This window comes from Symsagittifera roscoffensis, chromosome 10 (assembly GCF_963678635.1).
Source record: "Symsagittifera roscoffensis chromosome 10, txSymRosc1.1, whole genome shotgun sequence".
Taxonomy (NCBI): Eukaryota; Metazoa; Xenacoelomorpha; order Acoela; family Convolutidae; genus Symsagittifera; species Symsagittifera roscoffensis.
Genome location: NC_087071.1, coordinates 21257763 through 21329851, shown reverse-complemented (window position 1 = coordinate 21329851; position 72089 = coordinate 21257763). Strand labels below are relative to the sequence as shown.

The 72089-nt window shown below is 34.7% G+C and overlaps 2 protein-coding genes across 2 annotated transcripts; one reads left to right on the top strand and one right to left on the bottom strand.

Annotated features, from left to right (window-relative positions):
* Window positions 1-36486: 36486 nt before the first annotated feature.
* On the bottom strand, window positions 36487-50757 carry LOC134855242 (uncharacterized). Its single transcript, XM_063871704.1, has 11 exons — window positions 50406-50757; window positions 50271-50330; window positions 45981-46126; window positions 45364-45505; window positions 44442-44613; window positions 43723-43891; window positions 43269-43494; window positions 42787-42838; window positions 42170-42321; window positions 40645-40812; window positions 36487-37370 (listed from the first exon to the last, which is right to left on the bottom strand). Exons 1-11 carry the CDS (start codon window positions 50440-50442, stop codon window positions 37090-37092), a joined length of 1605 nt encoding a protein of 534 aa, XP_063727774.1. The 5' UTR covers window positions 50443-50757; the 3' UTR covers window positions 36487-37089.
* A 6605-nt stretch (window positions 50758-57362) lies between these two features.
* LOC134855587 (uncharacterized) lies at window positions 57363-64145 on the top strand. Its single transcript, XM_063872124.1, has 5 exons — window positions 57363-57545; window positions 58466-58601; window positions 59383-59499; window positions 63121-63272; window positions 63925-64145. Exons 1-5 carry the CDS (start codon window positions 57456-57458, stop codon window positions 64111-64113), a joined length of 684 nt encoding a protein of 227 aa, XP_063728194.1. The 5' UTR covers window positions 57363-57455; the 3' UTR covers window positions 64114-64145.
* Window positions 64146-72089: the final 7944 nt, after the last annotated feature.

The window sequence follows — 72089 nt, the reverse complement described above, 5'->3', positions numbered from 1 at the left end:
GGCAGCAAGTCTCCAATTTTTTTTCGAAGTTTTCTGATGATGCGACTGATGAATTATGATACGACGCCAAGCAATTTCAAAGCTTGTCATTTTTGGGACCTTGGAGCGACCTTAAACAATCTCACCGATTATTATAAAATTCATCTATTTCGATGTAAAAACTGACGTGTAATGGATAAGGAGTGTGTGCTGGACAGTTTTAAATATCCGATAAATGCGTATACGGTTTTCTTGAAGAAACATTTCCACCAAGCGATCGAGATATAAAAAAATATGCTGCCTCTCTGGGTCTGATTACAACAACTGCAGATTAACATAGTTTATCCAAAAACGGAAAAATCACAAAAAATATAGAAACACAAAATATAAATAAATGCTGAAGCTAGTAAAGCATTTTCTCAGTCTGAAAAACTATAAAAAGAGGTTGTGCAATTAGAAGTGATGACTAAATCAAAACCAAAGACTTACTATGGACTACTACTCTATTTTGCTTTTGTTTCGAATATTCATAAAGAAATCCTAATTGAGAGCAAAACAGATGTTTTATTCATGAATTTTCCATCCTTAAGAACCATTATGACTAATTATATGTACTTGCTGCTTCACCTTGGAACAAAACAGCAATATTTGTTGTGTGTGAAACTTGACCTAATGAGATGGATCTGGTGGATAAAAATTTGTGAAGAATGCCATGAAGGAGTTCTTAAAAATCACAAGACCAAATTGGGGGCGGATCGGCTTTTTTAAGAAATAATAATGATACCAAGTACTACCTCAATTTTTAACTTCTTTGGCTGTCAAACAAAATGTTTTCCTTAACTGCGCAGTTTTGCGGTGAAAAATAAAATAAATTAGGACAGCATGTAAAACCTTGAAAGTTTCCTGGTAAAAAAGCCTTCTGTTAAAACTTTTTCCAGTATTTTTTCAGAGCTTAGTGAATTAAACGGTCAAAAAATTGCGCTTGTTTTTGTAGCTGTAAATTTTTGCAATTTGTGAGCTTGCTGAAAATATGTTTTCAATATTAGTCGTATCAAATCCTCATAAGAATAAACGTTAGTGTTATTGAAAACAGTTTTAATTTGTTGTTTGAGATGCCAACATAACTATTTTTTTCCATTTTTTCAATAACATTTGAAGCTTTAAAGGCTTCTTTTCTTTTCGAAGATGAAATGATTGAGGGTTTCGTTGAAAAAACTTTCTGAGCCCAGGAATTTGGTTTTTGGATAGTCTTGGTCTAGGCCATCTGCTCAAAACCAGTGTTTGGTGATGGAGTGGCTAGAGCGGGAGCTTTTTTTGCATTGTGAAATCAAACAATTTCGAACTGCTGAAAATAGTTTATAAAGATTTTGTTTAGACTATCAATCTTAGCGTCACTTATGATGGTTTACTTAGTTTTCGTAGGTCTCAGAAAATTATTTTTTTTTGGTTCTATAATTTTTGCCTTTCCCTCACAGGTCTGATAAAAACTAAATTCTTATAATAATCATAATAACTTGTTTTAAAACCAATTATATACACAAAATTAAGTTCATTAAATTTTGGTTGATATAGTCTTGAGACGGCATCCTGAAGTTTTCAAAAGAAATCTGCCGTGGGATGCCTCAGAAAGCAGAACAGTTTTAATTAAATCTCAATTCTTATAAATAAACGATTAGTTTTTTTTTGGTAAATTTAGAAGTTTGTTCCTGAAAAAGGATGAACCATGCCTCGAGAAAACAACACCAGATTTAGCCTAGCAATCTTAGTTTGTATCCACAAGATTTATCCATAAAAAGACCGAACGATCCAGAATATAATTGTCAAGAAACTTGAAATTTATTTGTTTAAGGATAGATATAATCCGCAAACCTAAAGATTGATCAATTATCAATGAGTTTTGCCTCGAGCTTAACTTTTCTGTACAAGTCTGACTAAACTAGCGAGCTGATCCAGATCTTCTTTGTTCAAAAAAGATTTTATTGCATTTCCTTTTTTATCCCACGTAATATTTTGCTTGAAAGCTTCCAAGTTTCATATCGTTGTAAGTTTTGTTTTGAACATAATGTTAGTTGATATAATGTTTGTTGTTTAATAAGGTTTTTAAGTGATTGAAATTTTCATCCTACGGAACTTTACCCGAACTAACCTACGACGTGTTTTTTCTAACTCAATTATCTTAGTCTTACTAACTGATCCGTAAAGCAGAACACCATATTGAATTATTGGTTGGACGCAACTTTTTTATGCTCTCACTAGTGTTTTTGATTTTAGGGTTTCCCTAATTAGTCAAAAAATCCGGAGAAACGACAGACTTTTTTTGAAAACTTGTATGTGCTCAATAAAGTTCGTTTTGCGATCTAAGTACAATCCGTAGTATTCAAAATTTGAAACGTTTTCAATATGATCTCCGCTCATTTTGACATTTATATTTTTTGTTTTTTTTTCCTAGATTTTATGAAATTAACTAGTTTAGTTTTGTCAGTGTTAATTGATAGCTCGTTAATTATTAAACCAATTTTTTACGTCATGCAGTTCAACGTTCAGCGTGTCATGTCCCGTTTGTTTATCAGAGCTGTATTGTTCGAGTAATGAACAGTATGAAGATGATTGAAACACGTATCATTATCATTCATGTAAATGCTGAAGAGTAGGGGACCAAGGATAAAGCCTCTAGGAACTCCAAACTAAATGTTTACAATTTCCGAAGTAAACGGCTCTATAAAAGTAAACTGATTTCTTTTGTTCCAAAAGGATTTAATTAGGTCATTCACTCTCACTCTAATTCGGACTCTGTGACATTTTTCGAATAAAATAGTAAGCTCAACTGTATCGAAGGCTTTTTTAAATCCAGAAAATCACATCAACATTTTTAGAATTGTTTTCCCAGATGTCCTAAATGCTTCGAGATAGCTCTATTGGTACATCAAGAGTTTCCAATTATTGTCTGAAACCAAATTGATTTGGTGTAAGGAGATTGAATGTTTCAATATAACTAGTTATGCCAGTATAGAGCAAACGCTCAAAAACTTTACTTTGAGTGGCAAGTATTGAAATGTGTCTAAAATTTCCCGGTTGTGTGATATCATCATCCTTGTGGATTTGATAACTAATCAGGGTTTTTCTATAGCCTCTAAACCCCTTGAAAATACGTCAAAGATTCGTGGAGCAAATCAATTAACTTCTTATTAAAGCTGTATAAGTTGTACAATTTGTTTTTTAAGCTGTTTTGCAAAAAAAAATTTGTTCCAAGCATCTCACTCGCCAAATCTGGGTTCAAAATTTTAGCGGAATTTGATTTATTGATGCCGAGGGTTGCAATTTTTTCCCTTTACTTTATCCTGATCAATTTTTTGTGTTTCATCGTCAAAATAACTTTTTACCGAAATGTTGCTTTAATTTGTGGTCTTGCAAAATTTCAATTACCTAATATCACAAAAAGTCACTTGCTTAAACCAGTTTGATCAAAAAGAATTTCTTACAAAACTAAGTTGCGGTTTATCAGCCTAACAAATTTTTGTTAATTTTGGTTGCCAGACATTTTGATTATATTTTGATTAAATGGCCATCAGCCAAATCTAAGTGTTGATTAGAGATGTTATAACCTATTAGATGCTTTTTACTTCTTGCTAAGGAATTACTGCTACTGTATTTTTTTAAAGAAGTTTGTCGGCATTTAGCAAACACAACCCCTGTAACTGACTGAACTTTTTGAAATTGATTAGCTTTATTTAGTCTTTAATCAATGTTTTGTTTTGATTCAATGTGAGCAAAATTGTAGGGACTTGAAAGTTTTTCTACGGCGCCAATTTGAGATTGAAAACAGCAAGCTAATAACTATTCAACGCATGCATGGTTTTCTGCGGAGGATTTTGAATGGAACAAGACTGCTCGTATACAGGACAAAGTCCTGAATGTTCCGACTGCTCCTTAATCCATATCGAATAGATTTTGGTAGAAAAAAGTATTTTAAAACTATAATTTTTAGACAAAATCAATCATTGATCAATTGTGAAAATTTGTGTCGTGCAACCAGTTAGCTTGCCGCTCAAATAAGTTTTGAACAACTTTCTTGTGCGGGACATCTCACCATGCATACATAAACCATTTATGTTACTCTTTCAGCAATTATAAATAAAAATTTCAAAACGCGCATAAGTTAGTATTATTCCAGAGCATGGCTGAATTGGCAATTTTCAATCTACCATAACTTTGCAAAAAAGGATCGGAATTAAAATATATTTTTCTAAAATTTGATTTTAGAGAGTCAAGATCTTCAATGAAAAATGAACAGTCATTTTTAACAACTATTATTTTGATCGCAGAAAACTGACTAAATAAAAAAACCAAACCAAACATAAATATTAAGTTGTCTTCGAAAGTAGGAATACTAATATCGGCCAAATTTTGAAATCGATATCGACCATATTCTTACTGCCGCTATCGAGTTAGATTATTTCCCATTTTTAAATCAAAAAATAACGTTTTAAAAAGGCAGACTTCGCTTATTTAGATATCAAATTTATTGTATAACTATTAGCTTGACAAGGGTATATTTTAGGATTTTACAGTTTTTGAGTCGTCTACTTGGTTCAATTTTTGGAGCAGCTGCAATCATGTTTCGATATCTTGTCCCTTCTTTCGCTGTCCCTCTTTTCGGGATGATTCAGTTTTTACAGAATAACATCACGAAAAGTTAAAATTAAAGAATAGCAGAAGTTATTCCACGATTTTTACACTCATCAAAAAAATTTTACGCGTCAAAAAAATTTCTCTACATCGCAATCGCTCCCTCCATTCATTATATTTTGCAAACAACGACAATTCATCTGCTCTCTAGGGGAGGAACAACAGTTTACATTGGACATCCGAGGATTTACACAGCACTAACAAGCCAGGGCTTTCGGTCGCTTTTCATGTGTGTGAGTACGAAAAAACCCTGCCAACCACTGCTACAGGCAACAAAACCCATCACCAACAGGATTTGGCTAAAATTTTGACTTGCCAATCTTCCTTTGAGGGTAATTTTTTGCTATGGCCCGAATGAATTGGTCAATTCAAGACTGCGGTTGAATCGAAGTCTATTAATGTTGATGTCAAATTGAAATATCTCTAAACTCATGTCTCATCTGGAATTTTTTTCAATGCACAGGGCAATAAATTTTTTCAATCCAGTTTTTTAAGGACTAGATTCGCAACAAGTGTAAGACCTTTGAACTTATGCGTGTCTTTTTAAAGTGCCCAGAACTGAAAAAAAAAATACAAATAGTGAAACTAGCACCATGGAAAGTATTTGATGTTGCCGCCAAAAAGTCGGTAAGCCGGCATATAATCAATGTGTCCTGTGCACGGGTAGTTTTTTCAAATATAATTGTACAGTAAAAGATCGCAACTCAACAGGCCCAGTTCGCAACTCAAAGCAAGCTATGTTTTGCTTGCCTACAATTCAACATGGTTCCAAATTTCGTTAAGCCTTCAAATATCTAAGCTTGGCAGTGAAAACAATCATAATGTTTTTTTTTGCATGATGTAGAGAAAATTGGCTGCGCAAATTCTCCCGAAAAGAAGAATGACATTAGCAAAAAAAAAATCATTACGGCAAACCCAAAAATTAACACTCTGCCCAATCGCAATAAACCATTGACTGCGTCGTCTAACTTCGCGAGTAACGGGACTCTTTCCGGTTCTTCACATAGATATGTATTCAGACACAGACGTGACCACTGTCCCGGTAATGTGTGTATTTTATTGTACAAAGTTGGCTCTCGGCTGGTCTCGCGAAAAGGTTTATTTTAACTTGTCACGATTTAAATTATCTGGTGAACAACTTCAATGTGACAAAATCTGTTTCCACTAAGCGGGCTAAAAGAAACGTACTTGCTGAACTTGATCAATTTGAAAATACTTTCTTCGGTTGTCAAAGAAGGTCTTAGCGTTGTATTTGAAATAATAACCGTTAAAAAGCTGCCTGATCATTTCTCTCATCTGCAGCCAAACAAACCTGTTTTCCACAGTTTTTCAATATAAAGATGAAATTAGGGCAAAATGTGTGATATGCTGTCAGTCCTCGCAACTATTTTCAAGTGATTAATAACCGAAATGAATAATTTTGTTTTCAGTGAAAAGCAAAAAACTCATATGGCTGTTCTGGCCACTATATGTCACTAGTCGTCGATCGAACGAGAAGAGCTGGAGTTTGCTGCGTGATTCAGACTTGAAATATTTTTTCCACGGACACAAGTTTGCGTGTGATTTCTTCTGAGCTTTACATATCTAGGCGAGAGTTGCCCTGGTTTTCACTGAACGCAAAATTCACCAATGCACCTCATCAATTGCTGCACATTTTTAAGCGCGTGTTTTATGCAACCTTAGGGTCAAGAAACTTGACTAAAAAAGTTTGCACACTAACATTTGTTTTCTTGGACTTTCTTAAGAGACTTAGAGACCAGTCAATTTGATTTTGCTTCCAACAATTTTAGTAATCTTCATGCTTTGACGCCAATTGGTTTTTTTACAAGGTCTGCTTAGTTCGACATTTGCTTCTTTTTGTTTAAGCACAAACTTTTCTCACTCCAAAACGCTATGCACGAGCGCTGTATAATGTGAAAAAAAATTAGCTGTGATGATTAAAAGTGTATGTTCCGTCGCTCAAAACAGATATGTGGCGGGCTCCTCTGAAAATATTCTGAAAACGGGAGACTTAATGGGGTAAGTTGAATGGACAAATTTTGGTGAATATTTTCTACTACTGCGCGAAACGTCGCTGAACTACGGAAAAAACACTGTCGATTGTACCTCAAATCTTACAACCGCCCCTGGAATTTTCGCCCGATCACTAGTCAAGCTCGTTACTGTTCTCGCTCCTTCGGGGACATAGGACATCAATGCTCAAATTTAATTTGAATTGAAAGCTAGTACAAGGCAAGTGTGAATGCTACCTTTACCAGTGATTAGCCTCTGTTATTTTTAATCCCCAATTTCACTGTTCAATCCCAACTAGAGTTGACATTTTTCTCAGTATAAAGTACGCTAGGCTATTGATGCTAATGCTCTTTGAACAAAAAAACGCGATGAGTTAAATATCGATACGCAATGAAACGTATGTTCATTGAAATTATATGAACTTATTTTCATTTCATTGATAAAGTCAGGCTTAAATAGCAAAAAAGCCCACAGTTTATCAATTATTTATAAAACAAGTTTTGATATCTCTCTGCAATTTAATAAACTGATTTTAGTCGTTTTATTTCATTCTCAGAAAAAGAACACTTTCTCGAAATAATTCGATTCTATTGGGTTTTCAGTTGGAAAACGGACAACAAAAAAATTATTTATAAGCAAAACGCATATAACAACAAAAAATTATATCACAAATGGAACAAGGAATTGGCTTCTCCCATTATTCAGTTTCAGTTTTGAAAACAATTCTTCATTTTCATAAAGTAATGAATTTTTGCATGTGAAAAATTTAAGGTTCTTTTTCCTGTTTCTCCACCTCCCACGGGCAGTAATTTTATTTTGTAAAAAGTTTTTACAAGGCTATCTATGAAAATTAATTTTGTTTGTCATAGCCTAATTTGTCAATTTTCGAAACAATGAACATTGTGAACAAATTTTTTGTTCTGAAATTTGCAGGTGGGTGGGGGAGGAAAAAGAGCCCAATTTAACTATTGCCCGCCTTTTGTTTTTTATTTTTCAAAAAGTTTTTGTTTTTATAATGCATTGTTTTTATAAATTATTGTTTTTATAACAATTTTGAACAGATTTGTTCTTCATACCTCACATATTGTTGTTCATAACAGCTTAAAAAAAAAAAATTTTGAATGGTAGAGGGTAGTGGAAAGGAGCCCAGATTAACATGTGAAACAAGAAAGAAAACGAACCATTGGCAACGCGGGGGGGGGGGGGGGGGGGTATTAAAGAGCGAAAGAGTTTCGTAATTTGTGGGTGGGGGTTCTTTTAAAGGTTGGGGGGGGGGGGGGGGCTATACTGGTAGAGTCAATATTTTTTAAAAGCTTTTCTACTAATAACTAATATCTGGGACACTAGGAAAGAGCAGTGTTAGAAAATCAAAAATCAGACTTTAGAAGGATATGCTGAACACTCAGATTCGAATTTTTTAACTTAAAAAAATGCGTGCAATAGTTTTTACCGGATTGTCGTGTAAAAACACAGTTTTCAGTAGATATAAATAATTTCATGATGTTCAGGCTGTAGATAAACGTGATAAACATAAATAAACTGTACGAGATTGATTATGTCAGTTTTTTGATTTTTTCATTCATGCATTTTTTCATTCTGCTAAAAAAAATTGTTAAGTAGATCCGTAGAACCTGTTAGCTGGTGTTTCTAGTGCTTTATTGTTCCGACTTTCGATACGAAAGTAACGGAATATTTGTGCTCGGGGGGGGGGGTTTTTTTCTTCAGACAAATTTCGACTTTTTAACTAGCCATTTTTGACGGAATTTTTTTATATCATTCAAAAGGTATGCTTGTCCTGAGCCTAAATTTGAAAAGATATTCCACCTGTGATCATTTTTCATAAAGTTATGAGGGTTTAAAGGTTGCCATTTTGGCCATTTTGACCAATTTGGGACAATTAACGCGCAATATAATTCGCACTATTAACGCGTAAGCGAGATTTAATCCGTCTTATAAATCGTTCCAAATTGGTTGGAAGAAGCTTATTTGCCATAATTGATTTGTTACAAGGAGTGAAATCTATCGTTTTATACTTTGTATGGCGTGTGGGGGGATGATTTTCACAAAAAAAAAAATCAAATTTTAGAAAAAAAAATTTTCATTTTATTTTTTCTTACATTTAATTTTTTAATGTTATTACTGCTCCATAATACCTTAAAAGGCAGTCGGAATATTCAGAGCTTCGCCCTGATTCGAGTAGTCTTGTTTTACTTTGTTTTAGTAAGTTTGTTGTGAAGGAGAGAGGAAACGGAATTGATCGGGCAGAAATTCCGCGTCATCTAAAGAAGTGTCCTCCAAATACCATCCATTTCCGTTTCAAACAGTGGCGAAACGTTTATCAGATATATCTGGTTGCTCGTATCTGTTCACCAGATTACAAACCAATGAACGAGTTTCATCGGAATATTTGCATATATTTGTTCGGCTCTTTTTCCTCCCCCATCAGACCCCCCATGCGTTTTTATTGTTAGCTGGATGAAGGAAGAAGCAAGGTGATTTAACTTGTAAGGTGATTCAACTTTGGCCCAAATAACTCTCGTTAGTAAACTCTCCACAACAGTTTAGGACGTCCTGATCATACCCAAAAGCCTGCCTCCAAGCTAAAATCACGCGTAGAGTACCGCATGAGTTGTACCCAGAGTGGTTCCAGAAAAAGGGTAATTTTCAAAATTAGCGAACTTAAACGAAAATTTTTTTGCAGAATGACTATCTTACTTTAACTTAACGCTACCCAATGCTGTAATTTATATGCTGTTCAGCAAATGTTTCTCGCGAGATTCTGAACCAACAGTTCTTGCAACGAAAGTGAACAACCCAATACAGCGTGGACGTTCTTCGTTTTGACGATTACTGCAAACTGACGTTTCCACATGGGAGGAGAAAAACGTAAAAAGCTATTGAAGTGGAATTATTTCGCTCAATCTCCTAACTTGACCCTAACTGACTTATTTTATTCCAGATTTTTTTCGGAACATGTTTTTGGTCCATTATACATTTCTAAGCACTCGCAAAAAGAAGATCTGCGATCTAAATGCGATCGGAAGTTAAATTAAAAAAAGAACCTCATTTTTGTTAAAGTCGTAAGTTTGGAAATTCAAAAGGTTGTTAATAAGTTTTATTATAGGCAAACTGTTAGGCATCAAATCGAAATCTTACTGCACTCTTTTATTTCAGATCCCATCGGACATTAGAGATCGCGAGGTCAAGACAGCAGGTCCCCAGACAGAAAGAAGAATTGATAGCACTTACATAAACTCAAACTGGTGTCTATCTAGAAGAATTGATAGCACTTACATAAACTCAAAACTGGTCCCTATATCATTCGGGCAACCACAAATAAATTTTAGCGTAGATAAAATTTATCAACTTTATGTTACACTATTGTATTGTATAAATGTACTAGTTAAGTTTTTAGTTTTGTTGAGTTTTCTCACCCGCCAAACCTCTCTTAAGGTTACTTTTCTCCTTTTCTCGTCTTGTCGATTCCATCATTTATGTTCTATGCGGTGGATCATAACCCCCCCATTTTGTCAACCCCGCGTCTCTGCCGTGTTGATTTTCGCGTCGCCGTTTCGTGCTGATTTTTATTGCGTTTTCCACCGACGGGTCGTGGTGAGTTCACACTAACCGACGGTACATCCTGTTCTTCGTTCGCCGCACCTAGGGTTGGTTCCCTTCGTCCGATTTCCCACTCACTATCGTATTCGTCGTCGTCGTCTTCGCTCTCGTCCGCCGAGTATTCCACTATTCGCTGTTTTGTTGATTTTCTTGCATTTTCCATTGCGGCTCGGTCCTTCTCCGCTTTTCGTTTATATTTGTTCGAATCGCTTGAGGCCGGTGTACTGGTCACGTTTCTACTCGGTCCAGGGGTGCACTCCTCGCTTTTATTCCCAATTAGGCTTTCTTCAGCCGCCGATCTAAAAGACACACCACTCCGCCTTAGTAACGACCCTTTTTTCATTTGCACCGTATGTTTAGTCATTTTGTCAATTTTTAATGGCAAACGTTTATACCTCCTTGGGTCTTTTGGATCTGTCTTCCCGGTCCTCTGATACACCGTCGTTGAACTTGCTTTATGCCTTTTCAGCCATGTTGGGGTCTTGGGTGGGCCTAGTTCCTTGGGGTCCACAACTTCTGGAGCCTTAGGATCCGCTACCTCGTCATCGTCCAACATGATTGGAGCTTTCCTATTTTGAGGGGCGAACACTAAGTCACTTTTCTTCTCCCAATCTAGGGTAAGTTCAACTTCTGGGAGGTTTCCCGCCTTGTCTAAACAAGATAACTTTTGATTAACGACATTGTTCCAATTTAGGTTTTTTAATGACGGCTTTTTCGTTAAATTTCGCAGTGCCGTATTAGCTTCTCGACCATGGTATGCTTCGAACGGCGTTAGTTTAGTTTTAGAGTGTGGCACGAAACGTAATGCACTAAGCGCCCGGGAGATCATCTCCCCAAACTTGTAGTTTTTATTTTCCTGGAGATAAGTCAACACGTAATTTTTTATCGACCCAATAGTCCGTTCAACCATTCCTGTTGCGCGATGGTCCCTAACCGGAGATTTAATAAGTTCAATACCTTCGTAGTTACAGAAATTTTGAATTTCGTTAGAGAAAAACCCCGTGGCTTGATCCATGTGCAATTTCCTTGGGTGTCCATGAGTATTTATGTACTTCCTTAGGAATTTCAATACACTTTTTGATTTGTTGCTTGAACAAACATACGCCGACGGCCAATGCGAGAAAGTATCTACTGCTACAAGTACATATTTTTTTCGACCCCTAACATAGTTTACTGGACCCCAGAAGTCTAATTGGACCAAATCATTTGGTTCCTTAGGATTATACGTTTCCCCCATGTCATTTTTGGGAATGTCTGGTTTAAGGTTTTTACCTGCTTCAAAACATTTTTTTCAGTATTTGGCTGTGGCCCCGATATTTCGGTGCATAAGGGGAATCCACACGTCCTTTGCCGCCGCGAACATCTTATCCCTCCCATGATGGTTATAATGGAGACGATTTAGAATTGCTGATGATAGGTCCTTCGGTATCGCTAACCGGCCGTCCATCCACAGGCAATTCTCCCTTACTGCGAAATCATTGTAATGCTGGGCGTAGTATTGTCCTAATCTTGTAATAATCTCCTTTGCTCGTGGGTTCTTGTCTCTGATGTTGTCTCGGATGGTCTTCATAATTGGGTCTTTTTCAATGTTTGCTTCGATTAATTTTAAATTCAAAACTTCCAGGTGTTCAATTTTTTTCACGATTTTACTATCCGACGGCACTATGGAATAGATCTATTTTTCATTTTGTACAAGTGGGTACGATGAACCGGGGAACTGATGTGGAAAAGATATAATTGTATTCAGTTTTTTAGATTTAGTTTGTTTGGTATCAAATTTTTCAGGTGGTATCATTTCAATATCGGAATCCGAGCTAACGCTGGGAGGTTGACTTAGGCGGTTTAACACAACATTTCGATTAACATTTTCCGAATTAGTTGATGTGTTGACTATTGCCGAAGTTGGAGGATCATTCTTTTCTGGCGAATTGCTCATGTTATTTCTCTCGGATTTGCTACTGTATTTTTTCAAAGTAACTGGCTTTTCACTATAATCTTTCGTACTGTAAATTTTCAAAGTAGGTGGCTTTTCACTGCAGTCTTGTAAGATGGATGGTTCGCACTTATAATTTTTTGACACCGAAGGTTTGTACTTGTAATTTGTTGAAATGGAAAGGTTTCGAGGGTATTGAATCAATTTTTTGTGTTGGCAACTGTAATTTAAGCAATGAGAACAAAGTCTGAATCTCGTTCTTTGGTATTTGCATATTTCCTCCGGTATGCAAATATCTCGCTGATTGGTTAACCGTCCGTTGCATGTAAACACGCCCTCTATTGAGCGTTTGTGCTCACGGTGAATATTTGCATAATCGTCTTTTCTTACATTCTCATTGGATGAAACTGCTTTCGTTGTGTCGAAACATGACTTTACGCCCCCTACCGTCGGTTTTCGCTGAATGTTGTCCACTTCTTGACCCCTAGGCTTCATTTTATCCTTGGGCTTCAACGCCGCGCTTATCATTCTTATCTTTGCTAATGTAAAATTTTCATCGTAATGGCTCGTCTCGGGTGCCTCTGCGGACGGAAACCGAGACAGATAGTCAGCCATCCCCATTTTTGACCCTTGTCGATGTTCAACTTTAAAGTCGTATGGCACCAGACGATCATACCAACGAGTTAAGCGACTGAAAAATGTTTTATTTCCTTTTGGTGACGAATTCAACAATGTAAGTAGCGCTTTATGATCAGATATCACTGTGAAATACCGACCGTATATATAATTCCGAAAATGTTCCGTGGCCCACACTACCGCGAGTAATTCCAATTTGTTTGTGGAGTATTTTTTCTCAGCCGGATTAAGGTAACGAGATGCAAACGAAATTGGATGCCATCCGGATGCGCCATATTGTTCTAAAACGGCCCCTAGGCCATCGTGGCTAGCGTCACCAATGATTCTAGTTTCACGGTGAATGTTGAAATGTCGTAATTCGACGATATTTTTCACAAGCGATTTTAATTGTTGGAACGCATTTTCGCACACGGGTGTCCTGACAAAATCATTATTTTGGCTCAGTAGTGGCCTTAACGGTGCGCTTAACTCGGCAAGTTTGGGTAAAAATTTGTGTAAGCTATGTAACGAACCCATCAAGGATTTCAACTGCTTTCGAGATTTTGGGGTTTTCAAGTCTTCTATAGCTTGTGTTTTTCTTACTAAGGGCGTTATACCACTTTCCCCAATTCGAAATCCAAGCCATTCGCACTCAGTTTTCGCAAATTCGCATTTTCGCAATTTTAACGCGACATTGGAGACGTCCAGCTTTTTCAATATCTTTTCAACTAACGCAATGTGTTCGATTTTAGTTCCTTTTGAAGCAATTAAGATATCATCAATAAACGCGTTAGCCTGGGGGAACTCCTTCAGTAAATTATCTATTACCTTCTGGAATTCGGCCGGCATTGACGTAAGTCCGTAAAATCCGTTTTTAAAACGATAACTCCCCGTGGATTTTCCGCCGAATAATGAGAAATTGCATTGCTCGCTTGTTTTTTGTTCTAATGCGACTTGTCCGTACGCATATGTGAAATCCAATGTTGTAAAGTATACATTCCCCGATTTTTTCTCCGCAATAATCTGACTTGCTCCGTCAATTAATTCGTCAAAATTCGGCATCTGGTACTTATTTTTGTGTACCTGTTTATTCAATTCTCTTGATTCTAGTGCTAATTTTATGCTTCCGTCCTTTTTTATTGTAATGACGATAGGAGAGACGAATTACTTATCTGAGCACTCTTGTAATTTTATGATATGTCCTTCATTTATCAGCCGATGAATCTCTTTATCCACCTTTTCTTGTAGACTGATTGGCACCCTACGCCCTTTTTTTTTGTTGTATGGGCTTCAAATTTTCAAAAAATTCAGCTCTTACTTTCGCATTCCGGATCTTCCCTATCCTAGTAAATAAGTTTGGGTACAACTTACAGAAGTATGTTTGCAATTCGTCGTATTCCTCCTCCTCTTGACTGGTCCCTTCCCCTGTGATTCCCATCACTTTCTTCCTTTGAACTAGCTCGAGACCCAGGGTGCCCATCAAGTCGCGCCCAAGGATTGATTGGTGATTTCCGGATATTACTGACACCCGCGCTGGTGCTGCCCAGCCATTTAGCGACATCATCACTGTTACCTTCCCTAGTATGTTTATTCGGTTGTTGTTGTAATCCAGAAATTCCTCTTTTGACGGTTGTAGTTGAATATTTGCTTTTCCTAACGTTGTTTTTAGGTCGTTTATGCTGAAGATAGTCACTGGAGATCCACTATCTATCCACAACCACATCTTCTTACCTGACACCTCCACTTGAACGCGGGCCCCAGGGATCTTTAATTCAGTCTCATTTTTCTTCCTTTTTATCGACATTACCATGTAGTCATCCGATCCCGACGTCATGGACTCGTTTTCCCCACACCCCTGCTGATTCACCCACATTACTGGGTCTTCATTCAATTCGTTTACGTTCTGCGTACTTTGATGATGCTCATTTTCCTCCCTGACCAATCCAACTCGTCCACGTCCTCTCCATTGGTTAGTACCCCTTCTAATTCCTCGGCATGTTCGTTCAAAATGACCCAGTTTTCGGCATGAGTTACATGTTGCTCCTTTTGCAGGACAGCTCGCGATGTGGTCCAGGGTAAAGTTTGGCGCGTCGCAATTGTAGCACCTACGGTTATTTCCGCTTCCCCCACTACTACTTGATCCTTGGGTATATCTTCCACGTCCCGCACGTCCTCGGCCTCAAAAAAATCATTGTCCCCTTCTTATATTGTTTACTGGCTCCTGTTTTATTGAAATTGCCGGAGCTGATGAAGCTGGTTTTCCCGTATATGATTTGTATGCGCGCTCACCACGTTCATATGATAAGGCGATCCGGTAAACTTCCTCCGGTAACTTAGTTGATCGTGACAATTCTCGTTGGCAGTCCGATTCCCGCATATTCATATTGAAAATATCACAGACGTTTTCGGCAGCGTTTGCAAAATCACATCTTCCTGCTAGGGCACTTAGCTCCGCATGAAATTTTTCGAAAGTTTCGTTCTCACGTTGTTTTCGTCCGTAGAACAGTCCCCGCTCATGAGTTACATTCCTCTCACGTTGGAAAACATTTTGCATCTCATCCAGGACCCGTGGGTACCGTTCCGTTTTAATGTTAACCGTCGGTTTCCGTGCTTTAAATATGCGTTGCGCCTCATCTCCGATACAAAGATACAAGTTAGACTTTAACTTCTTTTCCGAATCGATACGGTTTTTTCCATTGACTTCTTCAGGCAACGCCGCGATAGCCGCCGCATTTAGAGTACTCGCAAAATAGAAATCATCGGGATCAATGTCGTATTTTGCTATCATCCCCCAGTGAAATTTAATTATCCACTCCTCCCAAAATACTGGAGGTTCCGGCGTTCGTGTTTCCCAAAATGCTACTATATTTAATGGATTTTTCCACCCTCCTTTTTTCTCTGCTGGCTGCGCCATGTTAAAGTCGTAAGTTTGGAAATTCAAAAGGTTGTTAATAAGTTTTATTATAGGCAAACTGTTAGGCATCAAATCGAAATCTTACTGCACTCTTTTATTTCAGATCCCATCGGACATTAGAGATCGCAAGGTCAAGACAGCAGGTCCCCAGACAGAAAGAAGAATTGATAGCACTTACATAAACTCAAACTGGTGTCTATCTAGAAGAATTGATAGCACTTACATAAACTCAAAACTGGTCCCTATATCATTTTGAAACAAAAAATAAACCAAATTGACTTTAGAGAAAAAACTCTTAAAAAATATCAGAGCCTTTTTTATAATATTTAAAACTTGCAATAAACCCTTGATTGTTCAAGGTTTCACGCTTTGTATCTTTTCACTGATTGTGATTTTAAAATAAATATTACAAAATCATGATACTCAATAATTGGTTTGAAACCTTTTGGTGAAGTTTTTGGCTGTTCATAGTCGAACCACTTCTAGAGACTGCGAAATTAAGTAGATCTTCAACTACTTGATTTTCCAGTATTTGTTAGGATCTATAGAGTCTATGAAAAATGAGTAGAAATAAGACCAGTATTCGACTAAGAAGTTAGTCGAACGAAATTTGAATAACGTGGCGAATGGGGTTTTCAATCTGAAAAAAAACTATGAGTTAGTCAATAACAGGATCCAATTCGATAGATTTTGAGTTATATCTGGGGTGTATAACTCATAGAGTAATTTCGGATAGGGTACACCGTCTGCTCGTCACGCTATCTTATTTTCGGCCGGATAGATTCGTGCAACTTCTTAGTCTAATACCGATCCTAATCTTACTCTTATACTATCTAGTCTCAGGTTGTTTAACTAGTCTCTGCTAGGCTCAATAGATCTAGGGTATACTGGTTTATTGCGGCTGCTGAAGTGCTCGGGAGAGTCCAACTAATTTCTAAGTTAAATTCAAATCTCTCTGGTGCTGAAATTACAAGTAACTTCAGCACTTACAAATAAGTGGGTTGTTAGTTAGATGGATCATGATTGGTTAATATTAAATACTTTACATTGGTAAAACATTTAATTTATCCAATCATAAAATATAGTTTAGATCAGGTTCCACCCATCCGGGTTTTACAGAGTTTTTTAGAACAGTTCTTCTGTAATTCAAGGATGGATGATGGACGTTGGTATTTGGCGAACATCATAATTTTCTTCCGCTTCTTCTTGTGACAACGACAAATCAATTCTGATTTCAGAATGGTTGGCTATGTCAGGTTTTTCTGTTCTTCGGGGAGAACTTCTTTTGTGTCTGATCTAGCTTGGGAATGGCGTGGAGATTGTGCGTGGAGGGGAGGCCTGGTTACTCGGATCTGTACGTATACTTGAACATCGAGGTGGTCATTGGTCTAGTTCAATGAAGTCCTTTTCTGCGAAGTCAAGTCGTACTCTAAATCCTTTGAGTTGTGATTGTGAGCGGCATATCGATTGTAGTTGGTCATTCTCTCTCGAGTGTAGTGGGGTCGTCTTGTCTTTTGATGTTCGTCCTTGGTGTTGTATTCTGATCTATATATTGCATCATGTGATTTTACATTTTATAAAACTTTTATTAGTTTAATATTTTTTAATAATGATTTTAGTTAGTTGTTTTCACAAAAGCTTTTTGTTTTAGTTCGGTTATTTTGAAGAGTTACTCACCCTTGAGTAGCTCTTATTAAAAATAAAGGTGTGGTCACAAAGCGTGGATGTAGCACGGTGGGTTAGGCCGGCTATAGAGCATGCTCAGGACGTCCTTCCTGGTGGGTTAGGCCAGGTGTGGGAGTATGATTTCATGCGGTTTTTGTGAGGGGTCCTGTTATGTGACAACGTTTTATGTTGGGTTTGTTGTGGTTTTACTTGTGTCTTGTTGGTTATGTACTTTTTTCAAAAAGCAAATTGTTTGTGGTATGGGTTTGTCTTTCGACTTTTTTGTGTTTTATTATCTCTTTCTAAGACTTTGTAATAGTCTTCAAAAGAATAAATTATCCAGTTTTAAACTGGGTTAATCCGGTTTGGGTACCGTTGGTTTCCTTTTCTTAGTCATGCTGTTATTCTATGATTTGTGGTATTTAGTAAGCTGCGTTGGTTAGTTTTGTTTAGTATATGATTCCTTTCCAACCGGGTTAAAGGAAAGTTTGAAACATGTTATTGTATGTTAGAGTTGTTGAGTGTGAAAACTTGAAACTGAAATTCATTATTTTAAACAATTCTTCGTGGGCGAGCTGTGCGAGTGTGGATAGAATTTCTGTGCGAATGAATGAAAATATCAAAAGGTTAGTACTGCAATTGCATTTTATCAATTTACTGCATAGAATTTGGAAATTTACTGCTAGTTATGGGGGAATTTTAAGATACAAATTTTCATTATAATTAGATTTACTGCTTTTGGGGGGAAAATTTTATAAATTAATTTACTGCATTGGTATTATATTTATTTAATTGTTGGTGCAAAAGTTTAATAGGGTCTTAAACAGTTTTGAAGAAGTTTGCTATTTTTTATTTTTCTTTTGTGAATTTTTCAGATGATCTAGGATGAAGGCTAAAAATCTAAAGAAAACATGATTAAAGAATGGTGAGTTTTTAATACTCTAATTAGTTAGTAATATTTACTTAATTCATACTTACCTGTTAGTCGTCGGGGAAAAAACCGTGGGGGAAGATGTCGTGAATTAGTTCTGAAGTTGTTAGTAGTTTAGCTAGAATGCGGATGATATTTTTAGTCTGAAGCAGTGGCCAAAGCAATTGAAGTGCCTTAATAGTGGTTAGTTCTTCAGTGCCTACTGCAAACTCATAAGGTGTGTTTTGGATTAAGTTATATAATTTGTGGTTAAATTTAGTGTTGTGGATGAATTCTAAAATTGGGATTTCTATAGGTTGTACAAACTCGTGCGGGATAAGGAGGGGTCGGGATTCTTCGGCGTTGAAGGTCTTGGTGATGGGGCAGAAAATGTACATTTGGGTTATGGGATCATAATTACGAAGAATACCATGGAGGTTAGTGTCTTTAATACAATATGTGAAATTTAGGAAATACGGTGAAGTGTATTTTGAATTGATGAATTGGAAACGATGGTGTGGTTGTCTAGAGGGTGTGTGGAGGTCAAAGTGATTTTGGATGAAACGATAGTAACTGTATGTATGTGTTTGTTTAGTTCGCAACATAATATCGTGTGAGCAGTGTAAATCTCTTTCGTGTGGTGCAAGGAAATGAAAGGTTAGTGAAAAGATTTGGAAGCGTTCTTTAAAACTGTCGTATGCTTGTGTGTTTGTTAGTGCTTCTGAAATAATGTGATCAAACTTTCGGTCGAAGATGTTTAGTGTAAATACATATGGTGTCTTGATGAAAAATTTCTCGGTGATTTGTGGATTAGCGAAGCGATCGTCGTCTAAGAATTGATCTTGGTTAGCTCTGATGATGTTGTGATCGTAGTATTCTAGTGTATATTCATTAGCTCTAGGTGCAGTGTGTATTTTTAGTGATTTTTTGTATCCAACGTAAGTAAACTGTCTAGCGGTTAGTGGTGTAGTTAGTCGATATAGCATGTCTTTGTTTCGTTCTATATCGATGGAAGTGCTGAATAAAGGTAAGCAAAGAGGGTTAGTGAAATGATAGTATGAGGTCCAAGAGAGAGTGGGCATTAAAACGTATTCATCTACAAAGTTGCGTGTTTCGTTAGCGTCGTGAGGGGTGTTTAAAGTGTATTGTGGAAATGAGGGTAGAGTGATAGCTAAAAATTCTTTAGTGTTAGTATGCTGGGGGTGGTTGATGTATTCACGGGCTGTTCCTGGTTTTGCTGGGAAAGGATGGTTGGGGAATTTTCTTTTAAAAGTGCGGTAAGCTCTATTTGTGTTTAGTGAAGATATAGTGGATGTGGATGATGGTGTTAATGATTCAGTATAATTTGTAGAGGGTGTAGGGGGATTGGATGAATCTGTAGTGGAGGAGATTTGGTTTATGGTCGGGGTGTTAAGATGGTAGGGTTGTTGTTGGAGGGTAATAAAATTATCTAGTTCTGGGGAGATTCGGGGGGTGTCTGGAGAATGAGATGATTGGTCAGAATGGTATGAGGAGTAGGTTGGGGTAACTTGGGAAGCATAAGAGGGTGTGGGAGTGATTGGGTCAGGGTTATTTGACAATATGGGTTGAAAAGGAGGTTGAGAAAAATTAGAAGGGTTATGAAAATTATTGGATGGGGATGGTTCTGAGTCGGCAAATTCATCGGGGGTTTCAATATTCGGGTTATTTAGCTGTGAGATGGAGTATAAAACTGAAATATGTGAGTTAGTGTCGGAATTCATGCCTGATGTTACATTGCTAGATGGAAAATCGGGTGGCGGAAAAGCAAAAAGTGGTATGATTGGGATTGAAGAGGTAAGATTGGTTGGATGGGAATTTGATCGGTGGAGTGATCCAAGTTGGCGGCTCATCGTGGGCTAAAAAAATGATTATTTTGAGACTGAAAAGCGGTGGTATGGGGTTGTTCAATAATTTGTTCATAAGTATTATCATCTTGTGATTGATGTGTCATTATATGTTGGACGGGACTTTGCGATGTATTGAGTCGAAAATTTGGATTATGTGTGATTGCTAAATTTCGAAAATTTCGTGGGACTAGGGATAATGGATGGTTATTTGGTAGGGGTGGTAATTGTGGTGCCGTTGGCTGTGTGTCGACATTGTTATGTTCTTCGTCGTATGTATTTTGTCGTGTTGTTATTTTTGTGTTATATTCTTTTATTTGTGCGTCTAAAAGAATTTTGTTTATAGATGTGGAAAAGATTCCAAAAAATCCTGCAAATAGTATGCGTGCTACACTTGCTTGTCTGTTTACTTGTGTGTGTATAGCACATGTATTGTAGATTCCTTTTAAGAGTGAGAAAAGAAATCCAATAAAGTTAAACATTGCGTATAAAATAGTCAATTTTTCTAAGATGTAGTAGGGCCATCCTAGAAAATCAAGGATTTCATTCTTGAGTGTAACAAAGCTAAAAATGTTGATTGGTGATATATCTTGGGGACGGTATTTTTCGCCGTTTAGATATATATAATCTTTAATGTCTTTAAAATATCCGCTGTAGTCTTGCGTGTAGATATCGGCAAAACCTGCGGTTTCTGCAAGTTTGCGTAGATTTTGGTCAATTGATTGTCTTTGTATAGTGTCCATTTGTGTTAATAATTCTTGGAATTGTTGTGTTCTAATGTGATGTTGAATATCTGATTTTGAATAGATTCCTATTGATTGTAAGTCTATATTTGGGTTTCGAGCGATAGCGCGAATGCTTTCTGGTGAAAATTTTTTGAGTGATTGCATTAATGTGGGATATGGAGTGAGAAGATAATATTTATTTTCATCAGGGTTTAGTTGTACTACATTGTGGCTATTTTCTGATCCACATGGGACTGCGGTATCCCAGAAATAGGTTCTTCGTGAAAGTGTATCCACGAAATGTACTTTATTCTTATAAAAGATAGGGATTCTTTTATAACATCGTTTATCTTCAAAAACGTATAGTGGTGATACTTTTTTAGTACAAGTATAAAACCATAAGATGTTTCCTTCATAGTCTAAAAAATTTGATCTATTTCCAGATAATAAGTATCCTGCATAGGGTATTTTTAATACTGCTAGTGCAAGTGATTGTAATATTTGTGTTCGTTCTAATTCGCATAGTTGGTGTAGTGTTTCTAATTCGGAGAGTGACATTTCTTGAAAAATTCGGCTAATTGTATAATCTAGTTTCATATCTAAATGAATATCATAGTGGATATTACCGAAATATGTAGTATTCATTAGTGATAATTCTTGTAAGCGTGTGCTTCTGGTGTCATAAGGTTTTAGATGTCCACCAGGTTGTCCGTTGCTTTTTTGAAAATTAACTGGTATATAGGATGTTCCTTCGTTTGGAGGATGACCTGTGGCATATGGGTCGATTTTTACTTTTCCAGTGGTCATGTCGAATCCTTTTTCATATTCAACTAATATTTCAGAGTATTGTGTTCTGTGAAGTGGATTCCTGTATTTACATGCAAGTTCTGTTTCTTGATATATTTGAAAACGTGTCAATTTATTTTCTATATTGTCTATGTTTCTAAAATCGGAACTTAGTTTGCGTGATGGATGGACTTGTTCATAAGGAATTGATTGTATGAAATATTTTTCGTGAAATTTTATCATACGAGCGTGTATTTTTGCTACTTGAAATGTTGTACATGTATCTTCGGGGAACCAAACAATTGTTGCTTGTGTTCTTGTTGTAGGGTCGCAATATCCTTGATCATTTTTACAAGGTAGTCGGATTCCTTGATAGATCATTGTATTATCAGATAAATCTCGTGTGAGTTGTATTTTTTCGAGTTGTATTTTCCAATCGAAAAACATTATTTCTTGGTATCCTTTATTTTTCGTGTCTGCTTTGCAGTTTGATGGGTTATTTATACCAATGTGTGGTATCCAATGTTTATCATGTAGGTCATAGGTTAATCGTCCGTGTGCGCCGTTATACGGGTATTTTTCGTCTAGTTTTATATGTCCTTGGTGTCTTTCAAGTTGTGATTGGTGTACAGAGTCTGAAAAAACTTGAAAATTAACTAATTTTCTTTGGGAGTTTTTATTTTGTGTGATGTTTAGTCTAAGTAATTCATTTTTACAATCGTCGGGATTGAGATGTAAAAGACGTTCTATATTACTTTGATAGAATGATTCATGGTCAAGTCGGTTTTTGTTTCCGTTCGAGACTTGTGAACAATGTACTTTCTTTTCGGAAAATGTTGCTGTGAATTTATAACCTGTAACTGTTGTTGCTCGGGCTTTTGAATAGAGTGTTGCTATTACATCTGTGGTTTCTATAGCTTGTGGTTCTGTTTCACATTGTGATACTTGATTTATTGCATATTTATGTAGTGTTTTTTGTTCATTTTCTTCGCAATCGTAATGTGTTACTAATAAATCTTGTGGTCCTGTACGAGGGGAAGGGTTTATGTTTTGATTTGAGGTTACTAGAAAAAAGAGTTGGAGAAAAATTAATAATTTTAGAATATACATGTGTATGATAATCCTGAGTATGGGTTATAAAATGTAATGTAACCAATTGTGTTTTTGGTGTATCTGTCGTATTTATATATTACTTCAGTAGTTATAAACGGTGGTGGTAGTGATTGAGCTGTTATGTTAGGTGGATTTAATGGGTAGGGATGTTGTGTAATATTGTTTAATTTAACTGTGATTTCAAACTTTAATTGTAAACTGTTTTGTTGGAGTATTTGAATATTGTGATCACGGATATCGTTGTGAATATCTTGGCGATATTGTAATCTATTAAGTGCCCAGTTATGAAGGCGGTTACTTTCTTGATGTTGTCCAAATAGTGGTGGAGGTGCTGTGAATGTATTCCAATCTAGTCTTAAAGGAATATTTATTGATGATTGTTCTCGATATCTGGCGTCGAGATTATTTGGAAAATTTAAGTTAAAGGGTGGTGGTGAAAATTGGCTTATTGATGGTGTTGATGGTAGTGATAATGTTTCTGGTAGTGATGAGGATGTTGTTGTATCCGTAGAAATATCTATGGGGTCATTGACTAAATTTGGTTCACCTTGTGTGAATGAATGTGTAGTCCAATATGGCAGTCGTGATGTTAGGTTTGGGGGGTTAAAGGGATTTTCACGTATTTGTTCAGATGTTGGTGTTGAACCTAAGTAGTCTGAGGGTAGACTTGAAGTGCTTCGTTGTGAAAAAAGTGTAGGAGTTTCTGGTGTGATACCAGTGGTGTTTTCTGGAGTGGTTTGTGATGGGGATTGAGGTATATCAAAATGAACTCGGGGAGTTTGAAAATTTCTGTTTCGTCGAGGATGTATAATTTGTCTATTTATTTCTGTTGTGTTTTGGTTTTGACTAAGGTTTCGTATTCTACTTAGTTCTTGTGGTAGTGTTGGGTAAAGATTATATGTTGGTTCACTTAGGGATGCTTGTCGTTGAACTGGTTCTAGTGGTTCAGATAAACGAGCGTGCCGTTCTTCAAAAGTGTATGGATTGTCTTGAAAAGAAATTCGTGTAGATGTTTGAGGATTTTGAGTAGTTGAAGGTGGTGTTGGATTATCTTGGGATGATGTCGGTGAAGACTGATTCTGTGACTGTTGGGTAGCAATTTTTGATGGATTTTTGAATTGTTACTTTAGTGGGAAGGTTTATGTTTATTATAATATTCTTCCAAAAAAATAATTAGAAAAATTGTTGCTAGGGCAAATGTGATGATTGCTTTCTTTATACATTTACATATTGTCAAAATGAGGGATGATAAAAATGTTATGAAAATTACAAACAATAAAAAAATATCAGTTCTACTGAAAATTGTTCGTATCATTTAGACAAGTTGTTAAAATCGTACCTGTGGATATATTCAAGGGTTTTGGAAAGTTGGAGGAATAGTTCGAGTATTGTGTAGAAAATTAAAAAAATGTTACAAAAAATGATTAAGATTATTAGAAAAGATTCAAGTATATCAAAAAGAAATATTATAAAAGCTTCAAGTATTGAAAAAAAATGTTTAAAATTTATAAGTATTTGAGCGACTGTTTGAGAGAAAAGCATTTAAGAAATGATCTCTTGGTCGAATATTTTTTGCTGTTTGAGGCGATTTTCTAGTGTGGTCGAATTATTTATTAGTTTTTTGACAAGTGGGTTGAGTTTTGTAAAAAATTGTTGGGGGCAATTTTCATAGTGACTGGGAGGTCGTCTTTTTCTTTATTTTTGTTTGTCAAATGATCCGGGGTATGGTGAGATTTTTATACTTTAGGCTAATTAAAATCTTCATTTTGTTACTTTAGGCTAAGTTATCAAACTTGTTTTGGGGGTATTCGTGGTCTGAGTTGGGGAAATATTGTTGATCTTTGGGTTATTAGATAAGGGAGGGGTACGGTATTATGGTGATATTTATTTTAGCTGTCAAGTTGGAGTGGTTTGCTTATTTTTGACCTGGAGGTTGTAAAGTTATAGTTAGAGATGTGCCTGGAGTTCTAGATTATTCGTCTAATTGATCTTAGTTTGAGTTAGAGAAAGTGGCGGATTGGATGAATCCTATTGGTCTATTTTGAACTAGAATTATTGCGTACTTGTGAGCATGTTATTTTGAAAAATTGAAATGAGAAATGTTACGGAGGTTTCAAGATTGTGAAGTATAAAATCTTAAAATTACTTTTTAAATTCTACTTTCTTTAATATTTTAGATTGGGGGATGAACATTTTGTAGTTTTTACGTGGTTGATTTCGGAGTCTTGTTGTTTTTCTATGTTCAGATTTGTCTATTTCTTCTTGGGGTATTATTTGTTCTGTCATTTTTCTGTTTTTTCTTGGTTTTGGAGATTCTTTATGGTTTTGTGTATTGTTTTTGGTGGCGGTTGGTTTTGTGTTTTGATTTTCGGTGGGGTTATCATTTTGTTCTGTGTTTTTCAGATGTGGTTCATTTTGAATGATTTTTAATCCTGTGAAAGAATATAATTGAGTTAATTCGCGGAGTGCGTATTCTTTTGGGTAATAAGGTAATAGGTTGTTTCGATGTTGAACGATTTCTTTTTTGTTTGAGTCGGTAATTTTATATGTGACATCAGTGGGTTTTGCAATTATTTGGTAGGGTCCTTTTCGGAGGGGTTGTAATTTTTTAGAAATTCCTTTTTGAGTATTAAAATTAGGTATTAAAACAAATGTTCCAATTTTTAAATCGGAGGCTGGTGTAAAGCGTGAATTTATTTGTTCATTAATATTTTGCCTTTGTAACAACTTTTTTGTTACTTTTTGATAAATTTCATTGTGTTTTTTATCTCTGTTTAAAATCCATTCGGTGTGTGTACCGGAGGCTAATTTAAGAATTTGTGGGTGATGAAAATGATCTTCATCGTGCGTATGTAATGGGAGGTTATAACAAATTGAGTCTTTATTTGGTTGACAATAACCTTGTGCGTTTTTATGAGAATTTGCTGTAAACATTATTGGTTTGCGTGGCTTTTGGTTAAAAACCATTTCATATGGTGACATTCCTAAAGTTGTCGTAATTTGTGAATTATATGCTAAGGGAAATAATTTTACATCTGCTGACCATTCGGTATATTTTGTATCATTTCCATTGATGATACATCTAAGATATTCTTGTAGTGAACGGTTCATACCTTCGACTAAGCCGTTTGTCCAAGGTGCATGAGATGTACGTGGTTTGTGTTTAATGTTATATAAATGACATAGTGTTATTATTTCATTATTTATGAATTCTGTACCATTGTCTGTAACTAAAATTTCTGGTAGTCCAAATTTTGCTATCCAGTGTTCATAAAGTGTTGTATATGCGTAATAAGCATTACAATGTGGTACTGGGTTAAGTGCTACATAGTGTGTGAATGCGTCAACAATTACCATAATGTAGGAGTTTCCTTCTGATGAGGGTGAAATTGGTCCTTTAGTATCAAATGAGATACGGTGATTAAAGTACAAACTTTGTCCTTTAAAATCTTGTTTTTGTGCTATTTGTTTTTGATTTGGGTAAGGTTTATTCAGTTGACATACTATACAATCATTGCATAGTACTTTTATCCAAATTGGTGCATTTGGGAAGTAAAAATTTTGTATAAAATTTGAATATGTTTTTTCTGATCCAGAGTGTCCTTTAATATTTTGTGTATGTGAAATATTAAAAGCTATAAGAATCATACTTAAAGGGAGACATGGAACTGTAGATTCATTCAGGTTATACTCTAAAAGGTCTGTATTTTCGTTAATTGTTGTGTTGTTAAATTTGCGAAAGTATCGGAGGAGTGTTTTGTTTCCTAGAATGGTTGAATCTGCTTTGATAGGTTTAGTTTTATATTTGTGCCATGATTTCAGTTGTCGAATTACTGGGTCAAGATTTTGATATTGTTTCAGTGTTGAAATTGTAATCGTATCTGTTGGGGGGAGAAAAATGTTTTCGATTTCTAATTTAGATAAGGGTATTGTATCAAGTGGGTCATGAAGGTCAAAGACTTGATTTATTGTGTATTTTGAATTATTTGTTTGTGGTCCTGATAAATTTATTTTATCAGTTAAATCTTCTTTTTCAATTAGTGGAAAATGGTCTTTTTTAGGCGGGCGTTGTTTTGTTCGTTTTTGTTGGGTGTTATTTTTTATCCATTGAGAATATGGGATTGGTTTGAAAGTTGATGTTCCAAGTAAATCAACTTCATAATGATTATTTTGACAATCTAAATAAAGTGGGAAATGTTGTAAATTATTTATTTGGGATTGTTCAATATCAGTTTTAACTGCATATTTGCATTCTAATCGAGGTGATGTTTCGTTTTCTGCAAGGTAGAATTTTATATTTTTGGGTATTTCAACTGTTGTTTTTCGTGTAAGTAATTCAGGTGGTGTATTTCGACTTAAGGTGTCTGGTAATGCAAGATTTTTTCCTGCAGTCCAAACTATATGTAAGTTTGGAAATTTCATTAGAATTAGTTGAAATCTGTAAACTCGGTGGTTTGGGTTAGATTTCTGTGTGAAGAGAAAGATGATTGGTTTATGGTCTGTGAATAGAACTGTTGGATGTTTTGATCCAAGTATCAGAAATTCATATTCTGTCAGTGTATATATTATGGCTGTACATTCTCTCATTAGAGTTGAGAGTCGTAGCTCTGCTTGAGTGAATAATCGAGAATTTGCTGATATCAAGTTCATTTTATTTGTACCATTATGTGATTGTAATAGTGCTGCGCCGATGCCAAAGTTCGAAGCGTCGCACATTGCATAAAATGGTTGATTTGAGTCTGGAATTGTGTTTGAAATTTGTTCAGTTAAAAGTTTCTTTATTTCTTCAAATCGTGTTTGATGTTCTGTGTTCCATTCAAAATTATTTTGTTGTCTAAGGATATTATAAAATGGTCGTAGATATAATTGCATTTTATAAACATATTTACTTAAAAAGTTTAACATTCCAAGAAATTCTTGGATTTTCTTTTTATTTGTTGGTGGTTGAAGTTTTTGAATAGCGTCAATGCGTGATTTCAATGGAGTGATTGTTTTTCTTTCTATATTATGTCCTAAGAATTTAACTCTTGTCAAAAAGAAGTGTGATTTATCGGGGGCGGCCTTCAGATTTTCGTTCTGAAGTATTTGGTGATATTTTTCTAAAACATTGAACATCTCGTCTTTTGTTTGTGATTGCATAAAAACATCGTCTAGATAGGTGATTGCGTTTTTCTTGAGTATTAGTGGTCTAAAAATTTTGCTCATAAAAGCTGAAAATGCTGCTGGTCCTATGGATATTCCATAGAATAAGCGGTTGAATTCATATTGTTGGTTTCCGATAACAAATTGTGTTAAACGTCGTGATTGTTCATCTAGTGGCATTTGATTGTATGCACTATTCATGTCGGCGGTTGTGAAGTATTTGCCGTTTATTTTTGTTAAAATAACTTGTATTGGTTCAATGGGCCAATTACATTTTGATTCATCTATAAGTGAATTGAGGTATCTAGCATCGAGAACGATTTTTAATGATTCTCCTTTAGCTAGAATGATAACGGGGTTGATAAATGTGTTGCCTTTTGGTTGTTCTTCTTTATTAACTGGTGATATAATGTTGTATTGTTCTAAAATATCGAGTAATCTGTTTACTTTATCATGTAAGTGAATTGGTACTTTACTTGCTCTCTGTTTTTTGAAAACTGCGTTTGGTTTTAATGGGAGATGTAGTGATGAACTGATTTTGCCAACATCGAATTTTGATGTTGCATAGACTGATGAATATTAATTAGCTGTTTGGCTAACTTTTCGAATTCGTCTTGTGTTATTTGTGAATGTTGGAAATTAAACATTGTTAAAAATTTTTGTTGGTCCTCTGTGTAGTTACTTATGTTGAATGTAGGTTTGAAATATGGAGTTTTTGTGAAATAATCCGTATTTCTGTTTTCGTTACTTATTATATTATTTATAGATAATTCTTCATTAAGAATTGTAGATTGGCAAATATCTAGTAATTGGAGTATATTATTTACGCGATAGGCTTTTTCGTGTATTGGTGATATTGTAGCATTGGTTTCACAATATCCTAAAAGTCCTAAAGGTAATGTTACTTGATAAGGTGTGTTGTTATAAACATGTAAGGAAATAATATCTGAATTCGAATTTTTCAAATATTTTATTGAAGAGATTGTGATTTTGAAAAATTTATGAATAGGTTTGAATTCAAAATCTGACATATAAAATTTTTGTTTGTTTTGTTCTTTATCATATTGGTGAACTTGTTTGATTGAAAAATTATATATGTTCCCTGATAGTGGTTTCAGGTGTTTTCTTTGTTGGTTAAATATCGGATAAAATTTTGAAAAAAATGGTGGTTGTTTATTTAATCTTTGAAAAAATGTTAAGGATGTTTCTTTTGTTTTTGTATATTTATCTTTGATTAATATTTTACTATTTAGTATGTTAATTGTTGGTATATACTTCGAAATAAATGGTATTCCAATGATATTATATTTAATATCAGTGATATGGAATATTTGTTTAAATGGCTTGTTTAGAATTTTACTTTGCTCCATTGTTCTGGTAGGGAGGAGAAATAATTGGATTTTTCCGTAGTTTATCAATGTTGATCCTTGTGCTGTTGCTAGTTTACTGGAGGTTTCAAGAGGTGTTAGCTTTGGATGTAAAGTTTTTATTTCATTCCATGTGGGAATGTTTATTATGTTTGATTCTGCTCCTGAATCAATTAAAAAATCTATTTCAAGGTCTGGTGGTTGAAATTCTTTATTTCTTGGGCTTTCTAAGAGAAATGGTATTGTCCAAATTTTTTCTTTGGGTTGTTCTTTTTGTATATTTTGATAAATGTGGTTTGTATTCAAGCATTTTGTTTTGGTATTTTTATTGGTTTGATTTGTAGTGTTAATCTCATTTGTTTCTTGTGTCGTTGGTGTGGAATTTATGGGTGTAGTGTAATAATTTTGAAGAAATTCTGATTGATTTTCATATATATGTGATGGAAAGGGTTGTTCATATATGACAGATTCATAGTCATTTTCGACTTTTATCATATTGATAGCAAGAGTGTTTTCAGTATCACTTTCTGAATCTGATGATGTACAGTTTATTTGATTGAGTTGTAACGCATCGGTTACTGTGTCATCAATACCTGGAGGGTCTGATATAGTTTCTGGGTTAGATTGTACTTGATTGATTTGCCTTTGATGTTTAGGTGTATTACTTCTATGACGATTATTAGAATTATTATAGTTATTATTATTCCTATGTGGTGATTGGGAATAATTTCTGTAACGATTATTATAACTTGGGTGTCGATTTTGTGAATTATTTCGCGATCTGTTTTGGTAGTTATTGTTTGGTCTGTTATAGTTCGATCTATTATATGAGTTATTCCTTGATCGATTGTTCGGGTAATTCTGGTTTCGGTTGTTTGAATAACTTCTATTTCGATTATAGGAGTAGTTTCTATTCCTATTGTATGATGAATTTCGTGATTGATTGTTTGGATAGTAGTTATTTCTTGATTGGGAATTAGATCTAGAAACAAATCGTTGTGTATTTGAATTTGATCTGGAGTAGTTATTTCTACTATTTGGTCTATTGTAGTGATTTTGTGATGAATTATACGTGTTTCTTCGTTCTGGTGATCTTCCTCTATAACTTGAGTTATATGGGGATTGATTTCTTGTATAGCTTGTATTGTTCGGGAGTGGTTTTCCTGAACTGTTGTTGCTGTGAACTGTTTTGTTCGGTAAATTTTGATCTTTTTTCATGTATTGATAGAATGATTTATTTGGTTCTTTGTATTTTTGAGGTTTATTTTGATTATCTTGCTGTTTTTGTCTACATTCGGAAATACTATGTCCGTATCGTCGGCAATAATTACACCATTTTTTGAAAGATGGTTTGCCTTTAAAGTTTGGGTTCTTTTCGTAAATATTGAGTATTTCAGTGATTTTTTCAACGAGGTCTGTTTCTGATTCCTGTATGTTATTAATATTAGTGGAAGTCGTTTCAATTTTGTTAACGTATTGTAATTTCAGATTTTCCGTTTCTTCTAGTTTCATCGTGATTTCTGCTTGTTCTAGTTTGTCTACTAGTTTTCTAAAATCTAAATCGGGTTCTCGAATTGAAGAAGGATGAGATGCTCTCTTTTTTATTGCTATTTTCCTTAATTGTGGTGTTAAGGTCATCATTAAGATTTCTGTCATCTTTGTGTTTTTATAGTCATGTGTATTTAGTGAATATGCTTTTCGAACTAGTGTTTCGATTCGTACTGCTATTTGCTTGATGGTTTCGTTTGGTAATCTGCGAATTTCATTACATAAAACTCTTTGTTGTTGTTTGTTTCTTTCGGAGTCAAACATTTTTGAAAATTCTTGTGTAAATCTTTTCCAGTTTGATTTTATTTCTAGAGGTAGTACTGAAAACCATTTTTGGGCTGCGCCATCTAAGGTTGTTTGTATCAACGCTGTGCGTCGATGTATCCAGTTTTGATGTAGTGGCGTATTAATTGGTTCAGGTCCTATATTTAAAATCAAATTTGCTGTTACTGCATTTAAATAATCTTCTACAGAGTATTCAGGGTCTGTTCCTGTGAAAACCATTAAAGGTTTGTTTGATGTTATTGATGATCCACCCATAAGGTATGGATTCATTGTCATTTGTAATGATTCTGCTGCATTTGGCATTTGAGAAAAATTTGAAAGTTGGTTTCTTGTTATTTCATGTTGTTGAAGATAATATGGGAGTGGTATTTCATTTTGCATTTGTGATGCTTGATACGAGTGTGCAGTCATTGGATTTTGTTGTTGAATTGGTTGAAAAGATTGTGTATTAATTAGATTTTGTTGTTGAATTGGTTGTTGATTATGTGCATCTATTTGTTGTGGAGAAAAATTTCTATGATTTGTATGTGTTCTCTGTATTCCTTGTCTACGATATTCTTGAGTATTTGGTGCAAATATATCTGGTTGTAAGAAATCATCATCTGAGGATAAATAATCCATTTGATAAGATGTCTGTTTTTTATTTTTATTCTGTTGAAAAAATGGGTAATTTTCACTGCGATCCTGTGGAGGATTTGTTTGAAAATTTTTGGAATTATATTGGGCCGTTGGGTTATCCCAGTTTCGAGTTTTTGTATATTGATTAAAATTCCTTTGTGGTTGATAATTTGTTTTTGATGGATGTGTATAATTATAATTATGGTCTGCAAAGTTGTTTCTAGTGAATGTTTTGCGTGTTTTTGATGGTATTGTCATGGGTCTGTATGTTTGGTAATCCATATGTGAATATTTAGGGGCAACCGAAGGTTTAACGGTTGATTGTAAGGTTACCTGTGTTTGTGAAGGATTTGTATTTCTTGGTGTTGTTATATTTGGGCGTATTGGTGAAATACTTTGTTGTGTAGTTGTTGTGTGTACAATTTCTTCATTTATGAAGTGTGATGGTGTCTGGATATCTTGTTGAGTAAGATTCCTAGTTCCATTGAGGTTTTCGTTGTGTATGACTGTAGAGTTTAAACTATTATTTTGTGTATCGGGTAAAAATGTATTATAGTTTAATGGAGTTGCATCAATTGTTAATGGTATTACTCTTACATAATCTCTTATGTAAGATATTGTACCTATTGCTTGACTTGAGATTGATTGTGGAAAGCTTATAAATGCGGGATGAGACCATTCGGGGTCCCAAACATAATCTGATTGTTCTGTGATAGCGGTATCATCGTTCGAATTTTGGGGTCTAAAATTTTTTCTTGCTTGTGCAATTAAATCAATATTGTGTGTGAAATAATCTATTATGAACCATGCCAAAATTTTTTGTAAATCGTGTTTGGTATGTTGTGAAACATCGTCTTTCGTGAAATTTTCTTTAATGATGTTTAAATAACTAGAGAGTAGTGTGATTTCATGTCGTACTCTTAAATGTTTAGATGTTTCTGTCGGTGAGACATTTGTTAATGGAAGTTCATTTTCTAATATCGAAATATAACTATATATTATTGCGAAAACTTCATTGGTGAAAATGGAGTTTGCTCTTTGTGAGTTATGGTATTGGATGCTTTTTATATATTCTGAAAAAACTTTTGAAAATTCTAAATCAAGATCGTCTGTTTGAATAGTATATGTTCTATTATTATGGTTTGGGGAAGTGAATTCTATAGAGTAGATTCCATACTGTTGTGTTATGTTGCATATATCTTTTAAATAATGATCTATGATTTGTCTTTTAATTTTTACATCGGGGAACTCTGTTTTACATGGACTGATTCCGGGTTCAAATAAATTTACGAGTAAATTTTGACAAAATATGTGTTGTCCTCTATCAGTATCTGCGTCTACTATAAAGGGAAAGATTTCATCATCATCTGGAGTTTCGTCACCTGGGGTGTGTGTTGAACTCATTTTTTCGTTCGATGACTGTTAATATGTAATTATTAATGTGTCGAATTGGTTGATTCCAATTGTATAAATGTACTGGTTTGTGTTTGTACTGTTTTTTTATTCTTCTTTTTCCTCTTTGTGATGAATTTGAAGTTGTTTCTGAGTCAGAAAAATATAGTTGATCGTGAAGTGGGCAATTTTTATCTATTGATTCTTTTAGTTTGTAAAGTTCGTCTAAACTGTTGGTTTCTGATTCTGAAAATGCGTTTCGATTTTTTGAAAATCTTTTTCGTGTTATTTGTCTTTGTTTAGTTATTATTTTCCTCTTTAGTGTTTGTCGTTTTGTTCGAATGTATCCAACTGTTTGTGTATGAGGTGTGATTACAAGGTCGTATTTTTTGTTATCTATTTCACAATTGTGTAAAATGATTGTTTGTTTATTTCCTAGATTTTTAAATGACATAAGGTTTAGAATGACGGATGCAAAAAGTTGTTAAATGATTTCTATTTTCTTAAACTGTTAGTTCTTACGATTTTTTGGTTAGCTTAACCTGGGTCTATTTGTTCAGGGTTGGAGAGAAAAGTATATCGATTCCGAAGAATGATTTTTACTTTCTCGTGACTAGTATAAGTTAAGGTGTTAACTTACTTAATCTTACTTAGGGGTAGTGATTGTGTTCAAGGGTTGGAGAATAGTAAATCGATCCACAAGGTTCAGGTATAATTAGAACGCGAGTAGTTCGTTAGATACTATTTTAAACTTACTAAGTCTAAGATTTATCCTGGGTCTGGTAAGAGGGGGGGTCAAGTGAAGGATGAATAACCGAAGTTCTTCACTGTTTATCCTAATTTGAATGATTAGTTTTGTTCAAAAATTTCTATTAGTTTTGGGTCTTTAGAGAGGGTTGGATAGTGAATCGACGTTTGAGGTCGTTAGACACTAATTAAGTGGGTGGGGGAGAACAAAGTTGTTCTGTTTGATCCAAGGATAAGCCTTGATGATCAAATTTAAAATTTAATTAAGTAGAAAATGATTTAAGATCCAAGGATAAGCCTTGATGATCTGGTTTTTAAATTAAGTGACTTTAAATTTTAATAAAGTTTTAAATTTGTGTAAAGGAAAAATTTAGTGTTTTGATGATATTAGTGAGTTGATGATTGCTGTTATGTTTTAGGTGATGAAGCTGGAACAACAAGATGATTTATGATTACTAACCATTTATTGTCATGCTACTAATTTTTATTTTGATTTTTCAATAAATATTTTTCAAACATGTTTTGTATATTACTGCAGAATTTTAGGAAAACGATCTTAGATCTTTTTATCAATCGTTATTGTATAATATTAATTTTGTTTAGCGCCTGAAATGATTTTGAAGAGTAACTTCAAGGTTTTATGTTTGCAAATGGAAATCTAAATTCATTGCAAGTAATATTCGAAATATAAAAGTTTGTTCTGGCTTTTGCCGAACTATCATATAACTATACGGCAAGTTTCTACTCTGTCCTATGTCGTCTTTGGTTCGAGGTCTTCTTCCAATTCCGGGTAGTTCTATTATGGTTCGGAATATTGGCTCTGATCTATTGAGTCGGAGAGACATTTCAATTAAATTATTGTCGTATAACATTTTGTAAATGTTTTTGTCTAATTTCTAATCTATTTTGGTTAATTCTAATCTAGTAAGGTCTTGTTCGAGACTTATGGTCGCACCAGATGAGTTATATCTGGGGTGTATAACTCATAGAGTAATTTCGGATAGGGTACACCGTCTGCTCGTCACGCTATCTTATTTTCGGCCGGATAGATTCGTGCAACTTCTTAGTCTAATACCGATCCTAATCTTACTCTTATACTATCTAGTCTCAGGTTGTTTAACTAGTCTCTGCTAGGCTCAATAGATCTAGGGTATACTGGTTTATTGCGGCTGCTGAAGTGCTCGGGAGAGTCCAACTAATTTCTAAGTTAAATTCAAATCTCTCTGGTGCTGAAATTACAAGTAACTTCAGCACTTACAAATAAGTGGGTTGTTAGTTAGATGGATCATGATTGGTTAATATTAAATACTTTACATTGGTAAAACATTTAATTTATCCAATCATAAATTATAGTTTAGATCAGGTTCCAATTTTATCAATTTTAAATTAAGATTTACATAACTACAAACATGGTTTTTGTTCCGACTTTCGATACGAAAGTAACGGAATATTTGTGCTCGGGTGGGTTTTTTGTGCTCGGGTTTTTTTTTCTCAGGACAAAGGTATTGTTGTCCTGAGCTTGAATTTGAAAAGATATTTCACCTGTGATCATTTTTTGTTAAGTTATGGGGGTTTAAAGATTGCCATTTTGGCCAATTTGGGACATTTAACGCTCGATAAATTTCGCGCTATTAACGCGTAAGCGAGAATTAATCCGTCTTAGAAATCGTTCCAAATTGGTTCAAGGAAGCTTATATGCCATAATTGATTTGTTAATAGGCGCAAAATCTATCACTTTACCTTAATATGACGTGTGGGGGATGTTTTTACATAAAATCTCAAATTTCGGGAAGTTTTTACATAAAATCTGATTCGAGCAGTCTTGTTTTATTTGTTTTCAGTCATTTTTTCCACAAAATGCAGAGACACGTCACAAGTTTTCAGATTTTTGGAAGTTTCAAATAAAAAAGTTTCAAAATTACCGGCAAAAAAATGTCTATTTTGATTTTTTTTGTACGACTAAAACTAAACTACGATCGAAAAATTTCAAGTAATTGTTGAGTTCATCGATAAATTTTTTCCAGTTAAGATACTTATGTTTGCTACGATTGCCTGTATAAAATATCCTACGAGTTTCAAGGAAAATTGAACAACACAGTTCGGCATTCTTGCAGTTAAACATCCAAAACAATCTGAATCACGGTTAAGTTGAAAAAGTTTTGAGATGATACCGAGCTACACTCCAGTATAAGTTTATCAAAAGTTTGAACTGGCAAAAATTTCTTTGAAACTAGTTATGATCTGCTGGATGTTTCACGCCTTTAAAACAAAAATTTAATCATTCATCGGGCTAGCTACTTGAAAAAAATTCATCTAGCATTTGTCAAAGTTTCAAAGCTATATTTTCAGTAGTTGTAGAGAAGACGACACACACATCAAAAATGCGTTAATTTTTCAGATGTCAGTTCTATGCGTCACCTCCCATACTTCACTTCTATGTTACCTCCCATAATTTCTTTTTCCCATATTTGTATGAAAGTTTCTCCATGTTTGAAGCCACGTGTTTTTGAACGTTTTTGATTTAATTTCTTGTCTCGGCTCAAGTTAAAAGTGCACTTCATTCTCTTTAATTCAACAAAAAAAACTGTTTTGCGGATTGGTCTACTAGTTAATAAACTCCATAACTCGTATTTTCGAATGACTAACATATAAGAGTAAAGCGTTATGACCTGGATCTCATAGCACCATTTAAATAGTCTTTTATATTATAAGCTCATTAACTGGTTTTTTGATTTTTAGACTATTGGATCATAACGCTCAAATCTGATCAGTCTGAACTTATTCTCAGTGAATATCATTAGTAAAGGCAGAACTTGAGCAATTTGTTAGTTTTTGTAAAACAGAAAAGACTCAATCGAAATTGTTTTAAGCAGCTTCATCATTATCAGTTTATGGTTTTGGTGTTATACTTTGAGTTTTAAAAAGCGCCATAAGCAGTTCTTGTCTTTTTACTTGATTCGCCCCAAAATTTCATTTCTTAAAATTTGAAAACATGAATCAAATGCTAAAATGTGATAGGTTGAAATTAAATACGACAGCATCGCTTAGTTTAAGTTATTTTTTCAATTAGAAAACAATGCGTTCTTACGTTACTTTGGGCAAAGTAAAAAACGAACCAATGACTTCTGTTACTTTTTCAAGTATTATTTAATAAGCTTGAAGCACTTTTCAAACATCAGATTGTCGATCGATCTTTTTTGTCGCTTGTTTGCTCGCAGCCGCAACTAGGCCAGCATTGTCGTCTCTCGCAGTCGGGTTCTCGCGCTCTGATTGGTCAGCAACACCCCCATGAGTCATGATGACGTCATCACTTTCGTCATCAGCCTTGGTTTCTTCAGTTTCTTTGACCCATACTGCCGACCCGTTGGGCACTAGCTTAGGTCCCACATCTGAATTTGGGGTCAGTGTTTCGGATGGTGACATTATAGCGCCTACCAGCTCTTTTTGAGCTAAAAACAGATCAAACAGACTAACTATTTACTTATTCTCAAAAACTATATCAGTTACATAAAGAGTGTTGTAAAACTTGTATGAACAAAAGTTGTACAAACAAACCTAGAAAACTTGGATAAACATCTTGAGTAAAATATTTTGAAACTCGCTAAACCAACTTGAAGTTTTTTGTAATTCAATGATCTCAAAACAATTATTTACATTATGAAAACCGTCAAAAATTGTGTAAAATTTCTGAATTAGAGGAAACTTTCAAAAGATATTCAACCAGTGTATCTAAATGTCTGCATTTTAAACTAAAAATCAAACCAAGTGAGTTCTCGGCTATTTCTTATATTTTGTGCGGATGATTTAATTTGGCGTTCCATAACTTTGGCTGGCATTTTTTATACTCGCACTCAGTAAAAAGATAAAATAATAGATTATAATGGATTTTATAATCAGTCTCAATAAATTTCAAAAAAAAAGATTTTAATCGATTAAAATGGATTATAATATTACTGTTTTTCGAAACAAAAAAAACGTTATAATCGATTATAATCGATTAATTTACGAAAGATTTTTTTTCCTCAAATTTTATTGTATTATAATCCATTATAATGGACTATAATCCATTTTTATTCGCCAAATTTGTCATCGCTTCACTTCGTTTCAGTTTTGTTCTGTTTTGTGTGCGCTTCAGTTGGTTACTGAAATAAAAGAAACCTTAATATTGTACTTATACCCATCAGCGGGTATAGGAACGGGGACCTCAAAATAGTGGGGGATCTCAAAATAGTGGGGGGGATGGGGAGACCTTTTGGGTTGTTAGCAGGGTGTCGAATTCCTGAGGGGGGTGCGCGCCGGAAAAAAGCGATTTTTTGGTCAAATGTTTCCAAAAAAGGCCTAAAAATGCCTTTTTTGGCCCGTTTTTTTTTAAATTTTGCCTGCGGCGCGTGAAATTTGATCAAAAAAGGGTATTTAAAATGCTTTGGGAAAGCTTGAAATCAATGGAACCTTTACAGGGTTTAGGAGACCCTCCTCTCTCTCTCGCGAAAATCCTAAATCCTCCCCTGGTTTACTGATTCTCACTTCTTACTGATTTTTACTGTGTTTTCATGCAGAATAGCTAAATTATAATCCATTATAATTGATTTTTCTTGTGAAATATTAATTTGATAGAAAAGGGATTATAATGTAGTATAATAGATTATAACAGTTTATAAGAGATTATAAGAGGTTATAAGAGATTTCTCAAAAAATTATAATCAATTATCATTGATTATAATTTATTAAAATGTCACCAAAAATGTTATCATTATAATTGATTATAAATCGTTTTATTATCTAAAATCGGCGCTTATAATTAATTATAATTTTGCTAAAAGTACGATTATAATCATAATATAATCGATTATTTTCTCTTTCTACTGAGTGAGGGTACCTATTATTCTGTCTGCTTTATTTTAACACTTACAATTAAATTCAAATTTCTTCAAGCATATACTCGTTTTTTTTCAATTTTCAAATTGTGGTGCAGGTAAGGTAAAACTCTAAATTGTAGCAGTATTGGGCTGCTTTTGGTATCAAAGTTTTTGTCTGAATTTGTTAGTGCGCTTTGGTTTTTTTTTCATTTGATACAACTGTTTTGATTTTCATTTCATCTGAATGTTAATATTGATTCTTCTGATTTAATAGTTTCGCCAAGGTTAGGGAAGGTGTTTGCTTTTACTAATTTACATCAAACACCGAATTTTATGTCAAAACAACGAAAAATCTTTTCGAAACTCGATTACACAGTTTTAGCAAATTGTTTGACATTTACATGACCAGCATTTTTTTACAGCCCACAAGGACAAAAATGATTGTGCATTGATTTATATTTATTTTAAATTGATTTGAAATCGATCCAAATCGATTAACCATGTACATTTTACGAACTGAAAAGGATTTTAAATCTATTTAATCCGATTTTGTGTCTAAAAATCTATTAAAAATCGATTTGGATGGATTTCCCAACTCACTGAAATCTATCCCAATCTTAGCTATATCCATCCGAATCTTACTAAAAAAACTTAAAATTATTTAAAAACATGAGCAGATTAATTTTAGTGTCTAAAAATCCATTCAAAGTTAATTCAAAACAATTCTTGTTAAAATTTGAATCTTGCGAAAACATGTTAACATGTTTCTTGCGAAAACATATTATCTAGAAGAAAAAAAATTTCAAATAAAAACTCATGCCAGACAAATGAAAATCATGACAAAAATAAAAAAACCAGCAAAACTCTTCAATTTGCACCAGATTGTGGGGAAACTCTAGGAAACAAATCAAGAAAATGTCTATAAAAATCAGATTTTGAGCTCTAAAGCATCAACGAAATCATAGATATTCATCAATAAAATTAGTTTTTGGACAAAAAAGGGGGAGCACGCAATAAAAAAGCAATGTTTTTGGTCAAAACCTTTAAAAAATCCCCAAACGGCGTGCGGGGCCTGCAGTTCAGAACATTTTTTGGTAAAATAGCTGTTAAAACGTTTTTGGAGAGCTTAGAAAATCGATTTTATCAACTTCAAAAAACGGTTTTACAATTTTTCAAGTTTTTGTTTCGAACAACCGCATTCTTCCGAAAAAAACGAAAGTTTGTGATGCAATTCTGGATCCCGCGAATACATTAGTTTGTAGGTACTTAATTGATTTGAGAGATCAATCTGAGGTGCTTGGGAACTAATCAGTTTTTTGAAAAATTGATAAAATTGATCTTAAATCCCTCCAGTTTTTTTCTGTATTGATAATTTTTTTGAGCTTCTTACAGCGCACTTTTTGGCCTCGAAGGTTTTCATGACCAACTGACTAATAGCGTGTTTAATTTTTCGTCGTCATTTTGATACTAAAAGTAACTATTTGCTACTGAAAAAAGCATTTTGAGTACGCAGGTTGAGTACCGTGTTTATTATTTAAGTTTTTCCCATTAGTGTTTACAGTGGGGAGGGGGGGGGGGGGGGGGTTGAACTTCCCTTAGAACCCTTTTGGAGTGAGATAATACCTAATCGGATTTTGAAATAGTTTAACTGTCTAGCTGTAGTTGTTGGATTACTTTTTTCAAAACTTTGCAGTGTCATTTTTGTTCACTTTAAAATTTATAGATCTGTTTGACAAATTTTAATAAAAATCAAGATAAGGCACTGATTAGGATCAGGCGAAAGTTTTATCATGCATTGTTTTATCATATTACTTTGCATGTTTTGCTCTAAAGTATCTCAAAAATATCCTGTTGTTTAATTTATTACCGCTCATCGCTTCCTGCTGCTGCAACACCTGTTGTTCAATAAGTCTTGGAATGTCAATGGGAAAGGGGAGGGTAGATCGGCTGCCCCCTCCTGTTCGTATCATGTTCTGCACCGGGTTATTTTGAAGGGAGCTCAGAGGGGGGAAGTCGATAGGAGTCGAACTTCGATCTGAAATTTAAAACCAAATTGAACAGCAATTTTTTTAACATTCGTCGAACGATTGAGTTTCTTAGAATCCTAATTTCCACTTTGCTGTAGATCCAGTTGTGAAAACTAAAAATTTTGAAGCTCAGGTAAAGCGTAATCTATTTACGACAACTAAATCTTTAAACTATCAAGAAACTATCAAAACATTTTAAATTGGCTAGGGCGACAATTCGAAAACAGGCGACGATTCGTAACAAGCAACGCAGTAAGCTAATGTTTCATAACATTAGCTTACTTTGTTCCGATTTTGCGGGGGGCTTGCCGATTGTGTCAAATTTTATTTTCTGGCATAGGAGGCACGATATATTCGAAGAATGAACTATTTCGAACTCGACCATTTATTTGCTGTACCACTTAAACTAATGACTTATCAATCTTACGCTCAGGTTACTATATCGTGTAATACAGTAGAATCACCAATGTTTACATATCAGAATATAAGTTTTTTATATTTTCGATTTTTTGGATTTAATTTGGGTTTAAGTATTTAATTCGGAGTTGGGGCAAAAAAGTACATGTGGGGGAGGGGGGGGGGACTCCTCTCCCCTACACATTCCACACCCTCACACCCCTAGGTGGCTTTCCATTTACCTCCTCAAGTTTATTACCCAATCCCCAATCCCCACCCCACATTTACTGGGGGTACAAATGGCGAATGGGTAAAAAGAAGGGGAATTCAAGTATTATAACCCGCTAATTCATCGCTAACTCATCGTTTAAATATTCGAGTTTTCAGCTCTGAATTACTGCAAACTCAGCACTAAATTTGCTATTCGGGCAAATGTTTAGCGCTAGATCATTGATTGGGGGGATCAATGTTTTTTTTTTCAAACTTATTCTTAATTTGCGATGGGAACTCAACCCGGGTCCACATAAAAAAATAGTCAAACAATTTTGTTCCAAATTGGATCGGTGAAAGCCCCGGCTTGATTTCCCACTGAAAAATGCGATGAAAAACTGAAAAAACAGTGATAGCCATCAACGATTTAGCTTTAATTGTTTACCTAACTAGCAAATTGTAGTGCTGAAATAGCACTGATTCAGCGCTGGAAATTTCAAAATAAGCAATGATAATGAATTATCGATGAACTAGTGATGAATTAGCGATAATTTATTAATGAAGTATCGATGAAATTTTCAATACTCTGATTTTCCGTTTTCGTAAACACGGATAACAGCTGTTGTGTCCTCGATGAACACTTTAATGCAGAAATTAGTTCTTTGTTGCTTTGCAGAAATTAGTTCGTTTTTTTTCCTTCATACAATTTTTTATTTAATTTCTGAGGCAAAATTATCTTTAAAATCAGAATGAACTAACTAATCTGCTGTGGTGTCAAGTAGTGATTGGGTGACGCCCGATCTTCTGCATAAATACCTCCTCCCAGCCCCCTCAGTCCCCTTTGGTTCACTCCGCGATGAGTCACACTCACTCCACCCACCACATCTTTCTGAGCTGCCAGATAGGCTAATCTAATTACAATAATAACCTTTTTAACTGTCTCTTTTTCGGCTGAAGGACGGAGACTTCTGCAATATGAACTACCCAGCTCGAAGTGCTCGCTTTACGTTTCGACTTTCTCGCCCAACAATTGGTATGTTTCGACTTTCTCAGCCAACTTATGGTGTGTTTCGACTTTCTCGACTTAAAACAATCAGCAATCATATGATGGCGGGTTCAAAGCGCATGTACGCTGTAGTTTATAAGATGAGCTCTTGTAAGATAGCCATTGTTGAGTTAACCTTAAATAATTAACATTCGGGCTAGGCCTCTGGCTGGTTAAAGAAAAAAACTGCGCTCGACTTAAAGTTGCTTTTCTCGAACACGGAATTTCAGTCGCAAAACTGCACCTGCTCGACTTTCAAAGTCGAAATATAAATCGAGCACATCGACCCGAGTCAGGAGTAAATAATGCAAACCAAAATGTATGGACTAACCTGGCGTCAATATTCTCATAATGGCCTGAGTTCACTGGGTTGCTGAAAGCACTGGTACAAAGGAACGAGAAAGATCGTCAAAAACTTGGGTCCATCCATTATAATTGTCAAAAATCATCATTAAAATCCGTTATAATTTATTACATAAAACTTGGATGCTGGTGATCTTTGTGTTTTGCATCTTATATTGAAAAAAAACTACTGCTAACTACTTTTAAAACGAACAAGACTGCAAAGCTTGTATAAATTTAAATCGATTTTTATACAGATAATATACTGTATAGAAATCGATTTATGTTAGACCATTTAGATACGTGAATGGATACAATTTAGAATGGATTAAATGTTTTGTTTTTACGGTAGACAAAAAAATATTTTATTGCATAAAAATATTGGATTTAAATGGATTTTCGCAATATAGCGAAAGTCATCAAAATCTAGACAAAACTGATTAAATTTTTTAAATAGATTATTGACGATCCCTGCGTAGAACCCTCCCCCCGGTATGTTGCCTCCCCTTCCAAATTGGGGGCTTGTGACTGCCATAGTGTTGAATCTATGTCTGGAAGTCACATTGTGTGCATCCAGGGTGTAGTTTGGGTTCATGGCTGAGATTGGGGGGTTGTTGGTTGAGGGGCCATTGGAGGCAGATTGGTATTTCATGTTGTCGATGCTGGAGGAATGACGGATGTGCGCTGAGTGTCGGAACTAGAATTATAAAAAAAAACTTATCAAAAAAGGTGTAGTTTTTTTTTCATTTGAACTCTCTTTCAACTTAGTGTCAGTACAAGCAGGGGCTGATTGGGGCGGACACCCTTCCCTTAAGGATTCGACCCCCTGCCGACCCAAACAATATACGTTAGAACAATTTCAAAACCTCCATTATGGCCGACTTGTTTTTATAGCATCTCTACTATAGACATGTTCGGTTCTTACCGCTTTATTTTTCTCCATTTTCACCCCGCGTAAGAACACTCTTGCCCCCTTGGTGTGGTCGTGTTTGTTATCTTGACTGGCATTGTCATTTCTGCTCAGAGTGGTTCTCTCGTAGAAGTGACTGGTGGAACTTCTTCCTTCTTGGTTAGAGTTGAGCGAGTTCTGAGAACTGAAAACAAAAGCACTTTTTAAAATTCGTTTACATTTACAATTGTATCTTTACAAAAAAAAGATAGTCCTACGCATTGAAAATGATAAACAAAAAGATCAAACTGTATATCATAGCTTGTTTATAAGTGATATTTCAAATTGTCTTTCGTTATTTCACATCATGTTTTTAAGTGATATTTCAAATTGTAGCTCACATTATGTTTTTTTTGAACTTTTTGATCAAAAGCCGGATTTTTGTTATGTGAACGTCTCTAAACGAGTTTATTTGGTTCATATTTAATCAAATTTCTTCTAAATGAAAAAATTGATGGCTGACTTTAACTGAAGAATTTGAGTTAAACAACTGGAAGAACTTGCGCCCCAATAAAGAACTAGACACCATCACACCAAAGCTACCCTTGAAAGACAAATTCATAATTCCACGAACGCTGCACGTAAAAGAGAGAAAATGCCAGTTCGGCCAATTGAACTGAATTGTCTCATACTAGCGACAAAAACCCTTTCGGCCAATTGCACTTAAAATTGACCAATTTCATAAATCTACCGACCCTCCTGCATGTAGAAAAGCGACTGCATCCTCTTCTTCCGCCCTGTGCCAGGAGTAGCTCACACAGCAGAAGGGGGGCAGAGTGAGCACTGCTAGTAAGTGGGAGTAGACAGCTGCTGTGGTGAAGGAGTTGAGGAAGGGGGTGCAAGTGTATTTGAACACAGAGTAGAGACCTAAAAAATCAAATTGTCTTCTTGGTGTCTTGGCGGATATTTTGCAATAATTAATTTGGTAATTTGAGTACAATGAATATCATTGCCTTTTTAGTTTTCGTTTTTTAACTTTTTAACACAAAAATAGTGGACTTTTTCAATGTCCGAACGCTAGCCACTTCGAAATTTGGATACCGCAAATTTTTACTTCGCACTTTGATTTTTGTACATACCAATGATGGTTCACCGATTTTAGCCATTTCCCCAACGCACTTCAAACAGCACAAATATTGAAGTTTACCGCAGACGACACCAGGAATTTTCATGAAAATGTCAAGCAAATTATAATTAGTAGCAAAAAGTAGTTCTGACAAACAAAATTGATTTAAAAAGATTAATTGCCCTATTTTGGAAAAACTTTGCATGCAAAATATAATAATTAGGTCCGATTTTGTGTCTCAAGGTTGTCTGAAAAAAGAAATTGCATGCAAAAATCCGTTTAAATGGTACGATTGCTGTTTAGTTATTTCTGTCTGTCCGAACTTTTTGCACTTCTCTATGACATGTAATTTGGATTTCAGCTTAGTTTTTAGGACCCATTTAAAATAACGACTGCAGGTTTGATTTCTTTAAAAACGTCGGGACAAACTTCGTACTTTCAGCGTGATTTTTGAATTACTAAAAAAGTCAAAGTGACCCCTCTTTGATGAAAATTTTTGTTTCAGAGTTTTGCAAAGGTATGTCATGCCATCATAGGTTTAAACTTCTTACCCAGTGCAGATGAGACTCCGAGTGCTATCTGGAATATCACCACCATAGCCGGATAGTACACCACTCTTCTGGGCACTATAGGGTGTCTGCTAACAGCCCTCTTGCCCCCACCATCCTCAACCCCTCCTCCAATTGGCAAGTTCTGTAAGGAAAAGAATTTGCCCAGGAGAGTAAAAGTGAGCAACAGTTTTAATGATAATAATTACAACAAGCTTTTTTTGATATATTTGATCCAGTGATAAAATTTCATTTAAAAAAAGTTTTTAAAACTTTGTTAACCGAGTTTAGAAACTATTTGAATTTTAGATTCGAGGTTTTAGTGACTCTTTAGGAGTTTAAGCAGTCTGTTCTAGCGATATTTGTCAGCATTCTTGTCTTTTTTCAAGACTAACTAGCATTCTGTTAGTTCACTATTTCGCTAGCTTGCCCTCTCTACTCTGATATCTCCTATAACTATTTTTCTGACGAAGTATGACTCAAGGTCAACTAAAAATTTATATTTACTTGAAAACGCTGCTCAAAATTGGCAGACTGCTTTTTCATAAGTTCTGTATAGTCCAACTTTTTCTTACTAAGTATAGTTACTCTAGTTTCCCCCACCCCGATATGTTACCCGCCTGTTTGTAGTATAGCACCACTCGCATGGTGCAAGAGTAGACCAGTTCCATGAGGAGGGCGAGGAGAAGCAAGACCCCACTGACCAGATTCCAAACCACCAGATAGGACTCACTCTCCCCATTGCAGTGTCTTTCATAGAGGATACCTGAAGTTTTAATCAGTTGGATTTGTGACTTTCGAAATGTGACTGCACGGCATGGTGAAAGACTTTAAGCAAATTTAAGAATCGTGCTACGCGAACTTTCGATTTTATGTTTGTTTCATTTTAAGATTTTGCTTATGCCGAGACAGTTGCTCTGGTAGAATTCCTCATACGCGAAGGACCGACAGAGTTAATTAAAAAAGCAGCTGTCTGGAAATCAACGAAAATAAAAACTGAAATAAACATAACGTCGAAAGTTCATAAAGCAGAGCTTCGCTCAAATCCTATAACTACGGTGGGCAATTGCATCCGAAGCGTCGAATAGTAAGCATTGAAACAGGAAAATTACTGCTCAGGAAAGCTTATGTTTTTTTTGCGATTAGTTACCAAATTTTGAATGATTTGATCAGCTTCACTTCCGCTTTTTTGGGGCGTCCTAATCTGTTTTATTTTGTTGAAAATAATTCTAGATTTCAATTTTGTAACTAAATTTGCTAAATGTTTTATAATAAAATTTCAATGTTCATCGCAGCATTTAAATATTAGGCTAGCATAATCATCGGATAATCGACGATCTCGCATTTTGAATTTGAAAAACTCAAGGTTGTTCGTTTCATATTTTGCATGGAAAAGAGCGTCAAAAAGCACTGATTGCTCATTTTAATTAATTCTGTCTGTCCGAACTTTTTGCTACTACTTATAACTACTTCTGTCGTTTCCTACTTTTTGCAACTCTCTATATCTGCCAATGTGACAATTTTTGTAACCAAGCGTTATTTTTTAGGTGACCTTGTGACATACTTGTTGTCTGGAAATTTTAATTTCGCAAGCAAAAAGTTTCTACAAAAGAGGTCATTTGCTTTTCTTAATTAGTTTTTTCTGTTCGAACTTTGAGCTAATAATTAAAGAGAAAATTTTTCACAATTCATTTGACAGTCTTAAATTTTGACTTTTGACGTGGCGTTGAAATTGCAAATAAATTTTTAAAATTGGAAGTGAACTCCCACAAAAGCAATGCAAAGCGTTTGCGCTTTTCCAGAGACCTGCACTTTTTGAATAAAATCAGTCCCACAACTTGAAAAGATTTTTCAGAGCCCACAAGTGTTATGGATTTTTTCAGATGCCTCAACTTTTTGAATAAACTCAAGCCCACAATTGAAAAAAAAATTTTCAGAGTCGACAACTGATATAGATTTTTTTCAGAGCAAAAACAACACAATAACAACAACAACAAAAAGGCTAACGTTAAATTTAAAAGAATTATGTGGAGTTTGTTTTAGCTTGAAATCTTGTTTTTTTTTCTTCAAAATTTCAAGATTGTGTCCAATATATTTATTGAAAACTTCATATTTGATGCCAAATCAAAAAACAACTCGCGAATCTTAGTCAACTTAATTAAATCAAAACTGCACAATTTGACTCGGAAAGAAAGTCATATAATCGGTGTTGAGCCATAAAATTTCTTAGATAAATTACAGAAAACTATGAACGAAAAAAAAACAAACAAAAAAAGCATGGGAGGGTGCTCATGCTTGAAGAACCGAATGCTTGAAAAATTTCAACCAATCAAAATCGACAAGCGTTTCTATTGGCTAAATGCCTTTCTCACAAAGTCAAAGTCAATATTAACAGAAAATGTTTTAAATCAGTGGAAAAGAATCAAAAAATAATAAACATTGCGGGTTAAAACCGCAATACTATTCAGATAAACATCAAGATTAATGAGGTCAAAATCATAAGAATTTTTCAGTCTTGAAAACTCATCTGTTTATTATCTAATCGGTCAATATTAACACTAATGGCCTGGCTTTATTTTCTTACTTTGAGCTTTTTGCGATTTACTTTGAGATTTTGAATACTTAATTTTGATTGGCAGAAAGTAAGCTAAAATTAATTTCAAGCAATCGGTCCTTCAAGCATGAGTGACGCCACCAAAAAGCACAGAGAAAAGAGTTTGCAAGCTTTCAGAGAAAAGTAAGCAGACAACTTGAAGAAGCAATTAAGTATTCAATGAAAAACATGTCATACAGTGTGAGCGCGTTTCCTAGTCTTAACTTTTACACATTTGTGTACTGTAGCAAAGTGTTTATTGTTCCGACTTTCGTAACAAAAATAACGGAATATTTGTGTTCGGGTTTTTTTCTTCGCACTTTGTACTTCAAATTATCACTCTGTACTTTAAATTATCACTTTGTACTTTAAATAGCCTGTGCGGGGATGATTTTTGCAAAAATCTTAAATTAAAATATATATATATATATATATATTTCACATTTAATTTTTCATGTTATTACTGCTCCCTAGACCTTAAGAGGTAGTCGGAACATTCAGGTCCTCGCCTTGATACGAGCAGTCTTGTTCAATTTTGTTCTGCAATTTGATCAAACCAACGCCCTTGTGTAAGCAGCACAAAATGTTCTGACCCTGCTAATTTACTGAACCAATATCAAAAATGAAGCATGAATCTAAAAAGTTTTGATTACACCAAGCATTAAAAAATTTTGAAACTTTCAGTTGATTTTACGAAAAAAAAAAATTAATTTAGGCGAGAAAATGTTAGAATGAACTAACATCACCCATATTTTACAACACGTTAAAAACGTGAGTGACACTTGCAGATACTTTTTTTGTTTTTGTTAATTTCCTTGAGATAATTAAAATCGACTGGAAACTAATCAAAAACCCAACCCTTTCAAAAACCCAACCCTTTCAAAAACCCAACCCTATTTTCCTCCATTTCTTGAGAAGGGTCGGAGCAAAAACTTCATCTCATTCCATTGAGCATGGTCAACAGACAGTAGGAGAAAATCAAGGTTTGCAAAAAAGGAAATTGTTGGTGTTTGATTTGTTTTTCTCGTGTTTTCTACTGTTTTCCCTGTTGGTGTTTGATTTTTTTGGAAGGAATTTTGCTGGTTTGTTTGATTTGTTTTCTAAAATTTCAAATCCATTTTTGAAACTATAAAAAAAATTTTGTATAATTTTACATTAAATGATCATTTGTTATTAACAGTGTATTTTGCCTTCCTTTCAGCAAGGAAATTAGGACTTGAAACCAAAACCGAACTGAGCCACCTCAAGACAAACTTGAACCTAAACGCTTTGTAAGACTTAACCTCAAAAAAACTGACATAACCTGTTGAAAAACCGCATTGTTCTATAACACTTCAAAGCGTTGATCTCTGCTAGGTATAGCACTCTTTTATCGCACTCTCAATGCTCTTCAACAGTCTCCTGGAATACTAGCAAATGGGGAGGGTTCTCATGCTTGAAGGACCGAATGCTTGAAAAATTTCAGCCAATCAAAATCGCTAAGCATTTCTATTGGCTAAATGCCTTTCTCACAAAATCGAAGTCAATATTAACAGAAAATGTTTTAAATCAGTAGAAAATAATCAAATATATTACAAATTGCGGGTTACAACCGCAAAACTATTCAGATAAACATCAAGTTTAATGAGTTCAAAATCATAAGAATTTTTCATTCTTGAAAACTCATCGGCTTATTATCTAATCGGTCAGTATTAACACTATTGGCCTGGATTTATTTTCTTACTTCAAGATTTTCACGATTTACTTTGAGATTTTGAATACTCAATTCTGATTGGCTGAAAGTAAGCTAAAATAAATTACAAGCATTCGGTCCTTCAAGCATGAGGGACGCCACCCTAGCAAATAATTAATTAAAAATAAATTGACTGTCACGGCTGTTACGGCTTTAATGTGACACCACACTTGACCTCTTAAATTTTCTTTGAGTTAGTTCAAAATAGTCGGAACAAATACAAGCTAATCCGCAGTTTGTTCGCACCCATAAAGGGGTATTTTTTGAAACAAAAAGCTTATGATGGGAGCGCTAGTCAATGTAAAATGTTTTTATTTTGGACGGAATTGTCGAAATTTGTCTGAAAAATGGTCGTGTGGAGCATTTTAACTGCAGTGCGGCACAATTTGGCGGAAAATTGAAAAACCAATGAATTGTTGATGTAAAATAAAAGTGTTCAATGTTCATTAAAATTACTGTTTTGTCTAAAACTCCGCCGAGTGAAAAAATCGTATCCGCTTTTCAAAATTTTTCATTTATGTTTTTTTTGCATCCTTTAGAAATGCTGCATAAAGCCAGCTCAGCAAGAACTTTTAACTGACTCACCGATTACAATTTGTGATAGTGGCAACCCAGAGAAAACTGCTAGAAGCACAATCCAAAGATCTGAAAACATCCAGAAACACTATAACTAGTTAAAAAAACTCTATAATTACGATAAAAATTGAGAAAGAGACTAACTTGTTGAGGGAATCTCACATATGGAAGTTGAACACATAGCTGCTTAATCACGAGGAAAATGATGAAGGTTAAGAAAAAATTGCTTCAAAAATTCCGAACGGTTTCAGAGTTTGTCTAATTTGTTTTTTAAATAATAGTCTACCAACTAACATAATTTTAAAATAACTGAAAAGCAAACGTTAGATTCTTTTAATCACGCTTAACCTGCGTGTCAACTAGCTTTTTTGGAAGAATGAAAATGAGATTTACTAAATAATAATCAATAAGTATTAATCAATTTTTGGCCGTATTTGAAATTCGGTTTCGATTAAACAAAATCGAGATCACCTGAAACAAGTCAGATTCTCTCAGATTAAAATGTAAATTTGCATGTCTATTATTTGCCTATGGTATGTTGGTATTACTAATTTATTGTTTATTTATTGGAATTGTAAATAATCGACATCTTTTGCTGACTAAAACAGATGATTGCTTTACTTGATTTAGAATCGATTGCAAATTATAGACTGACTAATAAGCCCAAATTTGAGCTTATCTTAATAATAATAAAAGAAAAAATTCAGAAAAAATTATAAGCTGAGATGTTAAAAGAGCGGACTAATTAATTCTCTTTGCGTGCTTTATGTCAGGCCAGGGGTTGCTGGGGGACGCCTTTTCCCCCTCAGGGATTCGATTCCCTGCCGACCCAAAGGATTTTTCTTCAACTTTTGTAAATACTGTTTTCCAATCAAGCTAAGAGATCACTTTCTTAAGCATTTAAAAGTCAGCGATGTCCTGTTTGGTAATTGATGCTCTTTACCCAGACACCCTTTTCAATTGAAGTTGATGGCTACAGAGTGTATTTATGTCTTCTCAATTGCAATAGCTGTTGCAAAAGTTTGCTTTATTTTTTGAGCATCATCACTGCGACTTAATTGAAAACAACAGTCAGTTGCTGAAATGGTGGCTACTCTCATCAGTCCTCGCACACTCTTAACGAAAAAAAAAATCAAAAATGAAAAAAAAAGAAGCTAAACAAATGGCTGTGGTCGGGAAAAGGTACATGGCGAACGGGTTGTTCCTTATTTGCGTTTCTCTAGCTCCTCTTGATTTCGTCATTACGAAAATGAATGCTTACCAGGTCGATGTTTTATATGCAGACTTTGGCCACCATTTTTTGGCATGTCCAGACATTCAGCACCAAGTTTAGCATGTCTAGAATCTAGCATGACTAGAATGACTAAAATTTGGCTTTCCCTGTTTTGAGAACGATCAGATTCGTCGTGACTATCGCAAACAGGGCCTAGAGAGCACTAACAGTTTCGACGAGTATGTATAATTTGTGCAATTTATTTCAGAAAGTTTTGCCCGCTGAAAACTTTACCAGGTAAACAATATGGGTTACAATAGCACACGACATATACATTCAACATATATCAGATATCAAAACTTAAATTTTTTTTAAGATGGTTGATTTTTCTTGTTTCGAAGCGTCCGTTTTTTTGAATTGGTTGCTGATAAATTATGAGTTCTTACTTCAATTTATTGCTCCTCCAATTTTTAATTGGAGTGAGTAGGTTTCTGACAAGACTTTCAAAAAAAAATTCAAGTCGCGGCTTCATGACAAGTCGTCGCGACTTCTTGACAAGAGTTTTGTGACTCTATAGACTTTTATCTAGAGCTTTGTGACATCGAATCTTGTGACATCGAATCCTACGCAGTTTGGTTGTTATTTAGTTCCGAAGTCTGGAAATAAATCGCAGACCTCAATTCGTGTTTTGAGTCTTAAAATAAACGTTTGCCCTGCAATAAACACAGTGATCCGAGAGCGATTAATGCCGGAAGTCGAACAAGGTTAAAAATAATTTACAACAAACTCACATGTTTGGGAACTAGCAGAAACAATTATGTATTAACTGCTGAAAATTTCAATTGTGTAAAAATAGCATGAAAATTCTAAGAAACTCATACAGAGGATTACAACTGAGATTGCTATAAAAATTTAGGCTAGTAAGTTTGACGGTACCACGACAACTCGCAATAAAACAAAAGACAACTCGCAAAGTTTGAATATTTTTTACTAACTTACAAAATTTGATTCTAGAACACAAGTGAGAGCTCGATTACACTTCACGCATTGATAACCTGATCTGAATTTTGTTCTTGATACATAACGGATTGTATTCAAATTCGAGTTTTTTTTGTTGCGAATTGTCTTTTGTTGCAGGTTGTTGTAATCTGACACGGAATAACTTTCTGGCAATAGGAAACTTTCTGGCTTTTCAATAAGTTTCATCTAAGCTGGGAATGAACAGTTTTCGTCAAAAAAGCTGAAAAAAAACTAGATTTAGAAACTAGTAGTAATCAGAAAGATAAACTTTATAGGTTTTTGCACAATGATTTGGCTTCAATTCAATTCATTCGATACTGTGTAGAAAAATTTATTACAACACAATCAGTCCCTGCATCAGGATAGCTGGAACAGGCTATTCGGCTTAACAATTAGCTACCCTCTGGGATTACAATCTTATTTAACCAACAATAAACGGTGATCTATTAGAAAATAGCAAGAACATAAAATATATTGTAATTTTTTATTGTTTTTGAGTAGATGAAAAAACCTTGAAAACAGGTCATCTAAAAAAAACTCAAATTCTTCAGCTAAAAAAATTATTCGACGTCAAGAAATTGAAGCAATTCCTTGTTTTGCATGAAAGAGAGTTTTTCATAACTTTTGTCTTACAGCGGTAAAAAAAATGATACCGTTTGAGCAAAATCGCGTAATTCCTCGACTGTTTATACTACTGACGTTAAAATAATCAATTGGTCAACCTTTCAAATATTGAAAAAAAAATTGTTTCTTTGAAAAGTTAGGACAAATAGTTTTCACGAACTGTTTCGAATGCGAGCTTATTCAATTTCATAGTTACTTTTTCAAACTTACATTTGATTAAATAATTGGTTTCTAGGTTTCTTTTTTGAAAAACGAAACGTTTTTCTAGATTTGTTTTGGTTGTTTTGGTTCGCTAAATAAGCCAAATAGAACCTTAATAACATTTTTTTTTGAAAAAACTATCATGCTTTTATACATTGATTCAGTGAATCTGGCTAATGTTTTGCACACGGTACCTATGTGATCCATACACTACATTATATGGTCAAATTGAGCACTTGAAAACTTTTAAGCAATTAGTAGATCTGACTTTTTTTGCCTGCTAGAGAAGATCATTTTAAAAGTAACCGTTTACTTTCGTTATGTGAAAAGAAGCAAGAAAGGCAGTATCGTCCGCAAAAAAACTCAACTCAGATTTCGCAACAATTTCATTAATCTCTTTGACATAAAGTAAGAAAACAGGTGCCCTAATTGCAATTTCTTTTTTACTTGAAGTTTTTGATGAGTTTTCATCAAAATTTTGCCTATTTGACAAATAACTTGAAATTAGCTCATTGATCTTTCAACAAAAACTATAAGCGCGCAGTTTCTCTGGAAGAATTGAATGATTAACATTGTAATCATTCGGTAACATGTAAAATTGCTTCGATACATGAATGCATTTCACGAAAGCCAATTTGTTCTGGTATCATTGTGTAATTATTTTTTTTTGATGGAGAACATTCTTCTTTAAGTTAGCTTTTCGAGTGTTTTGTTTAAAACTGCATGCAGTTTAATAGGTCAATAATTATTAGGTTTTTTTTTTCTGCTTCCGTCTCTAAAATAAACAATTACTTTTGCAATTTTGATAGAGAGTGAAAAAATTTATATAGTAATTCGTTCACCGAATCCATCAGTTAAGTAAACAGAAATGACTGGTGCACAAATTTAGTTCATTTTGTTGGTTGACCATTATGAGCAGAATAAGTTTTTGACTTTAGCGCAGCAATAATTTGATGATTTCCTGTATATTTGTTTCAAAAACGACATATTGAAGTGGGGGCATGGATTTGCTTAGATGTTTTCTAATGTTCACAAACAAGTTTTGGCACAATAGTTGGCTCAACAGAATAGTTTTGGCTCAATCTTATTTTGAGCTGCCTTTTGACTTCCGCCGAAATTATTAAACACTCTAAAAAATTGGCTTAGATGATGTTGTTTTTATCTATCTTTTTATCGTGGTAGTTTCGTTGAGCAGTGCTGATTTTCGTTTCAACCGTATTTCTGATTTTCCATGAGCAATCAATATTTTCATGTGAAGAATTAATAATCATTTTGGCATGCACAAAATTTTTTTCCACCACACAATTTGATGTTAACCATGCTAATCCCGGCTTTATGATTCATTTGTATAAAAATTTTGGATTAGACAAAAACCAGTTAAAAACTTCCAAACATGTTTTAGTCAAACTCAACATTATATAATCAATATTTTGGGAGAATGTCTCCAGGTTGCCGATAATAAACAACTGAAACTTTACAGAGCATTTTTTTATTTGCGGAAGTTCTTCTCATTTTGCCCTTAAGAAAGCAAATAGTATTATCTGGAAGACTTGCAATAGATGCAAGCGAAGCACAATGTTCACTTAGATGTTGGCAGGGTATCATTTAGGTGTTTGCATTGAGATGTAGCGCTTGGTCAATTTGTCATTATTTATAAAATGACCAATACAGGTAGAACGTGTAGGGTGTTATCTTGTTGCTTGACTATTTGATATTTAAAAGCCGACAAAATTCACTACCAGTTTGCGATCAACGATTATTACGGGCAGTATCTAAATATCAAGGTTCATTTTGCCCACCACTGTCAATCACTTTGAAGTCAAATCCAGAGGTTTTTTTTCTAATTGTGTTTGTATTTCCTTGTTGGTATGCAATATATTGAAAAAACTTTATTAACTTTATTTGTTTCAAAGTTCCAAATTGACAGAAGTCTCTAAACTTTTTTTTGAAAGAATTTTGTGAACAAAATAATTTTATTTTCTATGAAAAAAACTAGGCCATCTCCCCAAATATTTTGCCCATTATTTACAAAAATTACTTACTGATAGTTGTTTCGAGGGTACAAATCCAACAGGTCATTGTCACTCAACCAAACTTCAAAAATAGCAAGGACTAGTGGCTGCCGTTCTCGTGATGTAACAGGAACTTTTGATTGATCTTGATGGCCACGGAAAGACTGAACAATTAAAAAGAGTATATCGCCGTTGCTGTCCCTTAGAAATAACCAAAAAGCATACCAAATTTAAAAAAGTATATTTTTCTGTCTTCAAACCCAAATCTCTATCTATGAATCGTTTTTTTGTTGGCGCTCGTATTGTTTGTGCAAAAATCAGCCCCATAAAAGGTCGTTTTCTTTTTAGGCGGAGAATCTCATGCAATAAATTTTTTCACGAGACAGCATATTTTATTCAGTCTCTGCTCTAGTAGTCAGGTTGAGAGTGTGAAATATCAGGAGAAGAGAAAGCCACATTTCCTTTCCTTTTACCAGGTGTTGCCGAAGACAAAAATTTATTGTTGCAGTTTTCAGCACTATCAATCGCATAAGAATTACTTATTCTGCCTGCAGATGAAGATTGATTTAGAATTTGCAAATTAAAATTGTTAGCCATAAAAAAATGGACATCCTTTCGATTATCAACTGGTTGCCATTTGCTGTCAGAAATATTTTTTGTTCAATCTGAACCTGATTTCATGAATTGACTTGAGCGATTTTTTCCACGTCTACAGTGATTCATAAAATCCCTGTTTTTTCCGGACGTTTTTCGCTTTCGTGAATTTTGACAGCCGTCAGATCGACCTAAAACTCAAACGTAACAGCGTCTCGTTAATAATTGTACAAATTTTTTTCTAAAATAGAAAAATTGGACACTTTTTACCTTTTCAGGGTAGATAACTGCACGCGACGATATCCTGGGGATCAATTAAAAAATGTACTTAGAATCATCAGGATTGAATGTACTGGGTACTCGACCTCATCAGACACTCCATGAAACGTCAAACACACTTGTAATTTTGTTACTCCTTTTTCTAGCTCCTGATTGTCGTTTAATAGTCTGCCATTTTCTCCTCTCAACTCAAAAATTTTATTCTGTTGGTAATCAACTTGTTTCATTAATACTTCGAGAAGGGCTCGTACAGATTCACCATCGTTTAATTCGATCAGAAAGTTGATGCAGCGGGGTCATTTATTCAGGTGGAAGCAATCGGTTTTGGCTAAGATTTTCTGCAGCAAACGCAAGAAACATCTGTTGTTTTAGCTCATCTGTTTCCGTTTGAAGCTGGTTCAATTAGCCATCTCTGAAACGAGTTAATAATTTTATCACAACATTTAGGCTAATTGAACTGGATTACTTAATTGGCTTGTTGAACTGGATTTATTTTAATGCTAATTATCTTGGGCACATTGCCGTAGTCATGTGTATTATGAAAAGACGGTTTTTATTGATCACTCGCATAATAGATATTGATTGGAAAAATGATCACAAAAATCAAAAAAAAAATTTTTCTTCCTTATTTCATCCTTACAAAACTTATTTATAAGATAAAATGACTTGCCTTGATGAACCGATCTATTCCGCCGTTTTTGCGCGTTATAAGTATGCAATAAATATCTCATTAATTATTTTCACTTAACTTTACGAAAATGATGACTCGTGATTTTTTTTATTGTGCCTCCTGACAATAATATTTTGTAGATGGGTATAAAAATCTCCGTCAAAAGTCTTCGTTCAATATACAAAAATTTTTTGGGGAAAAAATTAGCTAGTGATTTATTAAATCGTACTTTCATTGAAATTCGAAACAATAGATTTACAATCACAGTTACAAATGATCCGTGTACATTTAGAAGAGGAAACTGGTCTTCGTTTTACACTTGATTAACGCTCCTGCTTGCAAAAACTTGGAAAAAATCAAAGCTCGATTCCTTGTTTAGTGTGATATGCGGCCGTGTTTTGATCCACCATAAATCATACCAGTATGTTTACTTGAGCGGACATCTGGCAAAATCATCAATTATATATACAATTCTGATTAATTATTGAGTTTTCGAATCAGTAAATTATTTTTGTCGGCACAAACAACTCGCTTGAAAAATATCGTGCCATCCTTCTCTATAACATTGCTGAAAAAATCCAATGGCATCGTTGTTTGTGCGATATTTGTCTTATTTTGTGATAATAATCACAGATTTAAAAGTTCTAACTGGTGTATTTATCATTTCTCAGGTAAGATTCATGAATCCAAATGGACCCTGGTCTGTTGATGACTTTTTTTGCACAATATGCACCTCCCGGGTTGACAAAAAAGCTTATCATACTATTTCATATTATGAAAAAAATACTTGTCATATCTATTTCTTACTATTTCATAGACCAAAAAAATACCATGAAAATAGCATGATAAGCATTTTGGACCAAGTTAACATCCTCCCCCCAAAGCCAGGGGGGAGGATGTTAACTTGATCCAAAATGCTTATCATGCTATTTTCGAATATATCCTGAGGGGGAGGGGGGTGGGGGAGGGGCAGGATGTTAACTTGGTTCTAAGTTGGAATTGGGTACGTTATAAACAAAAAAATTCAAATTTTGCATGCAATTTTTTTTCGCAAAAACTTATATTTGAGCACAAAAGCAAGTTTCCAACCCAAAAAAGGATTAAAAATTTTCTTACCTCAAATTTGTGTTTTTGATTATGAAAAAATGCATATACAATTTTCATATATGAAAATTATATGATAAGCATTTTTTTTGACCAAAATAAAATCATGTTTTTGAGAGTCAAAATGCACTCTTTCAATAAATTTTTTTTAACTCCAGAAACATCATTCAATTAATTTTGAAGATTTTATTTTTTCTATAGCAAAATGCTTATCATACAATTTTCATTGACCAAAATTAAAATCATGTTTTTATTGAGCAGAAAGATTCAAAAGATGGAAATAGAACAGAAGTATTTCTCTAAAAAACAGTTTTTAAATTTTGTATGAAAATTGTATGATAAGCATTTTTTCCATAGTTGCCATATATGAAATTGTATGATAAGCATTTTCCTTTTATGGACGTCAACCCGGGCTTTTAATTCTCGTAATAACAATTTTGTTCGCAGCAATAAAAAGATAGTTTGATAATCTTATTGTTTATTTCAGGTCTGCTCTTTAATTGGCGTGACAACAACTTCTTTTTCGTCTCGATGGGTTGTGACTAGATGTGACGAGTCCAGATTTCACCAATGCGAAGCACATCTTGGGCTATTTGAGTCGTGTGTCGTCTACACTAATTTAGGTATCGTCTTTAGCGTTTACCTAATTAATTTATAATTTCAATTTATTTACTAACAAGAAAGATATCATTTCCTTTGTCGAAAAACTGATGATTTAGGTCTCTTTTTAGCCTTTCTTAAAATAATTTCTTCTTATTTACAAGAAAAAAGTCATATCGCTCAAACCCACCCCTCTTCCCTTTTTATGGTACCCCTCTCTCCACCTGAACAGTCGTTTTGGGAATTTCAAACTTCGTTTTGGGACGAGCAAGTCTTCATGGCAAAAATACTCTCTCTCTCTCTGTTTAACGCATTGGAGTCAAAGTCGGACTTAAGGAGGTTTCAAAATGGATAGGACCCCGAAACGAATTTCTAGACCATATAACATTTATAATATTCATATAACATTTAACACATGTAACATTTCTATTAAATGGCCCAAATATTACTTTTATCAGCTTATTGAAACATGAACAATAATGAACTTCAGTCTGATTGGTTGAAAAAAAAATCTTCACAAAAATTCATTACGAGGCCAAACTGTGCACTGGATAGCGCACAATTTTGCGTCTGTATATGTTCTTGGATTCCAGAGACAAGTCTTTAAACATGTTAAAATTTTGTCGGAACGATCAAAGGAAAGTAAAGAACAAAAGAAGAACAAAGGGAGCGTCCTTGTTGCGGAATCCGCTTACAATGCACAAAATGCACAATTTGGCCTCGTAATGTTGACCAAGTCCCCATTTCTCACCGTGGTGGGAAAAAAGGGCGAGGAAAAAGGCGGCTTAAAATGGTGGTTTTTAGATCCTAATGGGGGCGATGAATTTGAGTGCAGCATGTGTAAAAGGGATCCGGGAGACAAGGAGTTCTACACTGGCAAGACAGACGTGGATTCTCTCACGACATGCAAGGCATTCGCTGGTAAAAAAGAAAAAGAATACTCGTATCAGGAGGACGCCTTGAACAGTCCGACTGCCTTTTAAAGTCTTTGCAATTGTGTTCAGTTTCAAAAACTGTTCAACTTCTAAAAAAAACGGACTTTTTGTTTCATTTTCTTCTTTTTTTTAGAGAATCATCCACCCACACGCTATGTAACGTTGACAGTGATATACAAATCACTAAATAGCGTGGCTCAATTTAATTTAAAACAGTTTCTGAGCCTTATTAAACACTCGCTTACGCGTTAATAGCACAAATGCATCGCGCGTAAATTATTCCAAATTGTCTGAAATGACAATCGATAAGCCTTCATAACTTTGGGAAAAAGGGTCATAAGTGAATAATCTTTTCAAAACAGAAATCAGGACATCATTTGCTTAGTATGATTTGAACAATGTCTGTCGAAAAAGCCTAGTTATGAAGTCCAATGAATCTCTAAGAATCTAAGTGAATTTAGTTCTTTTAAAAACCGGAAAAAAACACTCCCAGCTCAAATATTTCAGATTTCTTTGAAAAAAAGGAATAGTAAATTCTAGTAACGCGTACTCAAAATCTCAAATGCATAGCTTGTAACAATTTATTAGCAAAGTTGTTGAACTTGAGCAATATATAAGTTCTCAAAAGTTGTAGCATTCTGGGTTAACTAGTTTTTGTAGGTCGAAGTCAAAGTTAAATTGAAATTCGATGTCAAAATCCGCAGTTTTAGAAGAACTAATTTCACTTAGATTCGTAGAGCTAATTGCCAACACGTTAGTTGTTACTATAGATAATTGCGGAAAAAAAATTAATTAGAACGAGCAAATTAGGCAATTTGATAGTTTTGCAAGTAATTTTAATTTTTGACACAAGTTTAAGACACAATTTTGGTTTGCGAATTCTTTTTTACATGAAAAAGTGTACAAAAAGGTTACGTGTTTTCAATCGTTCTTGTCCTCCTGTCCGTCCAAGTGTTTTGCTTTTATTTATATTTTTATTACTAAATGGTTCACAAAATTGTTTCCGGTCAACAATTTTTAACAAAGTAATGGGGACCGATTTTTCAGCAGACCGGTTTTTTGCATAAAAAAGGAAATTTAGGTCTTTTAGCAGACTTTGAGTGACAGCTTTGTAGAGGCAGCAAAAGTTGACGCATAATTGATGGAATGCAGTAGAATGACGCCTAATCTGGAGTTGAGCTTAGTTGGCAGACTGTGAGATAGTTGTCTTAATTAACAAAGTTTTAAGCAAATCAAGCTAGTTTAACGGCAACCACTGATTCACGCGCTGTATTTCTCTCGTGCCGGGTGTAAGCGCAGCGGAACGAAGCGGATTAAGAGTTTTCTCCTTGCCAATGCCGCTTTTGAAGTTAGCGTTCTATTTGTCTAATTGTTTTGAGTCTGCTTAAAGACCGGTCTGCTAAAAAACCTAGCCCTGAAGTTTAAAACCTACAACTGCTCCATCTGATGTCGAAAATCATTTTTTATTCACTTCAGAACGTTTAGCTTTACGCAAAACGAATCTTAATAAAAGAAAAATTATTTTTTGGCCAATCAAGAAACTCAAGGTTGCCTCATTGCCAACAATTTATTATTAACTATTCAAGTTGAGCAATCTAACTCAGTTGCTGGCGCATTTTCTGCTGATTACTTTTGGTTGCATATGGCTTGGATTGTCAAGTTTTGGATTTATTGGCAGACTCAGACCTTAAAAACACTATTCATGTGAACTTAGCTCTATTGCCCGTGTTAACAGAAATGATTGACGTATCATGGCGAGCATTTTTTGATGCCTAGGATTTTTTTCAAGCGTTATCCCTCAAAATGATCCCAAGTTATTTTTGCAACTATTGAATTGCAGAACTACCGGTGAAATTTCTTTTAAAAAGTAATGAATTGGAGCAATTTACTTATAAAAAGAAACTGAAATCCCTAAAAGCAGTATCTGGCCACTGAAAAGATCGCAACTCACAAATTCGGCATTTTCTCAGGAACGCTCCTCAACTGGTGAGACGTCAAAAACTTGTAACTAATCCAAGAAAGTTTCGAGCCCGAGTACTATAGAGGGGTTACCTCAAAATTCTTTGAGCAACTCGAAAAACTGAAAAACCAGTCCAACTCCCCTTAAATCACATCCAGGATGATTTTTAGTTTTAGTTGTTCGGAAACTTTTTTAAACTTTGGAATTAATAAAGCTGCCTGAACACAATTTGTAATTTTTAAAATCTGAGCTCAACAAGTTTTGATTTTCAATCGATAGTCATGAAATTTCCAACTCATATTTTTTCAAACTGGAATAAGTCAATTATTTAAAAGTATCAATTTTAGTCAATTTTTTTCCGACTATTTGAAAAGGCTTTGTATTCGGGTGTTTTTTAGTTTTTTTTCTGCTTTTTATTTTTCATACCAACATCAAGTAACACAAATAATCATCGGACTAGGTTGAGTGATATATCATATTGGAGCCCTTTCGGTCGTGGTTCGAACCACATTAAAAAATTTCTAAAACTTTCCCCCGTGTCGAGAAAAACCGGTTTGAAATTTTTGATTATTCGTCTTAATTCAAGCGAATAAAGCAAGCGAGCAGGCTTACAACAGCTGAATTATGACTATTTTAAGACCTTGAAACTTGATCTAAAGCATGTTAACTAGTTTTTGGAGTTTTTTAGCTTCATTTTGGGTGCCAATAACTTCAAAAAATTCAAAACTTTTCTGCAAAAACTTTTTTCATGTTTTTTTTTGTATTTTTTGAGTCGTTTTTCTATAAATTTTATTTTCCAGTTTGCCTATATTACTATGACTGTCTAAAATTCCAACTTATATTTTTACGTCAGATCCTTTTATCACACCAAGCAGAAAAACACTACACTAATTTGGAAAAAAAAAGAACTTTCTAAACCTAAATTTCTAAAGACCATGGACGGAACAGTCTGTGCTACTTGCACAGTAACCGGCTATCCTTGTCGAAATTTGAAAACACTTCTTCAAACTTCAAAATCCAACTATAAACCCAATCATCTTTCCCGCATAGAAAAAGGAAAAAGCTATGAGACTTCAGATTTCATGTTTGTTATCAATTAAGGTAATATCAATTAAATAACGGCTTTCTGACTTCGTTGCAGAGCTCGAGATGACGCATCTGATTACAGCATCATCTTGCATTGACTTTGATCTTGAATGCTGTTTTCAGTGAAATCCTCGCCAATTTGAAAACAGTTTACTGCTTTTCAGAAAAAAAATCGGACCTACTTGACAACCCCCCCCCCCTATGGTACCTACTCAGGAATCTCTACCTATAAATACATACAGGAAATTATCACTGAACTTTCTATTGAGAATTTTAATTTTGCTGCATTCTGATTGGTCGAAAAATCGACCATCTTGATCTACTTAACAATCTCCCCCCCCCCCCCCCCCCCCCTTCATGAAAGGGGTGGAGGTGGATCTAAAAAAACCGCAAAACTTTGCGTGCCTTTTACATGTTAATCATGTAACCAACATAAATCAAATTGGTTGATAAAAAACGCCAGCAAAAAGTCAATTTTATTTTTTCCTTTAAAAAATGTATACCGTTCTGTCACAAACCAATCCTTGATCAACCCCACGAAAATAATGAACTTTTATTCAGGTTTGACATTGACCTTGAACCTGGTTCTTTTTCTCACTTCAACTGTCTACATTCTGGCTTCGTGGCTGGACTGGAACAAACGAGTGCAGAAGTTATCATACGTTCTTTCTCTTCTCGCATCAGTCGGCCAAGTGCTCACTTATGCAATTCAGGTTAGAATTATTTCAATCATTTGCAACAAGGCTGGTTTTCAACCTGATTTTCAGCAAATCTGAATAAATATATTCGCTTTGAAGTTTTTTTCTGCTTCGTTTTGGCTTAATTTATATTGATGTAGCATCGCGTTGTCTGAAAAACTAAAAAAATTTCCTATAATTACTTCTGCTCCGGGGAAAGCCAAGTTTTGCATGATTTTAAATTGCTCAAAATTTTGGCTAAAGTCCATATTTCATTTGATGTTTTAAAAAATGAAATCGTACATTAAGGGCTGATTATCTTTTCAGAGACGACTTTTCGTCCTTTATTTGGTTTAAAATGTCATAACCTTGATCAAACTGAACCGCTAAAATAACTAGTTGGTAACGTCGGTCTTTACAGTGCGAAGATTAACGCTGAAAAGCACAACAGCGAATCCGAGACAAATCTTGTGATGCCAAACTTTTGGTTTCATATGGCTAAGAACATCTGACTTGGGTTTCTTTGCCGTGTAACGGATTTCCTATTTGGGTTTGCCAGGAAATCCGCAGTCAAATAATTGCATGGTTGCACCTAAATGCAACACTAAAAGGTTCAGTATTTTCGCATGTTTCTTGAGACCGAAAATTGTTACGCGGTACCTCTAAATGGTTTTCCACTTTATGACAGGCGTGTATTGCAACGTGGTTCTTCCGAAACGTCTCCGAGATCAAAGTCAATTCCCACATCCACGCTGTCGAGGCTCTCAGCTTTGGATGGCCACGAGTGGTGTGCTGGTTCGTCCTACTTGTCCTTATACTGCCTGCACTCATTCTCATGTATCTATTCTGCAAACTAGTACGACAGACGTCTCAGTAAGCCGAACTCATTAGACGTCTCAGTTAGCCGAATCGCAGAATGTTTTTTTCTTCGAGACGAAGCTATCCTTTGTTTAGCTGATTACAATTATATTCTTTTCCAGTGCATTTTGATGATTATAAACTAATTTGTGTGAGATTTCAAATACTAGAAAGATTTGATCCATAGTTAAGTTGTGTAACATAAATTTTCAGATGCAACAATTTATCACTATTTTAATTTGATAGAAATAACTTCTGGTTATTTATCAATTTTTCACATAAAGCGTGGAACTTAAAGCTATCGATATGTCGGAAAGCTAATTTGGCAGTAATAACCAAACTGGCAGAAATAAACCTTTTTACTTTTTTTCTAATCTCCACAAAAACAAATGGCCCAATATTCTATAATACCAGACAGCAGTTTTGAATGCTAAAGTAGCATGTTTCCCTTTTAAAAATAACATTCTTTTTCCAAAGTTTTTGCGCTGTTTTAATTAGGTGCGCATCAATGATTTTTTGAGGTATACCATAATTTTTTTCACGAACTGTTTTAAATCAAAATATACACCTTATTTTGAACAAATTTTCTAAGCATGCAAACATCTTGAACACAGACCAAAAAACACGTTTTTAGTCACTTCAGAATTTAGGACCATAATTTTAAATTATTTCAATGGGCTCTCGCCACCAAACCAATAAAACCTTCCTCATTTACTGGGAAACAGCATGGTGTACTACTAGATAGGCAAAATCTTCCTGTATATTGTCTTTAACCAGGGGCGGATTCCTCAGGGATTCGACCCCCTGCCGACCCAAAGTGTCCCCCCTTTGGTACTTTTTAAGAAATCCATTTTTGGCCGATTGAACCTACAATTTTTCTAAAGGCGACTTTGGGGGAATTTTGAGGGGGGAGCGCGCCGAAAAAACGCAATTTTTTGGTCAAAAATTTCCAAAAAGTGCCTAAAAACGATTTTTTTTGGACTGTTTTTTCAAATTTTTGCTTGCGGTGCAGAAAATTTTGCCGAAAAAGGGACCAAACAAAGCTTAGGGAGAGCTCAAAAATCAATTTGGTCAACCTAAAAAAAAGGTCGACAAAATTTTCGAAATTTTTTTTTGAAAATCCGCCCCCCCTCGAGAAAATCCTAGATCCGCCCCCTGTCTTTAACGCAAAGTATTTAATCCTAAATTGTAACAAAACTGCTTGTGTCAGGGCCAAGCCCTGAATGTTCCGACTGCCTTTTAAGGTTTTTAAAGTAAAAACATTAAAAAAATAATTTTAATAAAAATAAAATGGAATTTTTTTTTCTAAAATTTGAAATTTTATGAAAACCATCCCCCCACACCATATGAAATACAAAAAGATAAATTTCGTTCATCGTAACAAATCAATTTTGGCAAATAAGCTTCTTTCAACCAATTTGGAACGATTTCTAAGACGGATTAAATACCCGCTGACGCGTTAATAGCGCGAAACATATCGCCCGTTAATTGTCCCAAATTGGCCAAAATGGCAATCTTTAAACCCCATAACTTTACGAAAAATAATCACAGGTGAAACGTCCTTTCAAATTCCAGCTCAAGACATCAATACCTTTTAAATGATATAAAAAAATTCGTCAAAAATGTTTTGTTAAAAAATCGAAATTTGTCTAAAGAAAAAAACCCAACTCGAGCACAAATATTCCGTTACTTTCGTATCGAAAGTCGGAACAATTATACATGTTCCAAATGCAAACTATTAGTTTTCAGTGTAATCGCGTAGTGCACCTGGTTTTCGGCGTGGTCGCTATATTGAAATTGACAAATTAATAGCTAAGATTACTTCGTAAAACTCGCACCCGTTGATGAATGATCCACATAAGTGGATGGTCTAAGCAAAACAAAAATTAGTTTTTTTTGTGAGTTAACGATATGAAGATCCTTTTGGAAGGGTGTTTTTTCAAGGAAAAAAAAACATTTAATATGTTCACCATTTTAAATTTTGATTCGTTGCTTTTTATTTCTAATTGTGAAGTTCAATAAAAACTGCAAAACCTTATTAATCTTTGAGAGTTAAATGAAAACACCCATGATTAAGTTAAAATCCTCTCTATAACAACAAGAAAAAAAACGCATTTTTAACTTCAATCTTTGTTTGGTTTATCGACCTTTCATCTAAAAAATCTCACGATCTTACCTGTACCTGAGTTTCATGGATAAGATTAAATTATAATGTAAAATTATTGTAAATCTCAGTTTTCGAAAACAGTTGTTTATAATGGGCAGCAACTTGGCGGTAGTACTGTAGTAGCCTGGCTTAAGGATTTCTGAGAAGCAACTCGAGAATAGCAGCGTGCATAGTGGCAAATCTTGTCGAATCTTTTTCTTCCAGCCTCCTCACATAACTATCGTTTTTATGGTGGTAACTAGGGACTTTTCAAGGTTACGCATGAGGCTAAAATTTTTTGTCATGCCTTAATTAGTCCGCATACCAATTTTTTAAAACAATCACGAGCATAAATTAAAAAAATAAAGATATGCCCAGGGTTAATCCCTTCGTTGTGCGATTGCATATCTGTCCTGAACTACAGCATACCTGTTCAGACCTGAAAGATTCAAAAAGTTAATAAAACAAAATAAAATAAAAACAGATAAGCTCAGGGTTAACCTATGTGCTGTGAGATGGTTCCATATTTGTCCTGAACTGCAACATACATGTTCAGATCTCGATGAAATTTTTTGGAAATTTTCGAATGGAGTTTTAAGTTCTGTTACGTGTCTTGTTGTTTTTTCGTTAAAAAGAGCCATTTTAACAAATAACATTAAGCTCGTTAAAAATCACATAATTTTTTCCATTTTTGAAAATCACGTGTAGTACTGAACTCTAGAGACGTAGAGTTTTCGACTGAAGTCAGTGTAAAATCTCTAGGACAAAAAGTTCAGTGGCTGAAAATATAAACCTGCGAAGCAAAAAATAATTTTGCAAAATAGATTCCCCGCGGCCTGTAAAATTTGAGAAAAGTGGTTTCAGAAAGTATTCGTATTTGGCAGGTGTATGATTTGTGCCACCTGACTTTGTGTTTCATCGTTTTAATTTTTTTATTCTCTTTCAGATTGAATGCGACAATACTTCCGCAATTTGGATGACTGATGCTCTTCTACCCACCTCGGCACGCTACTGGATTCCATGCTGATCCATTCCTCTGTGCTCAGTTATTTATTTGATTGGTCTGTTGTTTGTGGGTGATTCACATTTTGACGAATTCAAATACGTGTTCTAGGGGTGACAGTTTTTCGGTGACAGTTTTTCGGTGACAGTTTTCAAAAAAAAATGAAAATTCTGTCGACCCTTTTTTAGTTCGAGCAATATAATTTTCCCAACTCTCCGAAAATACTATTAGGGCTCTTCGTCAAAAAATTTCTGCGCCGCAGGCAAATTAAAAAACGTTTTTAGCAGTTTTAAAATATATTTAGCCAATTAATTGCTTTTTTCCGGCCGAGCAGATCTGACCCATGCATATTCCAGGTATGAACCCGGCCTTGAGCAGGAATTTGTGGCAAAATCCATATCAGCCTCAGTCGTGATTCAGATATGTCCATGTCCAAAAGAAACATGCACCATGTCTGGACAAGATCTGAAATAGGCAAAAATTTAAGATGCTCAGATCTGGTTTCCAAGTTTTTGTTAAGTACGAGATCGGACAATGTCAGATATCGCAGTTTTTTTAAATAATCTAGATAACGCTGTTCGTTATCGTTTTCTTGTTATCTCAGACTATTTAACTGGTTGTATATGGAAATTTTTTTTCTTCTTATTTTGAGTGATCATTTTGCCAGTTTTTTAATATTTTTTCTACTGCATAATTATAAATTAAATAAGCGGTTGGCGGTTTCAAATCCATGGTGGTTAGCTCTGTTTGGTTACATAATGTTTGCTTGTTCACGTTGGTTGCTCTAATTTCTTAGCAAAACATACCCACTCTTTTTGGCTCATTAGAAAATTGAGAAAACGGTAATCTACAGCTGGAGTACCATTTGAAACTAATTTAGCTTTTTGACTTAAAATAAATTCTAAGAACTGTCTGCACCTTCTTAGTGGAAGTGACCTAATTCTGGTGTTTATTTTGTTTACATTTTAACTCATCAAAATCTAGAAAACAGCAAAAACACATAAAATTAAAATGCTTAAATAATTAAAAAGTATGATTACTCTTGGAGTTTTTCACTTTTAAGTTCGATAGATTTTGGTTGAATTAAGAATTTAGGGTCATAAACATTCAAGCTAGAAGATGCTAACCTTAACTGAGGAAGGAATCATCTTCGCGATGTGCTTCCAATGATATCTATAATATCGCGATACTCGACAACTTGACCCCTAATTGCAAACGTTCCTTCAACATCGACTATGTAATAGAGCAATTCTGCATTCACAGCGAATTACAACTGCAATCATAGTTTGCGGTATAAAACTTTAAAGTTATGGTCGAACACTTAAAATTGTGAAAACTTTGTTTTCGGATGTGTTTTAGTTTTTTTCCGCTTTAGTTTCTCGTAAATTCACAAAGCGATAGAAGGTAAAAGAAGTTTTTGTTCCGACTTTCGATACGAAAGTAACGGAATATTTGTGCTCGGGGTGGGTTTTTTTTCTTCAGACAAATTTCGACTTTTTAACTAGCCATTTTTGACGGAATTTTTTACATCATTCGAAAGCTATTGTTATCTTGAGCTTATATGTGAAAAGATATTTCACCTGTGATCATTTTTCGTAATGTTATGAGGGTTTAAAGATTGCCATTTTGGCTAATTTGGAACAATTAACGCACGATATAAATCGCACTATTAACGCGTAAGCGGAGATTTAATCCGTCTTATAAATCGTTCCAAATTGGTTGAAAGAAGCTTATTTGCCATAATTGACTTGTTACAAGGAGCGAAATCTATATTTTTGTTCCGACTTTCGATACGAAAGTAACGGAATATTTGTGCTCGGGGTGGGGTTTTTATTTTTCTTCAGACAAATTTCGACTTTTTAACTAGCCATTTTTGATGGAATTTTAAAATATTGATCGAAAGTATTGTTGTCATGAGCTCAAATATGAAAAGATATTTCAACTGTGATCATTTTTTGTAAAGTTATGAGGGTTTAAAGATTGACCAATTTGGGACAATTAACACGCGATATAATTCGCACCGCGTTCAGACAATTCGGCCACAGACAATTCAGCCAATTTCAAGTTCAGACAATTCAGTCAAAATGAGTGAGACAATTCGGCCAAAGACTATTCAGACAGTTTTAAGGTTTTAAAACGTGCGCGCAAAAACTTTTCACATGCGGCAAAACATCAAAGCTTTCATTAGACGACTTATAAGTAATTCCTTTCAAATGCACATAAAACAATTAAAATTAACAAAACCAAAAATGCCTAAGCATAATGAAACTTTAAACAACTCATTATGTTTCCAATTTTGGAATAATAGTTAAGCAAAAATCGAACTCTACAAAAAACTGCGCAATACTTAAAAGTCAACCAATTTACACGAAAGCAGACCCGAAATTGGGAATTTACAGGCGGTCAAAAAGGATATCAGTTAAAGGGCTGACCACCGCTACCACGTACTGGCCACACAGTTACGCTGATATTGTTATCATGCCTTAGGCGGGGGAGGGTGCAACCGCCTATCAGGTAATTTGGGTAGTTGGTTGAAACCAATTTGATACTTAAACTTTTTTAAAAGATAAACTAATTGCGATTAAAATATTGACCAACCAGAAACCAGTACCGCGTTTAGCGCCTACTTTTTGCATTTAAATGGTCCATTGACACAATTAACATTGATTAATTTTCATTAGTAAGAAGCTTGAACAGCTGGTTGATTAGTATCCGAATCATTCTCATTCATTCACTTTTAGCAAAAGTTGACGTAAAATGGAATTAAAAAACATCTTTGTCTCGACGGTTATAGATACCGTGAAAAAAACCAACTTACCAACTTAGGAACGGTCTCATTAAATGGCAATGTACATTTGGAAATTGTAGAGCAGTGGGTTAATTGGAGGAACAGCAAGAATTTACCTTAAAAACCGAGCACGCTCATTTACCAAGCCCCTCAAAAATTCAAGCCAAAAACTTTGCTAATGAAGTTCGAGAAAAAGCCGCAAACACCGGTAACGCTCCCCGACAGATTGTTTTCAACGCCCAAATTGACCTGCCTCTTTATGCAGCGCCCACAATACCGAGTTACTCAACATCCCTTCGAAGTATAAACCGAATCAGGCAGCAAGCTTTGGAAACAATGCCAAAACCAAAAAACCTTGAGAGCGTCGACAAAATTCCTGAACCTATCAAACTCACACACAGCGGTTATACGTTCCTGTATTTTGATTCTGGTAAGTCGGACAGTCGAGTTTTAGTTTTGCAACACTACCAGCGCTTGATTTGCTTTCTCAGTCGGAAATCTGTCATTGCGATGGAACGTTTTCAGTGGCACCAGACGTCTTTTACCAAATTTATACTGTTCATGGTGTAATTGAAAACGCAGTTATACCCTTGGTGTATGCTCTGCTGCCCAATAAGACGCAAGACACTTACGAAAAACTTTTTGGCAGCTTAGAGCAATTTGGAAAAAAAACTAGTCATTGACTTTGAAGCCGCTGTTCGCAACGCCATAAAAAAATGCAACCTGATACAGAAATTCAATTCTGTTTCTTCCACCTGGGCCAAGCAGTATGGCGCAATGTACAAAAACTTGTTTTTTTGCGCAAGTACATGGACGATGATGAGTTTCGACTGAATGTCAAAAAAATGATTTGCTTGGCATTCGTTCCCAATGACGACGTTATTTTCGCTTTTGAGGCGCTCCGAAAAGAGGATCCCTCAGAGGAATTCCAGAGTCTATCAGACTACTTCGAAGACACCTATATTGGTGCTTGTCGAGGAAATAGACGCGTCAAACCAAAGTTTGACATTGCCGATAGGAACGTTTTCAATCGGGTGCTCAGAGGAGAACCTCGTACGAACAATGCGTTGGAGGCATGGAATGGCAGCTTCAACAAATTCGTACCAACAAAGCATCCAGCCCTCCCCAAGTTGATCACACAATTCAAAGATGAGCAAAAAAACGCCGAAATTAATGTAGAGAGACTGATGTCCGGTGATATTATCAGAAAACAGAAGCCCAAGTATTCAATAGCAAATGATTAACTCGTTCAAAACGAAAAAAACTACAATCGAGACGATATACAGAAGTATTTAAAACTGTGTACATTCAATGACCATATTTCGTAAAACTTATATGCATAGCAAGTTTGTTTTGATCTTCGAAATTTGTTATTTGATGTTTTACATTTCTTTGGTAAACTATTGAAAGCCTTCTGACTCTAATCAAATTAGAAAAGTTTTATTGTTCCCTATTAACTTGTCTCTTTAATCTAAATCGGCCGAATTGTCTTTGGCTGAATTGTCTGAGTTTTTTTTGGCTGAATTGTCTGTATTTTAAATCGGCTGAATTGTCTGTGGCTGAATTGTCTCTGCGCCAATTCGCGCTTTTAACGCGTAAGCGGAGATTTAATCCGTCTTAGAAATCGTTCCAAATTGTTTGAAAGAAGCTTATTTGCCATAATTGATTTGTTACAAGGGTTGAAATATATTGTTTTGTTTTCTATATTGCGTGTGGGGGGATGGTTTTCATAGAAAATTTTCAAATTTTAGAAAAAAAAGTTTTTCATTTCGTTTTTTTTACATTAAATTTTTAAATGTTATTAATGCTCCATAAACCCCAAAAGGCTGTCGGAACATTCAGGGCTTCGTTCTAATACGAGCAGTCTTGTTTTTATTTACAGTCATTTTATCTTTTTATATGAATGAGTCATTTGGTTTGAGTAACGAAAAATTTCTCAAAATGAAGTGATTTCTTGTAGAAAGTAACTAACTATAAAAGGTTCCGAATTCCAAATAGGTTCTTAAAGTTTCTTTTGTTTCGTTGATAACAATAGATGTTTGGGTCTAAGTCAAACTA

What these genes read in the sequence shown, in the direction of transcription:
- LOC134855242 (XM_063871704.1), bottom strand. Translation starts at nt 50,442, where the DNA reads ATGTGTTCAACTTCCATATGTGAGATTCCCTCAACAA. An exon ending in CTTGACACCACAGCAGATTA is followed by an intron (nt 40,813 to 42,169) that starts GTTAGTTCATTC and finishes TTTAAATTTCAG; the next exon opens with ATCGAAGTTCGACTCCTATC. An exon ending in GCAGCAGGAAGCGATGAGCG is followed by an intron (nt 37,371 to 40,644) that starts GTAATAAATTAA and finishes ATCTGTTTTTAG; the next exon opens with CTCAAAAAGAGCTGGTAGGC.
- LOC134855587 (XM_063872124.1), top strand. Translation starts at nt 57,456, where the DNA reads ATGGCATCGTTGTTTGTGCGATATTTGTCTTATTTTGTGATAATAATC. An exon ending in GACATGCAAGGCATTCGCTG is followed by an intron (nt 59,500 to 63,120) that starts GTAAAAAAGAAA and finishes ACTTTTATTCAG; the next exon opens with GTTTGACATTGACCTTGAAC. An exon ending in TGCTCACTTATGCAATTCAG is followed by an intron (nt 63,273 to 63,924) that starts GTTAGAATTATT and finishes ACTTTATGACAG; the next exon opens with GCGTGTATTGCAACGTGGTT.